The 51,182-nt window shown below is 39.9% G+C and overlaps 1 protein-coding gene across 5 annotated transcripts; it reads left to right on the forward strand.

The window, feature by feature from the left end:
* Positions 1–2,369: 2,369 nt before the first annotated feature.
* On the forward strand, positions 2,370–42,360 carry SPAST (spastin; the record flags this gene model as incomplete). 5 transcript variants are annotated; one of them, XM_084235836.1, is made up of 17 exons in its annotated part: positions 2,370–2,784; positions 12,733–12,819; positions 14,679–14,762; positions 19,092–19,187; positions 26,950–27,137; positions 27,520–27,653; positions 27,909–28,002; positions 29,515–29,589; positions 30,339–30,410; positions 32,093–32,168; positions 32,693–32,784; positions 33,240–33,319; positions 35,377–35,419; positions 36,938–37,017; positions 38,213–38,283; positions 40,302–40,342; positions 42,161–42,360. In XM_084235836.1, 17 exons carry the CDS (start codon positions 2,370–2,372, stop codon positions 42,281–42,283), a joined length of 1,851 nt encoding a protein of 616 aa, XP_084091962.1. In that variant the 3' UTR covers positions 42,284–42,360. The 5 variants fall into 5 exon arrangements, with proteins under 5 accessions (XP_084091962.1, XP_084091963.1, XP_084091964.1 ...); XM_084235837.1 differs by having other exon boundaries at positions 12,736–12,819; XM_084235838.1 differs by lacking the exon at positions 19,092–19,187.
* Between the last annotated feature and the right edge of the window lie 8,822 nt (positions 42,361–51,182).

Consider the following 51,182-nt stretch of genomic DNA (forward strand, 5'->3'; position numbering starts at 1 on the left):
TTGTAATTTAACCCAAACATTTTATGGAGGAGTTAACTAGTTAAAAAGTTTGTTCCATATCACATAACTAGTAAGTTGCAGAACCAGAATAACAACTCCAGTCTGACTCTCAAAAATCACAATTTAGGTACCAAAAAAACCCCAAATATGCAGAAAAGCAGTCAACTTGGTAACAGAGACTTAGCAAATGGGAAGCCAGAAATCAGAAATTCAACACCTAGATACCCAGGAGTGAAAGATCATTCTGTTGCAGGGTCTAAAGGTATATTTATTTAATAATTAATAAAATATAAACAGGTGATGTAAAAATATGGGTTTTTTAAAAAAATATTTATTTATACATACAAGAGCTGGGGTACAGGCAAGAATTGGGGGGGTGGGGAGAGGACTCACCAGAGACAGAGTGGGGAACAGAACAGGCAGACTGACCGAAACACACTGCTGAGGGGAGCAGCACGCGAGACAGGAGAGGTCTGATACACCATGTGGGTTTCTCCCTGGCCGACTGGGGATCGAACTCGTGCTGCAGAGACTATGGATTGCTTCATAGTGCAGTGCTTAAGCCCTTGTGCCACCAGGGAGGCCCTAAAGATTTATTTATTTATGCATACAAGAGCTGGGGTACAGGCCAGAGGTGTGGGGGTGGGGGTGTGTGAGAGGATTTACCAGAGACAGAGTGGGGAACAGAAGAGGCAGATTGACTAAAATACACTGCTGAGGGGAGCAGGTGGTGAGCCAGGAGAGGTCTGCTGCACCATGTGTTTGCTCCCTGTCAGGCTGGGGATTGAACTCAAGCTGCAGAGGCTGCTGATTGCTTCACAGTGCTGTGCTTAATCCCTTGTGCCACTAGGCCCCCGAGAAGTAATATTTCCTGGAGAAGTCAGGAATTGAAATGTAATGTGAAAGAGGCCTCCATGGTGGCACAGTGGTTAAAGACACAGTGCTATCAAGCTGTTTCCAGTAACTGCAACATGAGTTCCATCCCCAGCCAAAGAGCTGACTGTCATGGCGCAGCAGACCTCTCCTGCCTAGCCTGCTGCTCCCCTCAGCAGTGTATTTCAATCAGTCCTTCTGTTCTGCTTCCTGCTCTATCTCTGGTGAATCCTCTCCCATCTCTGCCGCTACCCCTACCCGCCCCCATCTCTGGCCTACACTCCAGTTCTTGTATGCATAAATAAATAAATCTTTTTTTTTAAATGAAATGTAATGTGAAAGATAGTACATTTCAGAAAGAGAAACTTGAATAAATAAGCATAGAGACAGAAAAAGGGAAGGGAACAGGAGGAAAATAGGGAGTAGGTCATTTATTTTTTTTAAATATTTTTTAAAGGTTTATTTTTTGTTTATTTATGCATATAAGAACTGGGGTGGAGGCCAGAAGGTGGTGGTGGTGAAAGGATTCACCAGAGACCATAGCTTGATAGTGCAGACTTTAACACCTGCGCCACCAGGGAGGCCTCCCAATTTTTTTTTAAATGAGGGGCAGTCTGAATTACACTGTAATGACATTGGTTACTGTACAAAACCTACGCATTTTCTTATTCAAACCATTTAATTCTTCAGATTACACATCTAAACATGTACTCATTTGAACTTCTGGACTCGTTGGCCCTCATCGAGCTAACGTTCTCCTTTTGGGCGACCTTAAGTTTGGACGTCTCTGCAACTGCTTCGCTCTCAAGTAATTCCCAGACTGGTACCCACTGCTTCTGAGCTGGAACTCAGCCTCAATCACTTGGCGGAAGATTTGGATCCACTGACAGAAAATCCTGCGGGAAATATAAACAGTGACACTGCGAAATAGAGCCTCGCGAACTAGCCAAACGACCGAAAGACATACAGGCACCTTCAGCGACCTGATGACCAAAATTCCAGGCTAAGAGCTCCCCGGGGCAACGAAGTCCGCAGAGCGACAGGGCCCGGAGGGTGACGTAGTTCGAACTGCACACTGGGAACTGTAGTTCGGTGGGGGGAAGCGACAGCGCGGCCCCCGCCGCACACGCGCTCTGGGAGCTCAGAGCAACAAAGAGGGCGGCTTGCGCGTGCGCGCCAGGGACCAACTCGGAGGGCGTGCGCGTGCGCGCGCACACGTGACCTCCGCTCTGCGCTACCGGGTGGCTGAAAAGGACGAAGAGAGGGAGGGGCGGCTGCTGCCGACCGCAGGAGGAGGAGGAGACGGGGTTGCGCTCCTGGCCGAGCGGGGAGAGAGGGGCGGGGCCGGGGAGCAGCGCGCGGAGGTGCCGGGCTCCAGCGACCCGCGGGCGTGTGGGGGTCTGTGGCCCCCGGCGTCCCAGTGGCCGCCGCCGTCGCTCGGTCGCCGTCAGCGTGCGGGAGGCGGGTAATGGCGGCGGCCGCGGCGGGCGCTGTGAATGAATTCTCCGGGTGGACGAGGGAAGAAGAAAGGCTCCGGCGGCCCGAGCAGCCCGGCGCCTCCCAGGCCTCCGCCCCCCTGCCTGGCCCCCGGCCGTCCCGCCCCCGGGCCGGCCCCGGCGCCGGCGTCGCCGCCTAAGCGGAACCTGCGCTCCTTCTCCTCCCCGCTGCTGCTCGGCCTCGCGCTGCTGCGGCTGGTCGCGCTGCACCTGGGGCTCCTCTGCGTGTGGCTCTGCCAGCGCCTCTCCCGCGCCCTCATGGCCGCCAAGAGGAGCTCCCGGGCCGCCCCGGCGCCCGCCGCGGCCTCGCCCCCGTCGCCGGTGCCGGGCGGGGAGGCCGAGAGCGTCCGAGCCTTCCACAAACAGGCCTTCGAGTACATCTCCATTGCTCTGCGCATCGATGAGGACGAGAAAGGTACCCGGGGCGCGGGGAGGGGAGGGCGAGGGCGGCGGGGCTGCCGGGGGAGGGCGACCTCTGTGTCGCCAGGATTGATGTGCCCCCCCACCTCCCCCGAGATGGCTTGGCCGAAGTCAGAGCCCCAGCCTCTGCGATTCACGTAAACCATCTCCTTTCAGGGCATCCTGGCTGTTGACCTTGCACAGCCTTCCTTGCACTTTTGCATGCACGACCCAGGTCCCTGTGGGCGCCCAGACGTGCAGGTGACAGTGACAGTTGTCCTGGGGTGACCACACGGAGCCCCGCGAGCACCGTAAACAGCGTGTGGCTTCCTTTGAGCCAGGTTTCCAAAAGGTCTTGATATCGAAGAAGCCGTGCCTTGTTGTATAGGCTTTTAATGAAAGCAGTACTGTAGTGTCAGAAAAGAAAGAACAAATGACTTAATTTTGAAAGGGACAGCTGCATGTGATTGCAGCTGGATTGAGTGATATTTTTAAGTTTCTTGACAACCGTTTTATCGCTAGGACTCCTAAGTATTCTTCAGTAAGGTTTTATTTTAGCACCGCATTTTTGTTTTTGTTCCTGATTTGGACTGAGTTTATTTAAATCAGTTTTAAAAGATAGCCTCTGAAGTGTTACATGAATGAATAGAGTAAATTTGCACATGTTTCTGAATGAAAGCAAGAATTACATACTTAGGATTTCTTTTAAGCTATTACTTTTCAGTTTATGTACCGGAAACCATTCTATTAGCGCTGCATGTTTGTGAACGTATTTAATCCTCAAAATAACCCCAGGAGGGGAAGTTACATTTAGTATCAGCATTTTTTTACAAGTGGACAAACTGAGGATTAAATGATTAAAGCTGGCCATTCCAAACTTACTAATCGCTGGGAACGGGGAATTTATTGGAGATAATGTAGACGGGTTTTTATAACATTTTTAAAAAGTCTGTCCTTTCAACCCTCGAACTAGTATGCCGAGATCTTTTTCTCTAACTGCCACAGACCATTTTTCCGCATCTCAATTAGGTACTAACTCCAATCTCCAATTCACTTGTAGTGTCTCTGTCCACCAACTCCAGAAATTGTTCTAGATCTTCAGTTTTGTTTGAAACCAATTTCTCTTGTGGGGCTTAGGAGAAGGAAATGTGATATAAGCAGAGGAGCTGCTATTCGTGTTTTTTTGTAGTGTAAGGACAGTGGCGGTTAGGGGAGTTCAAAGAAGGAGACAGATTTAATGAAAGAATGCTATGTGTTTGTGGAAGGCAATTTTTTGTTTTCATTTCTTAGGAGCACCCAAGGATCTCTAGAGAAGCTCAGTTTTATTGCAGTATCCTATTACAGTAGGGTCCTGTGAAGCTTCCTAATTTAGGTGTAGAAAGATGTTTTAGACTAGATGAAATATATTTAAAGGTAGATTGATTGTTGTATTTAGGAAGACTAAATGCAAGGAAATTTTAGTTAACACTGGGTGATGGGAGTTGAGAGATAAGAGGAAAGGTCAAGGAAATTCTGCATTAAAAAAGAAAAAGTTCCTAAGGTCTTAGATTTAAAGAGAAATCTGTTTCATGTAAGGTGTAAGTGACAGAAGTAAAATTCACTTGGGTTTCATGCTGGTGATTTATTTTTTAGTATCTTTAAATTCTCTTAAAATATTTTTTGAAGCATGTTTTAAATGAACTGTGTATCACATATTTCACACTTTATCAATAATGTTTCTGCTCACAGTTTTTTGCTTTATATTATAGTTTCTGCAGGGGACATCAGAATAGTTACAATAGGTCTTCAGTTTGGAATTCCACATCTGATGCATCATATGCCAAAATAAAGTAGTTTCAACTGAAACAAATTAGGTATATTCACTTTCATTTAAAAATGAGTAAAAGGGCCTCCCCGGTGGCGCAGCGGTTGAGCGCTGGGTTGCGAAGCTGCCCGCGGCCTCTGTGGCACTGGTTCGATCCCTGGCTGCTCCCCAGCCACCGGAGGAGGGTCCCGCATGGCGCGCAGACCTCTCCTGCCGCCCGCTGCTCCCCTCAGCAGTGTACTTCGGTCCTTCTGCCTGCTCTGCTCCCCGCTCTGGCTCTGGTGAATTCTCTCACCCTCCCGTGCTTCTGACTGTACCCAGTGCATGTATAAACAAAGAAAGAAAGAAAGAAAGAAAACATGCCTCTATAATTTAAAAAAATAAATAAATAAATAAAAAATAAAAATGAGTAAAACTGAGTTTATATTGTCATAGTTCTAGCTTATTTCTCCTTTAGCTTAGTGAAATTTTTAGTACTTTAGCTCTATTCTAGTAGTATGAGAGTTCCCTTTAAATCAATTTGTATCTTCACCATTATTGACAGGACAGAACTTAATTCCAAAAGAATTTCACTCTCCCTTCACCCCACTGCATCAGAATATATATGAACACATAGATATGAATTGGACAGGCAGTCATCAAAGGTTTCCTAACTCTATGGTATACCCTTAAAGGGCTGGTAATGTCATGTACTGCCATTCCCTTAGCAATTTGACTTAGCTTCTGAATGTACTGAAAGCCAATTGATTTCTCAGGTGGAATAGACTCTTTCAGACTGTAGTAGCATTAATTAATGGGAACATTTGGTGCCTTGAAAATGATAGAGACCAAATTAAATCTTATTTTAATAAGGTAATGTGTACATGTGGTTTATATGATAACTTATTATTATGAATTTCTTATGGCATACTCAACTTTGACGCTGAATTTTCATAAACTACATTTGTCTGAAATCAAGAATAGCGAAGCAAATTCTCTTTACCTGTTGTAGGCTATATGAGTTTTTTTTTTTTCTTCATTAGAGCAGGCAAGTATTGGATACTAGTTAATTTGCATAACCCTGAATTCCAGATGTACCTGAGAAAGGCTCACTTTCTAGTGTGATGTATTTAAACAACATTTGTTATGCAGTTAATAAATGTGTATATATTTTCATATATAAGTCCCTCATTTTTTAAAGGAGTTAAACAATTTTATGGATATTTCCTCTAATTGTTGAACGTGTTTGGAAAACTGATAACCTAGCATATTCGTTATGTATATAGAGAAAATGAAACTCAAAAAGCTGAACCAGAGTTTAGGTGAACAGACTCACCTAAATTTACTATCGCTTTTATAGTAAGCAGATTGTTTCGTAATGCCAATACTGGGGTCCTTAGAATAAATACGGGGAGGAAAAGAGGAGGTTGTGATAGTGGATAACCAGAACGTGATCTAACATGTTTTGGATGGCTCCTGCAGGAAGGCAAGCCTGAGATCGCCTGGGTAACACAATGGTGCAACTTCTCTAGGTGTGGTTTGATTGCCTCAGATATGTAGGACTTGACAGTAAAGGTCCAGTATGATGTATGAAAGACAGTGAGCAGATTTCTCAAGTTATTGTAGGTGTAAAGAATCTGGTATCAAGGGCCTTCCCCGGTGGCGCAGCGGTTGAGTGCTGGGTTTGGAAGCTGCCTGCAGCCTCTGTAGTGCCAGTTCAATCCCCGGCCCCCAGGTGAGGGTCCCACGTGACGCGCAGACCTCTCCTGCCGCCCACTACTCCCCTCAGCAGTGTATTTCATCAGTCTGTCTGTTCTGCTCTCCGCTCTGGCTCTGGTGAATTCTCTCACCCTCCTGCGCTTCTGACTGTACCCCAGCGCTTGTATGGATGAATAAATAAATCTTTAAAAAAAAAAAAAAAAAGAATCAGGCATCAAGGACAGAAGTGTCAATAAAATCCTTACCTATCCTTAATCGGTTTATAGTTAAAGCACTAATTTAAAAAATTAATTGCCGTGTAATTTTGTAATTTCATATAATCCAAACTTGCATTTTATTTAAAACATGCAGACAAGGGCCTCCCTGGTGGCGCAGCGGTTGAGCGCTGGGTTGCGAGCTGCCCGCAGCCTCTGCAGCGCCGGTTCAATCCCCGGCTGCTCCCCGGCCACCGGAGGAGGGTCCCACATGGCGCACAGACCTCTCCTGCCGCCCCCTGCTGCCCTCAGCAGTGCACTTCGGTCCTTCTGCCTGCTCTGCTCCCTGCTCTGGCCCTGGTGAATTCTCTCACCCTCCCACACTTCTGACTGTACCCAGTGCTTGTATAAATAAATAAATAAATAAATCTTAAAAAAAAATGCAGACAAAATACTTGCCTAGCCCTGTTTATTTTCACAAAGAACACCAAGACTAGCTGATAGTATGAGGCCAACTCCTGGATGTCAGGGGCTACTTTTCTCTTTCTCAGCTTTGAGGGTCTAATTTTATTCTATTTAAGCTGCAGTGCCTTTCTTTAAGTTGACATTTGAATTTTGACTATATAGGATCTTGGGTAAGTTACTTAATGCATCGATATAATTGTAAAATGTTTATTGCCTGAACATTTGTAGGTCCTCAGAAAATGGCAACTATTATTCATGCAATTTATTTATTTATTTTTCAAGAGGCATGCATTATTTATTTATTTGTTTGTTTGTTTGTTTATACATGCACTGGGTACAGTCAGAAGTGTGGGAGGGTGAGAGAATTCACCAGGGCCAGAGCAGGGAGCAGAGCAGGCAAAAGGATCGAAGTACACTGCTGAGGGGAGCAGCGGGTGGCAGGAGAGGTCTGCGCGCCAAGCGGGACCCTCCTCCGGTGGCTGGGGAGCAGCCAGGGATCGAACCAGTGCCACAGAGGCCGCGGGCAGCTTCGCAACCCAGCACTCAACCACTGCACCACCGGGGAGGTCCAAATGGCAACTATTATTAATTCAAAAGTATTTAAAGATTATAACTGCTAGAAGTTATGTTAGAACATGTTAAACCTTGATACCTAGTTTCTATTGCCCTTTAGAGGACCCAGCAACAGTCTAAATGAGATTTGAGGAAGAATTATTTAAAGAGTGATATAAACATGCTTTTGCTAATTGTGACCCTGAGTGCATTTTACTTTTAAAAGATTTATTTATTGGGCCTCCCCGGTGGCGCAGCGGTTGAGCGCTGGGTTGCGAAGCTGCCTGCAGCCTCTGCAGCCGGTTCGATCCCCGGCTGCTCCCTGGCCACCGGAGGAGTGTCCCACATGGCGTGCAGACCTCTCCTGCCGCCCACTGCTCCCCTCAGCAGTGTAATTCGGTCCTTCTGCCTGCTCTGCTCCCCGCTCTGGCTCTGGTGAATTCTCTCACCCTCCCGCGCTTCTGACTGTACCCAGTGCATGTATAAAAACCAAACAAACAAGTAATAAATAAATAAATAAGACGTGCCTCTAGAAAATTAAAAAAATAATAATAAAAAAATAAAAAGATTTATTTATTTATGCATGCAAGAACTGGGGTACAGGCCAGAGATGCAAGGGGGTGAGAGGATTCACTAGAGACAGGGTGGGGAGCAGAACAGGCAGACTGGCTGAAATACACTGCTGAGGGGAGCAATGGGTGAGACAGATGTCTGCTGCACCATGTGGGTTGCTCCCTGGCTGGCTAGGGATCGAACTCCTGCTGAAGAGGCTGCGGATTGCTTCATAATGCGGTGTTTTAACCTTTGCGGCACCAGGGAGGCCCCTGAGTGCATTTTAAAAAAGGGGGACTACCCTGGTGGCACAAGGAGTTAGGTTTCAGCACTACGAAGCTATCAGCAGCCACTGCAACATTTTGATCCCTGGCCAGGGAGCTGACCCACATGGCACAGCAGATCTTTCCAGTCTCACCAGCTGCTCCCTTCAGCGGTATATTTCAGTCAATCTGCCTGTTCTGTTCCCCACTCTGTCTCTGGTGTGAATCCTCTCACCCCCTGCACCTCTGGCTTACACCCCAGTCTTGTATGCATAAATAAATAAATCTTAAAAAAAAAAGTCTCCCCCTAACTTAATACCTTAGTTTTTTATTACAAAAGAGATAAAATGAAATTTTTGTGTTCATTTTTGATCATAATGTAAGTTCTTGGTAATTTGGAAAAATACAGAAAATGCACAGAAGAAAATTAAAATTACTTAGTATTCAGAGTAAATACAAAAGATTTTAAAGACGAGAAATTAATTGACATTCTGAAAGTTTAAAGAAAATTTCAAAAACTGAAATGATTTTTTTTAAAGATTTATTTATGCTTAGAAGAATTGGGGTGTAGGCCAGAGGTGACGGTTGTGAGAGGATTCACCAGAGATAAAGTGGGGAGCAGAACAGGCACATCTACTTAACTACATTGCTAATGAGAGCAGGCAGCAAGACAGGAGAAGTCTGCTGCACTATATGTGGGTTAGCTCCCTGGCCAGGATTGAACTCAGGCTGCAGCGATGATAGTGTGATAGCACTGAGACTTAACCCCTATGCCACCAGGAAGCCCCCTGAAATGATTTTTTTTTTTAAGATTTTTTGACTTATTTATGCATACAGGAGCACTGGGGTGTAGGCCAGAGGTGTGTGTGGTGGGAAGAGTTTGAGAAGCTTCACCGGAGACAGAGTGGGAGCAGAACAGGCAGATTGACTGAAATACACTGCGCAGGGGAGCAGCAGGCAAGACAGGCGAGGTCTGCTGTGCCATGTTGGTTAGCTGCCTGGCCAGGGATCGAACTCATGCTGCAGTGGCTGTGGGTAGATTCGTAGCGCTGAGACTTAACCCCTTACACCACTATGGAGGCCCTGGTTTATTAAGAATACAGATTACAATCTGCTATAATTTTTTAAAAAATATTTGTTATTTCCTGGCAAGTTGCTAGCAGGAAATTGCATAGGAAAATGGGATATATTTGTTATTTGAAATTGCTTGTAGATGGATTTTTTTTCAAGATTGATTGATTGATTGATGTAAGCACTGGGTACAGTCAGAAGTGCTGGAGGGTGAAAGAATTCACCAGAGCCAGAGCGGGGAGCAGAATAGACAGACTGATGAAATACACTGCTGAGGGGAGAAGCTGGCGTGGCGGGAGAGGTCTGTCTGCATGCCATGTGGGACCCTTGTCGGTGGCCAGGGATCGAACTGGCGCTGCAGAGGCTGTGGGCAGCTTTGCAACCCAGCGCTCAACTGCTGCGCCACTGGGGAGGCCCTGTAGATGGATTCTTAAGAAAAATTAAATATATAAGTAAAAGCAGTGTGCTTTATATAACTTAAATGGACAAATGTCAGGAACTGATGCATATAGTTTAGAATATTTAAATTAATCAACCAAATTAGTCAAAACAAATGTACTAAGTGTAGTAAAGATAATGAAAATAATGTCTTTATTATTTAAAGTTTTGTCAGATACACTATTTCATTTGATTTTTGCCACACTTGGGTAAAGGAAAGTCTGATTTTTAGGTAAGGACACTGACAGAGAAATTAACTAACTTTACTAAGTTATAACAGCTGTTAAATGTTGGGAAAAAAGATTTAAATCTGTCTTCTCATTCACATACTTGCAAACACATTTTCTCTTTCTGCCTCAAATTACTCTTGTTTTGACCCTTCTCACAGCAATCTGGATACCACTAATGTATGAATGAAAAGGTGGAGTTGATAATTGGCTAGTCAGCTATACTGATCTCTATTTAAAGGTGGATATCATCAATACTTCTGTTGCTTATATAATAGAATACTTCTGTTGCTTATATATCATCAATGCTTCCGTTGCTTATATAATACCACCAAATTAAAATGATACAGAGATACAGAAAGTGAAAATCCTTGGTAATCTTGCCCTTTAGAAGATAATTATTATGATTCTTCAACCTTTTCTTATATAAATAAATATCATTAGAGGCAAAAAAAAAAATCTGGTATATGTGAACTGATCTGTAGTCTTTTTCCCTTAGTATATTGGGACTCTCTTTTTATTAAAATATATTTGCTCTTTCTTGATCTGTCAGTACAATTTTATTAAAATATACATAAAATGCACTATTAGTCTATTGCTCAATGGATTTTTAAAACTGAGTATAGCAGTTTGAAACCCCACCCAGGTCAGGAAATAGAATATTGCTCTAGAAGTCTGCCTTTCTCAGTTCCTTCCACTACCTTTCCCTTTTCTTTGCAAAGGTGTCTATACAGCCTAACTTCTGACTCTGTAGATCGATTTTGTCTTATCTTGAGCCTTATAAATGACATTATACAGTATGTTTTCTTTTGTGTGTGGTTTCTTCTGCTCAACGTATTTGTCAGATTAATCCATGATGTTGCCTGTGGTAGCAGTTTGTTCATTTTCATTGCTGAATACCATGGGTCATCAAACTGCCAGTAAGTCTGTTTAGTAACTTTTTGTTTACGTGTAAAACAGAGATAACATAATATTTGCCATTTTAATCTCTTACAGTGTGTAATTCAGTATCATTAAAGACATTGCATTGTGGTGTGCAGCTATCACCACTATCCATTTCTAAGACTTCACCATCCCAGAAACTTTATATCCAATAAGTGGTAATTCCTATTTCCCACTCTCCAGTGTCCTTTTTCCCAGGCCATGAATAACTCATGTTTCACTATTTTGTCTTTATGAGTTTGCTTGTTTTAGTTACCTCATTTGGGTGGAATGATAAAATATATGCACTTTCGTGTTTGACTTATTTCACTTAGGATAATGTTTCAGGGTTCATTAGCCATATTGTAGTATGTATCAGATTTCATTCCTTTTTAATGCTGAGTAATATTCCATTGTTTGTGTATTACACAATTTGTTTAGCCATTGATCTGTTGATAGACATTGGGGTTGTTTTCATCTATTGTAAATGATGCTGCGGTAAACATTGATATACAAGTATTTGTTTGATCCTTGTTTACAGTACTTTTGAGTACATACTGAGGACTAGAATTGTAGGATCATATGGTAATTCTATATTTAATATTTTGAGGAGTTGCCAAACTGTTTTCCATACAACAGTGGATAAGAGTTTCCAATTTCTCCATGTTTTTAAAAAGGTTTATTTGTGCATGGAAGAACTGGGGTGTAGGCCAGAGGTGTGGGAGGTGAGGGGACTCACCAGGGAGAGTGGGGAGCAGAACAGGTGGATCTACTGAAATACACTGCTAAGGGGAGCAGTAGGTGAGACAGGAGGGGTCTGCTGCGCCATATATGGGTTAACTCCCTGTCTGGGGATATCTAACTCAGGCCACAGCAGTGATAGTGCGATAGTGCTGAAACTTAACTCCTACACCACCAGGTAGGCCCCAATTTCTTCACATTTGTTATTTTCAGGCTCTGTTCACATCCTAAAGGATGTGAAGTGATTGTCATGATGGCTTGATTTGCATTTTCTTGATGATTTATCCTTGAGCATATTTTCACATGTTTTTGGCTATTGGCATATCTTTGGAAAAATGTCATTTCAGGTTTTTGCTAGATTTTGTATTGGGATTTTTTTGTTTGTTTGTTTGTTTTTTAATTTATACAAGAGCTGGGGTACAGGCCAGAGGCACGGGAGGGTGAGAGGATTCACCAGAGACAGAATGGGGAGCAGACCAGGAGGACTGACTGAAATACACTGCTGAGGGGAGCAGCGGGCAAGACAGGAGAGGTCTGCTTCACCATGTGGGTTGCTCTCTGGCCGGCCAGGGATCGAACTCGTGCTGCAGAGGCTGTGGATTGCTTCATTGTGCTGTGCTCAACCCCTTGCACCACCAGGGAGGCCTCCAACCCTCTTTTTTTTTTTTTTTAAGATTTATTTATTTATTATTTATACAAGCACTGGGTAGAGTCAGAAGTGTGGGAGGGTGAGAGAATTCACCAGAGCCAGAGCGGGGAGCAGAGCAGGCAGAAGGACTGAAGTACACTGCTGAGTGGAGCAGCGGGCGGCAGGAGAGGTCTGCGTGCCATGTGGGACCCTCCTCCAGTGGCTGGGGAGCAGCCGGGGATCGAACAGGCATTGCAGAGGCTGTGGGCAGCTTCACAACCCAGCGCTCAACCGCTGCACCACCGGGGAGGCCCTCCAACTCTCTTTTTAATGCATCTTATTAATAGCATGCTTGGGAAATGTTCGATGTGTTCTTCATACTCATATAAAAATAACTTTCTATTTTAAAGCAGGACAAAAAGAGCAAGCTGTGGAATGGTATAAGAAAGGTATTGAAGAACTAGAAAAAGGAATAGCTGTCATAGTTACAGGACAAGGTAAAGTTATATTTACTTTTGCTTCCTAGTCATCTCAGATTATATTCACTTGATTGCTTGATTTCAGATCCATTTATCTTAATTTAAGTATTTATAGGGCCTCCCCTGGTGGCACAGCGGTCGAGCGCTGGGCTGCAAGGCTGCCCGCAGCCTCTGCAGCACCGGTTCATTCCTCGGCCGCCGGTGAGGGTCCCAGAAAAAAAAATATATATATAGGTATTTATAGGCTTTTAAATATTATCAATTTTTGTAGACATTGTATAGTTAATTCTTTATTATCTGTGCTAAAATTGAAGTTATAATCAGTTGTACACAAACTTGATTACTGTAAGAATCAGTATCACAGTAATCAGTATATTACTTGTTTCCTCCTTGAACCTACTGTTGGTGATGTTTAAGCCATAATTTTGAAATCTGGTTCTTTCCTCATTGTCAGGGAGGTCAAGGAGTGGTTAATCCATAGACTCCCCTTTGTACTTTTGAGTAATACTTGACTACATGTTAGAATATGAACCATGAATATGTCACTTTGTTTGACTCTTAGCTTTTTGAAACCAAAGCAGTTCTCATATTTACTTTTCTGTCACCTCAGATTAAAAATTGGAGTCTTATATTATTTTTAAATCTATAGATAGCGTTTATTGTATACTTCTTAAGTGCCCAGTCATCAATGTAAGTGCTTCAGACATAGTAACTCTTATATTTTTCATCACAGTCTCACGCTCTGAGGCTGTGCTGCTGTTATACTTATTTTTTAGGTGAATAATTACAACGAAGTTAAATAACTTCACTAAAGTCTCATAGCTAGCATGTGGTAGGGTTAGGCTATGAACCCAAGTAATCTGACCTCAGAACCTGATTTCTTAAATGCTATGTTATGAATATTGTGTAGTACATTAGTAACACTGTTTATAATTGTTTATCATAGCTAAAGTAAATTCAGAAGGAAAAAATATAATAGTAAGCTCAGTATCTTAGCCTTATAGATGTTTGCTGGCTGACTCATCTGATAATTAGCTAATCTCTGATAATCAGTGTGCCCAATATTTACCATGCTGTTTTCTTCCCCTCCCCACCTCCTTTTATCTTTGACTACTTCTCTCCCTCCTGGTCTCTACATGAAAGTGAGCAGAATAGAACACATGAATGGGATGATTGGACCTTGGAGACTTTGATGAGTTCATGAGCATGACATAAATTTGTGCAAAATATGTTTGCCGTTCTTTTCAATTATATAGAAAAGTTAGAAGAAAATGAGTTGGTAATAATAAAAATAGTATTTCATTGAATCAAAAATGCCTTTGACCCCTAAATTATATACAGTGTTGTTAGCCAGTATTATCTCAGTTAAAATAAATATCTTTTATTGTACTGCCGATGGGAAAAACGACGACTCGGTTAATCTGTGACACATTCTGTTCTTATTACTTAAATTTTGAATTTTAATTTATTACTTAAATTTTGAATATGCTGCCTTACTCTTATTTGTACATTGCTCTAACAGCAATATTAATATCTGTGACCAAAATTTTATATCTCAGGCAAAGACAAACTATGTTATGAATGCAGCCTGATTGATAACATTAGTTAGTTGGCAACAGTTGTAAAACACCTCTCAATATCTAAGATTTTAAAATGTTGGAGAAGAAATGTGTCTGAAATAGATCATGAAATATACATGAAGTCATTATAAGTAACTATAATTGATTTATTTTAGGTATTCAAAAATAATGTTTTCAAAATTTCTTTATAAGACTTTGATTCCCATGAGATTAGTTTGGCTGATATTTTATCTATATACAGTACTTGTAGAAAACATAGATGTTTTAATTCTTTATTTTCTGCTTTTTTTCTTTCAGGTGAACAGTGTGAAAGAGCTAGACGCCTTCAAGCTAAAATGATGACTAACTTGATTATGGCCAAGGATCGTTTACAACTTCTAGGTATCAATTAATGAGTTGGATAGTTGGAATGATATGTATTTGGAAAATGTATTCAATTAAACTTTAAATGTAAGCTAGAAATAGATGAATGATCTTGAAAATGTGACCTAGCCTTTTATTTATTCATTTATTTTTAAAAGATTTCTTTGTTGATGCAAACAAGAGCTGGGGTAGAGGCCAGAGGTGCAGGGGGATGAGAGGATTCACCAGAGACAGAATGGGGAGCAGACCAGGAGGACTGACTGAAATACACTGCTGAGGGGAGCAGCGGGCGACACAGGAGAGGTCTGCTGCGCCATGTGGGTAGCTCCCTGGCAGGCCGGGCATCGGACTCATGCTACAGAGGCTGCAGATAGCTTCATAGTGCTGTGTTAAACCCCTTGTGCCACCGGGGAGGCCCACTTTGAAATCTTTTTAACTGCTCACCATTTCACAGGTGGTAAAATCTCTGATCTTCATGGTGGTCTATCAGGCTCTCCCTGTTGTGACAGCTGTCCCTCCCTCCCCCACTTACTAGTTCTCTGACTTCACCTCTACCATTAATGTATTTGCTGGGGCACACTGGCCCCTTTGCTGCTTGTCAAACATATCAGATGTGTCTTTTATGGCCTTGCATTGACTCTTCTCTCTCAATCATATTTCTCCCAGATACCATACTATATGGCCAACTCATGTCAACATCTCAAAGAAACATAACCTGACTATTCTATTCAAAACTAAAATCACCGGGTCCTCCCTGGTGACGCAGGGGGTTAAGTCTCACCACTATGAGTCTATTGGCAGGTTGTCTCAGCACTGTGATTCTATTGGCTGCCACTGCAACATGAGTTTGATCCCTGGCCAGGGAGCTAACCCATGTGGCACATCAGACCTCTCCTGTCTTGCCCACTGCTCCCCTCAGCAGTATATTTCAGTCAACCTGCCTGTTCTGCTCCTCATTCTGTCTCTGGTGAATCTTCTCACCACCCCCTCACCCTGCACCTCTGGCCTGCACCCTAGCTCTTGTATGCATAAATAAATAAATCTTAAAAAAAAAAAAAAACACTAAAATCCCCAACTATCTTTTGTTTACTGCTAATCCTTTTTATATATATATATATATTTATTTATTTTATTTATACAAGAGCCAGGGTACAGGCCAGAAGCACAGGAGGGTGCAAAGATTCACCAGAGACAGAGCGGGGAACAGAACAGGCAGACTGACGAAATACACTGCTGAGGGGAGCAGCGGGCGAGACAGGCAAGGTCTGCTCACCTTGTGGGTTGCTCCAAGGCCGCCAGGGATCAAACCGGCACTGAAGAGGCTGCAGACAGCTTCACAGCGCTGAGCTCAACCGTCTGCGCCACCAGGGAGGCCCGTGTTTACTGCTAATTCTTTGTGTTTTACTCCCCCCCCCAACACCTTCTAACACACAACCTAACTTATTAATTATGTTTATTACCTGCTGTCTTCCCCTGCTGGACTATAAGCTCTATGAAGGAGAGATTCTTATCTATATCCTAAGTGCCTAGAACAGTACTCAATTGAGTTTACTTTCTTTAAGAAAAATGCATTGGAACACTTCAGCAATATACTGCTACTGTGTATGTGTTTCCATACATAAAAATTTGCACCTTACACACTTAGAAACAAGTTCTATGACTTTTTCTTCCTGGTTATTATTAAAACTAAGGATTTAATTTGTTTATTTTTATTAGGTAATAAATGTTTATGTGAATTTTTTTATTTCATTGAAGAAAATGTTAAATGATAAAGAAGACATATGCAAATTATTGTTTTTTCTAATTTATATCTTTTGCCTAGACAAATGGTTTCTTTCCCAGTATGGTGATTTTAAAAGTATAATCATTGAGAAAAATCAGATGACCTACCTGTTAACTAACAAAGCAGAAAAAAGCTCCAAGGTATATTGTATCAGCCAGTTCTAGGATACAAAAGCTGTGCAGTACTTTGTGCTTTGTGCAGAAAGTGTCACTGCTATTTAACCTGTCCCAAAGGTGTGTGTTGTTGTACCATAAACCAAGCACGGCGCCTGCTTGTCTGACCTTAGAAATGAAAGTTTAAGAAAGTTAGAATAAATATACGTGCTGCATTTTTGGCCATATTCACTTATTACCTTGCATTTCTCCTTGTACAGAAGAAAAGAATCTATTGTGACAACTTGGACAATTTTAGCAAAATAAATATGGTAAAAATTGACCCCCTGTTATGAATGAGGCACAGAGTAGGTATTTTATGTACATGAATTTATTTAATTCTTGAGATGCTCAGAAAACTGAAACTAAAGCAAGTTCATACTAATAACTGGTTGAGCGGGTGTTTGTCAGCCAGCAATATGGATTGATCTGAAAGAGGGAAAGAGAGAGCAGTCATTTTGTAGAATGGCCAGGAAGCTTAAACTGTTGCCCTTTTGGGCTTCAGGTGCTAATTGTAGAGACCCAGATCTTGGAAGAATTTGTTGTTAGTTATAGGAAGTAGAAATGGGGTTGAATTAATCCATTTAAACTTTTAATTGGTTATTTTCAAAAAATAGGTAATATAAGCACATGCCACAAAATTAAAAAAATTTTAAGTATGAAAAGCATCCATCCTATATACTATACCCCAGCCACTCATTTCTCCTCCCCAGAGGCAGCTGCTATTATCAATTTCTCTGGGTCCTTTTTAGGGATAATCTTCACGTATACAAGTATGTACAAGAGTATGTTTATTTTTGGGGGAGGACCTTTATCTTCCCCACAATAATTTCTTAGACTCCTTTGTCCCTTTCTCCCACCCCTTCCCACTTAACCTCAGAACCTCCTATGTATGTACTTAAACACGTTAGGGTATTGTACTCATAGTTCTGCAGATAGATAATTCTGTCTGCTTTATTGCCCTTATTTATTTTTTTAAAGGTTAGTCTTATTTATGCATACAAGAGTTGGGGTGTAGGCCAGAGGTGTGAGGGGTGGGGTGGAGGTGAGAGGCTTCACCAGAGACAGAGTGGAGAGCAGAACAGGTAGACTGCTGAGGGGAGCAGTAAGCAAGATAGGAAAGGTCTGCTGCACCATATGGGTTAGCTCCCTGGCCAGGGATTGAACTCATGAGGTAGTGGCTGCCAATAGCTTTATAGTGCTGAGACTTAACCCCTTGTGCCACCAAGGAGGCCATATTGCCTTTATTTTTTGCCTAATAGATGTTGTATCTAATTATGACATTTCTTAGACACAACTCATGGTTTTCTTTATGTCCTTTTAAACACTCTTCTACTTTCCTGAAATACCTTTCATCTTTTTAAATCTTGAGTCTACTTACTCTGTAAAGCCCTTTTTTTTTAAAGATTTATTTATTTATTTATACAAGCACTGGGTACAGTCAGAAGCGCGGAAGGGTGAGAGAATTCACCAGAGCCAGAGTGGGGAACAGAACAGACAGACTGATGAAATACGCTGCTGAGGGGAGCAGCGGGCGGCAGGAGAGGTCTGCATGCCATGTGGGACCCTCACCGGCTGCTGGGGATCGAACCGGTGCTGCAGAGGCTGTGGGCAGCTTCGCAGCCCAGCGCTCAACCGCTGCACCACCAGGGGTGGCCCCTGTAAAGCCCTTTAGTATTTTCTTTCTTTTGTGCTGTAAAATCATTTTTATAAAAAAGATTTATAGGTGGCCAGCTACATTGAGTATCTAGGTAATTGAGACCATACTCATTTTTAAAATCTTCATGCTGTTTTTCCTACACAATGTTTTGTACATATTTGATACTCCGAAATTATCTGCTAGTGATAATAGTGATAAGGAACTGCCTCAGGTTACCAAGGCATATTTTGAACATAGCCATTCGCTTGTTAATTTCTTTTTTTTTTTAAGATTTATTTTATTTTATTTATGCATACAAGAACTGGGGTGTAGACCATAGGTGCAAAGTGTGGGGGGAGTTTTGAGAGAATTCACCAGAGAGAGTGAGAAGGAGAACAGACAGATCTACTGAAATACACTGCTGAGGGAAGCAGTGAGCCACAGGAGAGGTCTGCTGTGCCATGTGGGTTATCTCCCTGGCCACAGATCGAACTTGGTGCAGTGGCTGGCAATAGCTTGATAGTGCTGAGACTTAAACCCTTGCGCCACCAGGGAGGCACTCACTTGTTAATTTCTGTTGCTATTCTAATGTCTGAGATTTTACTAACTAAATTTTGCAGAATTTATATAAAAGCAAAAACCCTTCTCTTATAACAACTTATAACACCTTGATTGATTTTTCATTTTCACAAACACCTTTTGTTACATATTATGTGGGTTTTTTTTTTTTGTTTGTTTATTTTGTTCTCTTTTTACTTCCCTCTGTTGCATAGAGAAGCTGCAACCAGTTTTGCAATTCTCCAAGTCACAAATGGATGTCTATAATGACAGTACTAACCTGACATGCCGCAATGGACATCTCCAGTCAGGTGGGTTTAGGTGTACTAACATGTAAAATAATAAAATTTGCATGTAAGGTAGAATGCTGTTTAACCTGAGAGAGTGGACTTGATTTCATAATGATAGATTTAATTGTTTTTTGTTTTCAAAGGGCTATGTTGAAAATACATATCCTTATCATTCATGGTGTACAGACATGTAACAGATAAAATACAGCTATTCCTCACATGTTTTATTTGCATGTTTTGCAACTTCCAATTCCAAGATTATAAAAACAGTTCTTAAATTACTAAAATATTCTTTTCTTTATATGATATTTTCAGTGTTTGTATATTTTTATGGATAACAAGTTTTATGTAATGTTTAAGACAGAAATTTAAATTTTTCTTTGTTATATATCAATTTTCATTGCATATCAATTTTCATTTATACTACGCACAAATGTTTTATCATAGTACTTATTAGAAAAAATTTGAAGGTGAGTTCACATAAGAAGAAATATCAGAATACTAGTATTTACTCTGCGTGAAATTTGTTATCCTTGAACTTTTGGATATATGTTTTTTGTTTGGTTTGGTTCTCCAACATTTTGGCTCACTTTAAAAATCAGTGACATTTTTAGCATTAATTTTATGTTCAAGGCTTAAAAGGTTTTTTTTTTTTAAGATTTATTGTCATTTTTATGCATACAAGAACTGGGGTGCAGGCCAGAGATGTGGGGGTGGGGTGGGGAATGGATTCATCAGAGACAGAGTAGGAAGCAGGACAGGTGGATCTACTGAAATACATTGCTGAGGGGAGGCATGGGTAAGACAGAAGGTCTGCTCTAGGTGGGTTAGCTCCCTGCCTGGGGATTGAACTCTGGCCAGGTCTCCATGGCTGATGATAGCTTGATAGCACTGAGACTTTAACCCCTGCACCACCAGGGAGGCCCCAAGGCTTAAAGTTTATTAAAACATTGCTTTGTTCAAATTGTTGCTGAAAGATCTTATTGTAGGTTGTAAGAAAACTGTCATCTGTATTCTAATATAATATAAACTTACATTTTAATAGTGAAGAGATAAAAGTTGGATTTCTGTGAACAGAAATGGCATCAACTCTTTCCCTTATGGTTTTATCCCTCCCTTAAGGAGTTCTCATTTTAGTTTGGTCTCCCCATGTGGAACCCCACATCAGTAGCTGTATTCCTTTGTCTGTTCCTTCTGTTCATGATTTAAAATACTATTTCAGCTATAGAGAGAAATATTTTACCTGCTTCTCAGTATGGCAGTGAAAGGCTGACCTTTTCATAAGAAACTTTTTGAAACAAAGAAATGTAAGCATACCTACATATAGTTTCCAAATACAAATAAAAAGTTTCTGAAATACAAACATGAGATACTAATAATCCTACCAGGGTAAATAGCAAAAATTGGCTGTGGTGCGCTTAGCATGCCTTTTTCTTGTTGTCTTGGTCTTCCGCTTCATTTTACATGTGAAAGTCCATTGTATTCTTCTGTTAGCCTTCCGCTCCAAGAAATGGGCAGTTTTCTCCTCATGGAATCTATTTAAAAAAATCAAGCCCCTGGTGGCGCAGTGGTTGAGCACTGGGCTGCGAAGCTGCCCGCAGCCTCTGCAGCGCCGGTTTGATCCCCGGCCGCTGGCAAAGGTCCCACCTGGCGCGCAGACCTCTCCTGCCACGCCCGCTGCTCCCCTCAGCAGTGTATTTTGTCAGTCTGTCTGTTCTGCTCCCCGCTCTGGCTCTGGTGAATTCTCTCACCCTTCCGCACTTCTGACTGTACCCCGTGCTTGTATAAATAAATAAATAAATCTTTTTAAAAAATCAAGCTGATTTCAAACCCTATTAATTCATTTCTTGTTGGAGGGACATATTTCACAGCTAATTTATGCAGCACTGTGTTCGATACCCATTGAGCCTTGGTGAATGAGCTGATTCATTCAGTCCTAGTTTATTAGTGTCACCCATTTCTGGAGCATTCTGTAATGTTTCAGTTGGATGGATTACTTCATCTCAAAATAGTGATGCCAAAGTCATCTTATTATTGTCTGAATGTGTTATCTAAAATACCCAGTTTAAAAATAATGTCCAATTTTCAACTCAAAATTACTAGACATGCAAAAAAAGAGGAAAGTGTGACTCTTACTCAAGAAACTGACGCTTGAGTGGAGCCAGATGCTGAATTTAGCACAACAGCCTTTCTAAATATGTTCAAAGAATTAAAATATAATCTCATTTAACAAACTTGTAATCTTAGCAGATCGTATAAACTAAACAATGAAAATAATAGAAATTCCAAAGTTAAAAAATAAGTTGCTGAAATAAAAAGTTACCTGATAGCCTGAACAACTGATTGGAAATGTCAAAAGATTGACTCACTCTGACCTTAGATCAGTAGAACTATTTTTTTTTTAAAGATTTATTTATTTATTTATTTATATAAGCCCTGGGTACATTCAGAAGCGCGGGAGGGTGAGAGAATTCACCAGACCCAGAGCTGAGAGCTGAGAGCAGAGCAGGCAGAAGGACCGAAGTACACTGCTGAAGGGAGCAGCGGGCGGCAGGAAAGGTCTGCGCGCCATGTGGGACCCTCCTCCGGTGGCCGGGGAGCAGCCGGGGATCGAACCGGCACTGCAGAGGCTGCGAGGAGCTTCGCAACCCAGCGCTCAACCGCTGCGCCACCGGGGAGGCCCCATAGGTTGCGTCTTAAGCACTTGCTCCACCAGGGAGGACCAGTAGAACTATCGATCCTACATTGTCAAAAAGTGATTGCCTAAGGAGCTGTAGGACAATGGAACATAAATGGACCCAAGAAAACTTTTGGTTACAATACAAACATCTTGTATTTTGATTTTAGTGGTTGTTTCACAATTACAAACATCTTTATAAAATCATCAAATTATAAATTTTAAATGGGAGCAGTTTAATATTTATAGATTGATAAGATTAAGAAAAAATTACTGGCTTATAAAGAAAAATGATACTCACATTCCTACCTCTTTTTTCTTACCTTAACCCGAGTTTGGCTTAAAAAATGTTTAACTCATTTTGCTGTCTTTTTTCCTCATGCTTCATACTATTTTTTCAGATATTATACTTATATTGCTATTCCTGGCTTATTTTTATTATGTATTGACTTCTTAGTCAGGTGGAAGAAAATTTAATTTTCTTGTGCCACTTTTACCTTTTGTCTTCATTTTTGTTTATTTACTTTTCTCTGCTTTTTACTTATAATGAAACATCACATTTAACATTACTGACTTTGCAAATATTGTTACAGAAAGCCAAGTAGTATGTTCAGTGATTTTCCTTTTGTGAGTTTTCCACACCACATATTTTCTTAACTTTTCTTGTTCTGTAACTTAATTTTCTAATTTTTTAATTACTTTCTATGTTTATTTCTTTTTTTCCTATGTTTATTTCTTAACCGGAAAACCTCCATTAATAGTCTTTCAATGTGATCTTGTACATAGTAAATTCTCTGTCTTTGTAATTTCTTAAAAATACTCTGATTCCTAATGACTAGATAGAGAATTGTTAAAAGTTAATACTTTTTTTTCCCTGTCAGCATTTTGAACATACTCCATTGCCTATTTACCTTTGTGATTTTTGATGAAAAGTTTACTCTCACTCTTGTAGTTGCTAGTGAGATTTTCTATCCATGTAGTCTTGGTACTATGTATTACCTGTCTGAAGAAATTCTTTTCCAGTCTCTTGTTCCTCTGAAGTGAGAATTTATCATTACCCTAGACCGGTCTTGTTTTTCTTCACATCTCTGCTTTTGCTATGCTATTTCCTTTTCTTTTCTTTCTTTTTTTTTTTTTTTTAGAATGAGGGGATACTTAATTTTTTTTTTTAAGATTTATTTATTTATTTATACAAGCACTGGGTACAGTCAGAAGCGCGGGAGGGTGAGAGAATTCACCAGAGCCAGAGCGGGGAGCAGAGCAGGCAGACTGATGAAATACACTGCTGAGGGGAGCAGCGGGCGGCAGGAGAGGTCTGCATGCCATAAGGGACCCTTGCGGGTGGCCGGGGATCAAAACGGCGCTGCAGAGGCCGCGGGCAGCTTTGCAACCCAGCGCTCAACCACTATGCCATCAGGGGAGGTCCCTTAATTTTTTTTTAATAGTTTTTTTTAATTTATTTATTTATACAAGCACTGGGTACAGTCAGCAGTGCGGGAGGGTGAGAGGATTCACCAGAGCAAGAGCAGGGAGCAGAACAGGCAGATAGACGAACTACACTGCTGAGGGGAGCAGCGGGCAGCCAGAGAGGTCTGTGCACCATGTAGGACCCTCACCCAGCGGCCGGGATCAAACTGGCGCTGCAGAGACTGCGGGCAGCTTCGCAACCCAGTGCTCAACTGCTGTGCCACCAGGGGAGGCCCCTCAATTTTTTTTTTAATAGAGGCATGTTATTTATTTGTTTGTTTGTTTGTTTTGTTTATACATGCACTGGGTACAATCAGAAGCGCAGGAGGGTGAGAGAATTCACCAGCCAGAGTGGGGAGCAGAGCAGGCAGAAGGACCGAAGTACACTGCTAAGGGGAGCAGCGGGCGGCAGGAGAGGTCTGCGCGCTGTGTGGGACCCTCCTCTGGTGGCCGGGGAGCAGCCGGGGTTCGAACCGGCGCCACAGAGGCCGCGGGCAGCTTTGCAACCCAGCGCTCAACCGCTGCGCCACCAGGGAGGCCCTCAATTTTTTTTAAGATGTATTTATTTATGCATATAAGAACTGGGGTACAGGCCAGAGGTGTGGGGGGTGAGAGGATTCACAAAGATAGAGTAGGGAGCAGGATTAACTGAAATACACAGCTGAGGGGAGCAGTGGGCTAGTGAGTAGAGGTCTGTTGCGCCATGTGGGTTGCTTCCTGGTTGGCTGGGGATTGAACAAGAACTGCAGAGGCTGCAGATAGCTTCACAGTGCAGTGCTTAACCCCTTGTGCCCCAGGGAGGCCCCTATGCTATTCCCTTTTCTTTAATGTTTTCTTACTTCATTATTTCCTCAACATGGGGTTCAGAATTTTTCGTTTATTTACTGGAAAAACCTTTAATAACCTTACCACATTTTGAAATTCCTTTGAGTTTTCTTATTATTTGGGCTTATCTTTACTATTTACCATATATTGTATTTGTTCTCTACTGATTGAATTTGTGTTTGAGGCTGGGGACCATATTTCCTTATTTTTTTGCTTTTATTTTTCTACACCTATAACTCTGTGTTTGGACACTTCATGTATTTATTTGTTTGAAATAATGAATCTTTAGACTTAGCACTCTTGGGAATATAGGGATAATTTCAGCTCCTCATGAGTGAGATAATTCTGGAATATCAGCTCATTTGTATGCTAAAAGAGCAATCCAAGTTAATCTAGAGTGGGTTTATAATAATTTTCATGAATGTCAAAAATTTGATTGTTGTAATCCAAGTAAATGACTCAAAGTCTGTCTAGATTTGGATATTTGGGGTAATTGGTCAAAACCGTCCCTTTCTCAATGTTCCTTATATTTCCGTTTGTCTTAGAGGTCCTGATTTTAGTCCTATACTGCCAGTTTACCTGAGATAGACTGTTTGATTCTTTAAAAAAATAAACTGATGTCCTGTACAAATTCAGAATCCTTATTTTTCTTAAACCATATTAAGGGATTTAATAAGAAAAGCAAAATATTAGACTTTTCTTTCAGCTACTCTAATAGGCGGATAGAGCATTTGTCTTCACGGTAGACATTGTTATTAAACTCTGGTGTGTATTATATAAAAACATTATTTACAAACATTAAAAGCCTTTTTTTTAAAAGATTTATGTTAGTTATTTATGCATATAAGAGCTGGGGTACAGGCCAGAGGTGGGGGTGGAGTGAGAGGATTCACCAGAGACAGAGTGGGGAACAGAACAGGCAGACAGACTGAAATACACTGGTGAGGGGAGCGACAGGAGAGGTCTGCTATGCTAAGTGGGATAGTTCTCTGGCCAGGGATCAAACTAGTGTTGTAGTGGCTGCCCATAGCTTCATAGTGCTGAGACTTTACCCCTTGTACCACCAGGGAGGCCCTAAAAACCTGTTATTTATGTGAAAGGGTACTTTAGTGCCTCAGGTAACCTTTCAGGCTTAAAGATGTTCTATTCTATGCATGGGCTTCCCCGGCGCCAGTTTGATCCCCGGCCGCCGGGCAAGGGTCCCACATAGCGCACAGACCTCTCCTGCAGCCCGCTGCTCCCCTCAGCAGTGTACTTCGTCCATCTGCCTGTTCTCCCTGCTCTGGCTCTGGTGAATTCTCTCACCCTCCCGTGCTTCTGACTGTACCCAGTGCTTGTATAAATAGATGAATAAATCTTTGGAAAAAAATTAAATTATTAAAAAAAGATGTTCTGTACATATTTACTTTTGTCTATAAAGCACATAAAATACCTGGCTTGTGAAAAACCACATCTTTATAGCCTTTTTTTTAAAAAAAAGATTTATTTAGGCACACAAGAGCTGGAGTACAGGCCAGAGGTGTGGGGGGGCGGTGAAAGGATTCACCAGAGACAGAGTGGGGAACAGAACAGGCAGACTGAATGAAACACACTGCTGAGGGGAGCAGCGGGTGAGTCCAGAGAGGTCTGCTGCTCCATGTGGGTTGCTCCCTGGCCGGCTGGGGGATCGACGTTGTGCTGCAGTGGCTGCGAACAGCTTCATAGGTTGTGTCTTAACCCCTTGCACTACCTGGGAGGCCCCCTTTACAGCCTTTATTCTATTTTACTTTTTAAAGATTTGTTTGTTTATACAAGTACCGGGGTACAGGCCAGATGGGCGGGAGGGTGAGAGAATTCACCAGAGACAGAGTGGGGAACAAAACAGGCGGACTGATGAAATACACTGCTGAGGGGAGCAGCGGACATGACAGGAGAGGTCCGTCGCGCCACGTGGGACCCTCGCCGGCCAGCCGGGATCAGACCGGCCCTGTAGAGGCTGTGGACAGCTTCACAGCACTGCACTGAACCCGCCTGTGCCACCAGGGGAGGCCTTACAGCCTTTAAATTAAGTTGAAATTTTAAAAACTCTTTGGTGGGCACAAATATTCACTTTCATACTGTTTTATAGTCTTAAAAATTTGAAACTAGGGCCTCCCTGGTGGCGCAGCGGATTGGGCACAGCGCTGTGAAGCAGTCCGCAGCCTCTGCAGCACTGGTTCAATTCCCGGCTGCCCAGGGAGAAACCCACAGGGCAGGACAGACCTCTCCTGTCTTGCCCACTGCTCCCCTCAGCAGTGTATTTTGGTCCTTCTGCCTGTTCTGCTCCCTTTCTCTCTCTGGTGAATTCTCTCTCCTTCCCCTGTCTCTGGCCTGTACCCCAGTTCTTATATAAATAAATAAATCTTAAAAAAAAAACACACTTAAAAAATTTGGAACTAAGGTAATGCAGTGTTTTTACCTTTCCCTCTCTCTTTACAACCGATCTCTAAATGCCTTTGTAGGATTTTGATTCTTAAACATTTGGCAACTTTATTTGCTTGGTAATTTTGTTGTATTCCCTTCTTGCCACATATGTGGTTATTTCTTCATATTAGAAACACATATTCCATATATTAGAATATACATCAATAAAAGAAAAAACCTGAATAACTATAATCCTGTATACCCATTGACAATCCCTATGAATACCCTAGTGTATATTCTCATTGAAATAATATTTTGAAATATTTCTGAAACACTGTGATTTTTGCAAATTTATACTAGTCTTTTTTATGACTTTTTATTACATTTAGCTACAATTTTCTAACTATGATGGTTTTACATTTTGCTTGATAGAAAGTGGAGCTGTTCCGAAAAGAAAAGACCCCTTAACGCATACAAGTAATTCACTGCCTCGTTCAAAAACAGTTACGAAAACTGGATCCACAGGTCTTTCAGGCCACCACAGAGCACCTAGTTGCAGTGGTCTATCCATGGTTTCTGGAGTAAGACAGGGACCTGGTTCTGTACCTGCCACTCATAAGGTATTTGTAGACAAAGCTTTAATTGTTGTGTTTTTACAAATGGAGAATTTTCAGCATATTATGCTTGCTTAAGTCTATTGCAATACTTTATAATACCTTACAAAATTGGGAAGTTTCCATTAAGTTAAATGTAATTTTTCACTTTTAAAAATCTTTATTTTATATTTTATAACAACTAAATCCCTGGATAAAATTCTCAGTAACCCACTTCATGCCAAATGTAATTAATAGTCAATGCTAATTTTACCTTGAAGTAAATGTATAATTAAAAACAAAATATTATGTCCTTTTCCCTGTTTTTCAACCTTTATTTTGGGTACTTTAAGGCTAATAACTTAGGCAAATTATAAATGTTTTGACATTAAAATTTTGTGTCCTTAAGAGTACTCCAAAAACAAATAGAACAAATAAACCTTCTACTCCTACAACTGCTGCTCGTAAAAAGAAAGACTTAAAGAATTTCAGGAATGTGGACAGCAATCTTGCTAACCTTATAATGAATGAAATTGTGGACAGGTAAGTTTTCTATCTAAGCTGTCTTATTTTACAGTTTTTATTTTTGAATTTTACTTCTAAATTTATCAGCAATGAAATAGATAATAAATAGATAAATGTCCTTATCTAATTACATACTTAATTTTTATTGTTTACTAACTATAGCTTCAGAGTTAAATAACTACATGAAAATGACTGCATATCATAGAGTTTAGACATATTACCATAACTGAAGCATATTTTTATTGTGAAGTAAACTGAAATTCTGTTTCTTAGTGGAACAGCTGTTAAATTTGATGACATAGCTGGTCAAGAGTTGGCAAAACAAGCATTGCAGGAAATTGTTATTCTTCCTTCTCTGAGACCTGAGGTAAGGATTTTATATTATCATTTTCCTTTATATCATTCACTACTGGATCCACAATAACATAAAGAAATGTTCCAGCTAACTAAAAATCTTCTGTTCAGTGAACAAGACTGACACCAAAACAGAGACACCTTATTAAATGGGAGAGAATATTTTCACACCATACATTTGACAATGGACTGATTGATACCTACAAAGAGGTCATGAAACTCAACAAAAAGAAAACAAATAACCCAATCAAAAAATGGGCAGAAGAATTAAATATGCACTTTTCCAAAGAAGACATACAGATGAGCAAATATGCTCATCATCACATATCAGGGAAATGAAAATCAAAACCATGATTAGTTACCACCTCACACCAGTGAGAATGATCTATACTAAAAATACCAGAAACGTAAATGGTGACAGGGGTGTTCAGAAAAAAATACTCACTTAACTGTTGGTGGAAATGTAGACTGGTGTAGCCTCTCTGGAAAGCAGTGTGGCACAAATACTAATCTTTGAAAAAATTCAAACTATACAGGATAACATAAAAGATCACTTTTCCACCCTCAAAACATACTGCATTTCAGTGTGTATCGCAGTGATCTGTTGAAATTTGTTTCCAAAAAATTTTACAAGGATTTACACTCTTATTCTTAAATTTTTGTAGACTTCTTCCTTATACTGTCTACTTTATCACTGTAATTTTGAATTATTGTGTTTATTTTGTTCTCGTTGCTGAATAATAGTTTCTTCATCTTTGTAGAAAAATGGGACTATTCTCAAATATCCAAATTTCTAATGAAGATGTTATCTTTCATATGCCATCTTGAACATTTACCTTCAAAACATTTTAGAATTTACCCTTATTTTTAAGAAGTGATCTTCTAAAGTCAGTTCTTTATATTTTTGACTTAGAGTCTATTAACTTGATGAACTATTTGCTCCATTATACTATACATCATCTACCTCTCTCCATACCTGTTTCAAAGCTGTAGTTATAGAATCTCTTTATCATCATGTTAGACTTTACTTAGTCTTTCTATTGTTGGATTTTTGGTTTTTTTTTTTTTTTATTCCCTATGCATTTTAAGTCATATGAGCTGCTGCTTATATCTAGATAATCCTTCATAAGTAGACACTTAAATTTTGGCTCCCTCGGCTAAGAATTTTATTGCTGCTTCATCTACACAATGTATTGTGTTCTCTGTGGTCTCCTATTATTGTTTTCAAGATTTAGATCTTTTTTATTCAGTTTGCTATTATTTTGGTGAGCTTTCTAAAGAAACATCTACGTTCAGTATGTCTTATTAAAACCACTCAGCTTTCAGTTTGATCATTGAGGATTGGGTTTTATTTCATTTAGTTTTCTTCTGTTTTTAATTTACTAAGTGTTCTCTTTAGAGCTCTGGGCAGCACTATGTGAGAGGATATTACTGAAAACAGTGATTTTTACATGATAATACTTAAAATATGTGGGAACAATTGTCTCCAAAGCCATATTTATAAACTGAAGTATTTATTTTTAAGTTGTTCACAGGGCTTCGAGCTCCTGCTAGAGGATTGTTACTCTTTGGTCCACCTGGAAATGGGAAAACAATGCTGGTAAGAATTCTTTTTAAATTTGAACGTTCTATATAAAAGTATATAAAAAAAGAAACTGTATTTACATAGTTCCTCAGTCTGTTACATATGATTTCCTTTCCCCTATAATACACTTAAATTTTGAATATGACAAGGAAAATAAAAATCCATGTATGTTATCCTCAGTAGTGTGATTTTAATTTTTATCATTTTCCTAAGTTAAATAATCCAACTTTTGCCTGAGACCTACTTACCTTAATATATTATCTTCCAAGCCCTATTTTATTTACGATCTTAGTTTTATTGATATACTCAGCATATGATAGACTGTTTTTTGTTTTTAAATATTCTTTTACCAAAAATTTTTGTTAAACCCTGAATACCTTTCTCATGCAGAGCTTTTATAGAGTGATGAAATAGAGGAACAGTAACTTTTTCCTTTAGCTGTTTATCTTTCTCTGACTAGTTATTTTTCTGTATCTAGAAAGTGAATAGCACCCTCTTTATTTTTTTTTTAACCACTCCCTTAGGGATAAAAGAATGGAAAGAAGAGCAGCTTTTCCTAGAATCATTACTTATTGCTGAGAAGGAAAGCACAATGACTGCCATTTATTGAGGATTGTGTCATACATTTTTAGAAAATCTTTTCTTATACTTGAATGGATCAAATATTGGTTATTTTTAATTTTAATTTTTATTTTTTTAATTTCTTTGTTTATTTTTTAAGGCAAGATGTTGAACTAATAATATTTGCTTTGTGATTTTTTAAGGCTAAAGCAGTAGCTGCAGAATCAAATGCAACCTTCTTTAATATAAGTGCTGCAAGTTTAACTTCAAAATATGTGAGTGTTCTTTTTAGTGTTGGCCATTGGTACTGTGTTAAATGTTAAACACTTGGTATATAAATGATATTATGGATATCATTCATCATAATAAAAAGTTATGTACATTTGTTAGACTTTTAAGATTAGAATTATGCTGTCAAATACTATATTAGTTTGCTAGAATTGTGTGAAAAAGTACGATAAACTGTCTGACTTAAACTACAGAAATTTATCATCTTACAATTTTGAAGGCTAGAAAGCACAAGATCAAAGTATTGGAAGGGTTCTCAGTTTTGTAAAAGAATTAAAAATAACTGTAAATTGAGACCTCTTTTTCCAGTCACATTTTGCATACTTTGTGAAAGTTTTTAAGTAAAATTATTATTAAAGTAGACTTATCCACATTATACATTTAGTACAGTGGAAAGCCCTTTTTTTGGAAGATAGGAGATAGTAGGGTTCCCCCCAAAATTTTATGTAATGAGCTAGCCTTAAGAAATTGTCACTAGGGCCTCCCCTGGTGGCATAGTGGTTGAGCGCTGGGCTGCGAGGATGCCTGCAGCCTCTGCAGCGCCAGGTTCGTTCCCTGACCTCCGGCGAGGGTCCCACAAAAAAAAAAAAAAGAAATTGTCACTAAAGTCTTATTTCATGTACAAAGTGTTGATGTCATAAGAGATGATCTCTTGGATTACTTCCAACTAAGAATATTTGGTTAGATGGATGTAAATTTTGGGCTGTTCATTTGTTTGAAATTTTTTATTAAAAGAATAGATGCCACCTAGAGGACAGATGTGTTTTTACAGTAGATTACCACAAACGACATGATCCTTTTATTTGTTTTGGTTCATAGAATGGTTTTAATGTAAGTCTCAGCTCCTGGGAATATCTCAAAGGGTGACCATAGATCTCTGCGGCTGCTTAGAAATATATTAATATTTAGGGCCTCCCTGGTGGCGCAGGCGGTTGAGTGCCGCACTGTGAAGCTGTCTGTAGCCTCTGTAGCACAGGTTCGATCCCTGCCAGCCAGCGAGAATCCACGTGGGGTGGCAGCCCTCTCCTGTCTCGCCTGCTGCTCCCCTCAGCAGTGTATTTCGTCATTCTGCTTGTTCTGTTCCCTGCTCTGTCTTCAGTGAATCCTTCTCACCCTCCTGCGCATCTGGCCTATATCCCGGTTCTTGTATAAAAAAAATAAATAAATCTTTAAAAAAAAAAGGAAATATATTAATATTTACTGACAGTGATAATTATGAAAATGAGTTTTCAAGGTGTTATTAATAGAGTACACTTTCTTTAGGACAATACTTTACAGTTTATTTGCTTCTAAAAATGTACCCTGCAACCTAACAATTACAGAACATGTGTAGTGTAGTATATATTTGTTTTCCCCAGTCTACCCTCTTCTCACTAGTTATACCCCTGACTAATAACTATTCCTAAGTTTTAGGAAAACCAGGTGAAGTAAAACAAATGTATTTAATTTTTTTCAAGTACTTAAACTATGTTAAATAGTAATCTATATTCTGAATTTATAAAGGACAATTTTCTAACATACCTCTTCCATCCTTACTCCAAGTCTTCGGTTGTTGCCAAGAAAGAAAGTTAAATTCCTAGATTCTAGGCTTTCAATCATTAAATTTAAAAAGCTATAATAATGTTTTGTATGTATTATAATCCATTGTATATATAATGCCTTGTTTTAGGTGGGAGAAGGAGAGAAACTGGTGAGAGCTCTTTTTGCTGTGGCTCGAGAACTTCAACCTTCTATAATTTTTATAGGTAAGAACATGTTTTCCAACTAAGTTAGTTGAACATTTGTGAAATTCCTCTCCTAGTATGAGAGCTTTGATAGGAAAGATAATCCAAACGGAAATAAGTTGTTTGTTTTTTAAGATTTATTTTTTATTTTTCTATTTATGCATACAAGAACAGAGGTGCAGGGGGTGAGTGGATTCACCAGAGACAGAGTGGGGAGCAGAACAGGCAGATACACTGAAATACACTGCCGAGGGGAGCAGTGGGCAAGATGGGAGAGGTCTGCTGCGCCTTGTGGGTTACCTCCCTGGCCAGGGATCACACTCATGCCTCAGTGGCTGGCTTAGCTTGATAAGCATTGAGACTTTCACCCCTTCATCACCAGGGAGCCCCCCCAAAGGGAAAAGTTTTAAAGAAATACAAAGTTAAAGACTAATGAATTGAGTGGAACCCAGTATATTAGTAACTTGTGTTGTAAATTAGGTTAATCTAAGCTGACTCATATAGTTTGGCTTTTAATTAAAGACATATCCTTGTATTTGCTCTAGATGAAGTTGATAGCCTTTTGTGTGAAAGAAGAGAAGGCGAACACGATGCTAGTAGACGTCTGAAAACTGAGTTTCTAATAGAATTTGATGGTGTAAGTGTGTTGATTATGTTTTTTTTTTTTTTAAATAGAGGCATGCTTTTATTTATTTATTTGTTTGTTTTTGTTTATACATGCACTGGGTACAGTCAGAGGCACGGGAGGGTGGGAGAATTCACCAGAGCCAGAGCGGGGAGCAGAGCAGGCAGAAGGACCGAAGTACACTGCTGAGGGGAGCAGCGGGTGGCAGGAGAGGTCTGCGCGCCATGTGGGACCCTCCTCCGGTGGCCGGGGAGCAGCCGGGGATCGAACTGGCGCTGCAGAGGCCGCGGGCAGCTTCGCAACCCAGCGCTCTACCGCTGTGCCACTGGGGAGGCCCTGATTATGTTTTTAACATGGTAACATTTAAACATTCTGTTAAATGACCCAAACTAAAATTATGTATATCATTATTATATTTTTCTTTGTTACTACTTTAACAGTATTAAACAAAATTTTTTGGGCTACAGGTACAGTCGGCTGGAGATGACAGAGTGCTTGTAATGGGTGCAACTAATAGGCCACAAGAGCTTGATGAGGCTGTTCTCAGGTAAGGGAGATTATGTAGAAACATATTACAGATATATGTACTTATGTATTCATCTCCCATATTTCTTACTTCCATCACTCTCAGTTTTAAGACTTAAATTCCTTTCCTCACTATATTATCTGGTCTTTTATTACCAACTAGATAAAGATTTTGAGAATAGGATTTGTTTCATATCAGAAAACTAATCTTCATTTAAGGCTTTAGGAAAATTGCTTATTTCTTCTGGCTTGGATGAAATTATTTTAAAAATATAAAATTGATTCTGACCCTTTTTACTGGACTTCATAAGAAGCAGAATTCATGGCAAATGTGTTTTCTGTTTTTGTGTGTTTGAACACATTTATTCTTTTCATAATTGGGAAGATGGTTTGACTTAGAATAAAATTCTTGGTCCTCCCTCTTTTCCTGAGGAATTGATAGCGTTGCCTTCTTGTTTCTCGGATTGAATATTGCAACATAAAAGTCTTGAAGCCAGCCTGCCATATTCACATTTATGAATTAATTTGATAGTTTTTCTCTTTCCTGGATGCATGTCTCAACCATTAAAATCTAATTACTCAAAAAATATGTTGATTTATCTGTATTTTTCTTGGGATTTAATGTTCATTTAAATGAATTTGGAATATCCTTTGTTTTGGATAACTTTTTTTTTGAAGATTTATTTATTTTTGTATACAAGAACTGGGGTTACAGGCCAGAGGTGTGGAGGGTTCACCAGAGACAGAGTGGGGAACAGAACAGGTGGACTGACTGAAATACACTGCTGAGGGGAGCAGCAGGCAAGTCAGAAGAGTTCTGCTGTGCCATGTGGGCTGCTCCCTGGCTGGCCGGGGATCGAACTCATGCTGCATTGATTGCAGAGAGCTTCATAGGTTGCGTCTTAACCCCTTGCGCCACCAGGGAGGCCCTGGATAACTTATTTTGAATAATATCTTTTTAACTTTTCCTAATTACTTTTTTTTTGGTTTGTTTTTCGTTCACATTCAGTGTATACCCCTTTTCTTCCATATGTGTGACTTCCTTTGTAACCCTTGTCAGCCTTTTATTTGCGCCAAGTTGTTTTCCTTATTTCTTACAGATTTAGTGTCTAATCTCCTTGTTGTTTCTAATTTTCTAACTTGTTTCTAACTAGAAAAAAACTTGTTTCTGTTATTTTGTATATGTGCTATTCTCATAAGTGTGAGGTGGTATTTCATTGTGATTTTGATTTGTATTTCCCTCACTATAAGTGATGATCATTTTTTTCATGTGCCTTTTGGCCATCTATGTCTTCTTTGGAGACGTGCCTGTTTAGTTCTTCTGCCCATTTTTTTATTTGATCCTTTGTTATCGGAATTTTGTAGATACTGGATATCAGCCCCTTGTCAGATGTATGGCTACAAATATTTTCTCCCATTCAGTAGGTTGATAGTTTCCTTGTGATAGCTTCTTCCATTGTGCAGAAGCTTTTTAGTTTGATGTAGTCCCGGTTTGCTCATATTCTCTTTTGTTTCTCTTGCTATTGGAGAATTCACAAAGACATCACTGAAACCTATGTCTTAAAGTATTTTGCCTGTTTTCTTCAATATATTTTATGATTTTAGATCTTAACATTTAAGTCTTTTTATCCTTTTTGAGTTTATTTTTGCATGTGCTGTCTAGGCAGCCCTTGTTCATACATTTTAGTTTTATAAATGTAACTATCTGTTCATGAAGTTTATATTTCCATTTCTTTTGTCCATGTTGCTTTTAATTGTTTTCAGTTTCAAGAAGGCAGTAGATATTTCTATTCCACCTCTTATATCTTAGGTTTTATGTCAAGATATTTTATTTTAAAGATTGGTTGCTATTAAAAACATACACATACACAAGTGGTTAATTTAATTCTGATAATATTGAATTAAGCATTTGTAAATACTGTGTGACTATTAACTAGAGTTTGCAATGGACTCTTTATTGATGAGTACTAAGATGTATTTAAATGTCTTGATTACTGTTTTTAAAACTTTTTATTATTTGCTCTATGAATTGAGTTATCTTTAAATTTAAAACTGAAGTTGTTTGAAATCTTTTCTTAGGCGTTTCATCAAGCGAGTATATGTGTCTTTGCCAAATGAGGAGGTATGTATCTATGTGTGAATTTTTTAAAATTTATTTATGCATATAAGAACAGGGGTACAGGCCAGAGGCGTGGGGAGTGAGAGGATTCACCAGAGCAGAGTGGGGAACAGAACAGGTAGACTGACTGAAATATACTGCTGAGGGGAACAGCAGGCAAGACAGGCGAGGTCTGCTATGCCATCTGGGTAGCTCCCTGGCAGGCCAGGGATTGAACTGGTGCTGTTGAGGCTGCAGATAGCTTCATAGTGCTCTGCTTAACCCCTTGCGCCACCAGGGAGACCCTGTGTGAATTTTTTTTTTTTTATAAGCAAAACCAAGAAATACCATCTTGACAGTATTGAGTCTCCAAGCCACAGTACAACCACATTGAAAAGCAATTTGACAGTTCCTTAAAAAGTTAAACATGAGCTTACTAAACATGCCTAAGAATCTATGCAACAGAAATGAAAATATGTCCACATGAAGATATGTATAAGAACATTTATAGCAGCATTTTAAATAATAACCTAAACTGTACGGAATCTAAAATATTTATCTGTTTAATGGATGAACAAATGTGGTATATCTTTAATGGAATATTAAAACAATAAAAGGAATGAGCTATTTAAATATGCTATATATATGAATGTACCTTGAAAAACATTATATTAAAAATACCAGATGTGAATTATTACATAGAAGAGGCAAATTTTTAGAAATATAAAGCATACCAGTGATTTCCTAAGGCTAGGGGTGGGTGTTGGGATAAACTGCAAAGAAAGTTATGAGCAAACTTTTGGGGCAGTGATAGAAATGTTTTTAAACTTGATTATGGTAATGGTTGCACAAGGCAGTTTGCTAAAAGTCAGTGCATTTTATACTTTCAGTAGGTGAAAGTCATGTTATAGGAATTCATACTTCTCTTAATTAATTGTTAGGGCATCCCTTTAGGCATAGGGGTTAATTAATTGTTAATTGTTGGGGCCTCCCCTTTGGCATAGGGGTTAAGTCTCATCACTATCACTGCTAGAGCCTGAGTTCAATTCCTTGACCAGGGAGCTAATGCATGGCTCAGCCGACCTGCTGTTTTGCCCTTTGCGCCCTTAGCAGTGTATTTCAGCAAATCCACCTGTTCTGTAGAGGTGGATCCCACTTTTTCTATGGTGAGTCTTCTCACCTCCCTGCACCTCTCACCTATATGCCAGTTCTTCTATGCAAAAAAACAAACAAATAAATAAATAATAAAGCTATGACCTCTTAAAAATAATGGAAAAAAAATTGATTTTCTAGCTCAGACCCTTTAATATCCTTGGTAGTAACAGCAGCTACTTCTTAGTTTTATTTGGAGTATCTTTAATTCTCTCAAACTCTATAAAGATAGTAATTTTAAATCCATTTATAAGGCAGGAATGAGATTCTAAGAGGTGAAGCGATAAAAAGATGATTCAACTCATAAATGAGAGTTAGAATTTGAACCTGCTTCCTGGATATTGTATTACACTAATTCTCAGGACTGAAATATTTAATATTTCTTTTCAGACAAGACTACTCTTACTTAAAAATTTGTTGTGTAAACAAGGAAGCCCACTGACCCAAAAAGAACTAGCACAGCTTGCTAGGTGAGTGCTTTGATGGTGATATTACAACTTTTAAAAAAAAAAAAATTCTTTTTGTTTTGTTTAAAGTAAACTTAAAAAATGAGTGATTCATTATCAGAAAGCATTTATTGTCTCATCCTCTATTTCCTTTACTTTTTTTCTTACTGCTTATCTTACGTATTTCTAGATTCTCTATAACATTTGACTCAAATATCTAATGATGGCACTTTATTCTTTGTATAAATTTATTGAAACTTGTAAATGATATTAAAGTTATATTAAATATTTAAAATATCTGTGCCACACCAACATAGATGCCTTCATATAAGCTTGTTCTTTTGCATTATATATAATTTTTCAGCTTTTACATTTAAAACTTTTATGGGCAGTATGTTTAAGTAGAAATTGAATGTAGGCGATACACTCAAGAATTTTAGTCACTGAAAAAATATCTCATAAAATTGTAAAAAATAATCAACAATATGTGAGTAGCTAGTAATTTTATAAGAGTTCCCAAATACCAATGAGAAAAGAAAATTTAATATTTGGAAATGTTGAGCTCCTCCTTTATCATTCCAATAAAGAAATCTGCTGATAATAATTGGTCTCTAGTTATGTAGCATGGTACGTGATAAGTAAATGCTTTTTTCACTCTTTTATTTCCCTCTTCCCCTTTGCCTCCCTAGTTCTTAGTTCTCTTTGATAATCTGTTGGCTGCCCAGGACTCTCCACTGTGGCATCCTATTCAGGTGTGCCTCTTTTTTCCCAATGTCTTCTACCCCAGATCCTTCCTTTACCCTGTCTGTCCTACATTTAAATGAATATACCTTGATTTGCCCTCATTCCATCAAGGCAGTGTTCTTTGTCAAGATAAACACTTGTTGACTTAAAATTACCGTGGTTATATGTCAGTGTTCACCAATGGCTAATAGATGTTAGCTTTTCAGGCGACATATTTACAATTTACAGGATCCTCCTGGAGAGAGAGTATGCCTTAATGTAGATGAATGATTTTAATGATGAAAATTTGAGGCATTATTAGGAACCAGTAGACTGTTTGTGTTTTAACAGGTGGACATTTTCATGTCCTCAAAATCAAATCACATAGATGTCTAATTAATAACAAAGACATACTAGGTTTTACCCTCTTATTATATGGAGGTTTTAAATCTGCAAACATGAAAATAATTTGCGGTTTCTTCCTTGCCATTCTCAGAATGACTGATGGATACTCAGGAAGTGATCTAACAGCTTTGGCAAAAGATGCAGCTCTGGGTCCTATCCGAGGTCAGTATACCAGGGGTTGAAATAGAGTTATTTATTACACCACTTTAGAAGTTGTATACCACGTTAAGAAGTCCCCTGTGAGAGATCTTTTTTAATAGTTTGAAAACCATAATGCCCTGTCATTGGAAACAACATAAAATAGTTTCTAACATTAAAATCAGCATCCTTTTCTGGAAAGGGCCTTTGTCATATATTTTAGGCTTCTGGGCCACATATGCTCTCTATTGCGTATTTTTTTTCCTGCTGCTTTTTTTTTTTTTTTTTTTTTTAAGATTGATTGATTTATTTATACAAGCACTGGGTACAGTCAGAAGCGCGGGAGGGTGAGAGGATTCACCAGAGCCAGAGCGGAGAGCAGAACAGGCAGAGTGACGAAATACACTGCTGAGGGGAGCAGCGGGCATGGCAGGAGAGGTCTGTCGTGCCATGTGGGACCCTCGCAGGTGGCCGGGTATCATACTGGTGCTACAGAGGCTTCGGGCAGCTTTGCAACCCAGCGCTCAACTGCTGTGCCACCGGGGAGGCCCGCCTGCTGCTTTTTTTAAACAAAAATACAGGTACACAAAACCATTTATTGCTCATAGATCATATAAAGACAGTCCATGAGTCAGTTTGGACCATAACCCCTTTTCTAGACAATAGGTTTCATTTATTGTTAGTAGGTAACCAGCAAAAGCAAATTTTTTTTTTTTTTAATTAATTTTTAAGGCCTCCCGGTGGCACAGCAGTTGAGCGCTGGGTTGCGAAGCTGCCCGCAGCCTCTGAAGCGCCGGATCGATCCCCGGCTGCTCCCCGGCCACCAGAGGAGGGTCCCGCATGGCGCATAGACCTCTCCTGCTGCCCGCTGCTTCCCTCAGCGGTGTGCTTTGGTCCTTCTGCTGCTCTGCTCCCTGCTCTGACTCTGGTGAATTCTCTCACCCTCCCGTGCTTCTGACTGTACCCAGTGCTTGTATAAATAAATAAATAATAAATAAATAAATCTTTAAAAAAAAAAAACTCTGGAAGAGGTTTAAAAAAATTAATTTTTATTTATTTATACATATAAGAGCTGGGGTGTAGGCCAGAGGTATGTGTGGGGGTGGGGTGGGGGCAGTGGTTAGAGGATTTACCAGAGACAGAGAGGGGAGCAGAACAGGTGGATTGACTGAAGTACACAGCAGGCGAGATAAGAGAGGTCTGCCATGCCATGTGGGTTAGCTCCCTGGGGGGAGGAGCAAACTCATGCTGCAGTGGCTACTGATAGCTTCATAGTGAAAAGCAAAATTTTTTAAGCAAGTAAAAATGAATAAAATAGAAAATATCTTATTTTTTGATTTTTCATTTCAGTGTTCACTTGAAATTGTGTTTAAAGGAAGTTTTTGTTTTTGTTGTTACATGTTAACTTTTGGAGAATTGTAGCAAAGTACTCATTACTATTTTGATTTAAGGTAATTTGTTGTTTCTGAAATGCCACGACTAATTTTTATGTTGGGTTAGATTAAACAGTCTATGGTATTACTTTGTAGTAGATGTTTATAGTAACTATCCATAGTGGGTGGATGATACACCCTCAGAATACTAACCATAATAATAAAATAAAACATGGAACATGTAACTTCCAGAACACATCTCTTACAGTGGAATAGGCTACTGGTTAAAGAACTGCTGCAGAGATATGAAATCTTGTTCTGGGAGTGAACTCAAATAGTAGCAACTGCTATATGAGTCTCATGTATTTTCAGCTATTATTCTGAAACAGACAAACATTGTTAGGTTAAACAAAAACCAATGCCTTTTATAAAAAGCACTCTCATTTTGAAAAATATGTTCTTTGGCAATACACAAAGAAATGAATCCCTCTGAGTTATTCCTAAGAAGAAATATCCCTAGCATTCATAAATTGTGCCTTAATATTATGTGTTTCTTTCTTTAAATACAAATTAATTATACTGAAGATGTGCCTTGGTTTTGTTGTCCATCAATTTAAACTTCAAAACCTTTTTTTTTCCCCCTAAGTGGCTTACTTTTGTATTTTACAGAACTGAAACCGGAACAAGTGAAGAATATGTCTGCCAGTGAGGTATAATGTTTCACAATTTTTTTTTTTTTTAAATAGAGGCATGTTTTATTTATTTATTTGTTTGTTTTGTTTATACAAGCACTGGGTACAGTCAGAAGTGCGGGAGGGCGAGAGAATTCACCAGAGCCAGAGCGGGGAGCAGAGCAGGCAGAAGGACCGAAGTACACTGCTGAGGGGAGCAGCGGGCGGCAGGAGAGGTCTGCGCGCCATGTGGGACCCTCCTCCGGTGGCCGGGGAGCAGCTGGGGATCGAACCGGTGCCACAGAGGCCGTGGGCAGCTTCGCAACCCAGCGCTCAACTGCTGCGCCACGGGGGAGGCCCCACAATTTTTTTTTTTTTTTTTTTGGCATCGAAGACCTGGGGTGTAGGCTAGAGGTGTGGGGGGTGAGAGGATTCACCAAAGACAGTGGGGAGCAGAATAGGCAGATACACTGAAATATACTGCTGAGGGGAGCAGTGGGAGGTCTGCTGTACCATATGTGGATTAGCTCTCCCTGGCTGGGTGTGGAACTCAGGTCTATAGCTGTGATAGTGCTGAGATTTATCCCCTAGGCCACCGGGAAAACCTGCATTTATTTATTTATTTTTAAAGAGTTATGTATTTATTTATGCAAGCACTGGGTATAGTCAGAAGCGCGGGAGGGTGAGAGGATTCACCAGAACCAGAGCGTGGAACAGAACAGGCAGATTGAAATTCACTGTTGAGGGGAGCAGTAGGCGAGACAGGCGAGGTCTGCTGCACCATGTGGATCAGCTCCCAGACCGGGGCTTGAACTCTTGTTGCAGTGCCTTCAGATAACTTCATAGTGCTGAGACTTAACCTGCCTTACTAGGGAGGTCCCTGTTTTGTCTTTTTTTTTTTTTTTTTAATATGACTTTTTTTTTTTTTTAAAGATTTATTTATTTATTTATACAAGCATTGGGCACAGTCAGAAGCTTGGGAGGGTGAGAGAATTCACCAGAGACAGAGTAGGGATCAGAACAGGCAGACTGACGAAGTACACTGCTGAGGGGAGCAGCGGGCGGCAGGAGAGGTCTGCGCGCCATGTGGGACCCTCACCCGGCAGCTGGGGATCGAACCAGCGCGGCAGAGGCTGTGGGCAGCTTCGCAACCCAGTACTCAACCACTGCGCCACCGGGGAGGCCCCCTTTTTTTTTTTTTTTTGTGGGACCCTCGCCGGTGGCCGGGGAGTGAACTGGCACTGCAGAGGCTGTGGGCAGCCTTCAACCCAGTGCTCAACCACTGTGCCACCCGGGGATGCCCTCTTTTGTCTTTTTAATGAGAAAACATTTTGATTTAAAATGTTCACATTGGGCCTGCCTGGTGGCCTAGGGGTTAAGTCTCAGCACTATCACACTTTCACCTCCGTGGCCTGAATTCAGTCCCCAGCAAGGGCCAGGTTGTTAACCCACATGTGACACAGTAGACCTCTCCTGTCTTGCCCTTGCTCCCCTTAGCTCAGTGTTTTTCTGTAAATCTGCCGGACGTGCTCTCTACTCTGTCTCTGGTGAATCCTCTCACCCTCTGCACCTCTGGCCTTACACCGCAGTTCTTCTATGCAAAAATAAATCAATAAAATAAAATGTTTTAAAAATAAATAAAATGTTGACATCTAAGAAACTAAACATGTAATACATTAATAAGGCATTTTTGTAAAGTTCTTATGTAACAAACTATGTAAGATGATTGGCATGATTTTCTAAGACTATCTCTATATATAACATTAATAAAAAAGAGCATCATTGCATCTGTCAGTCCATTATTGGGTTAACTACTGTATGTGTTCATTATTTTCATTGTCTTTTTTTTTAATTTAGATGAGAAATATTCGATTAGCTGACTTCACTGAATCCTTGAAAAAGATAAAACGCAGTGTGAGCCCTCAAACTTTAGAAGCATACATACGTTGGAACAAGGACTTTGGAGATACTACTGTTTAAGAAAATGCCTTTGTAAGCCTGAAGAACATTTTGCTTTCCAAAAGAACACCATCTTCAAAGAATAGTTATCAGCCACAGAATCCAGCCTAAGTTTACAGGACTTCTCAGAGTCTTCAATATTTGTGCACCCCAAAAGATGAACCAGAAAAAAAATTTTGAATAAAAATATAATGCAAATGGAATATCTTGTATTTAAAGGCTTCTTGCCTTGATGATCATGATTACCCCAATGGGCACTGGTAGAGTACATCAAAAATTATTTCTGGTCTTCTTTACCAATATAATCATAATGTAAATAATAATCTGTATATTGTGTTGGCAGATGAACGTATTCAGAGACAGTAAACGGTAGAAGACACAAGAGCCTTTGGTTGTTTGTCTTCTCATGTCTTAAGTAGTAACTTTTCTTTGCTTCCTTTCCTACTGTTCTCTTTCCTACAGGTGATTGAAATGCCAAACACTGTTCAGTTTGTTTTTTTCCTTTCTTTTTACAAATTCAGTGTGCCAAATGAAACTTTTTTTCTATGTAACAGTAATATCAAAAGGTATTTGAGGGTTTTTTTCTTCATAAACCTACAGATTTTAAATAGTTATGTTCTTTTTATTTTCTATTTTTCTATTACTTTACTGCCAAACAATTTAGAAAGCAATATGATGGCTACAAAACTACTCTAGTAAAATAGAAGATTTGAGTTTCTGTGTCATACAATATGTCGATCAATCCTCTTGTGACCTGCAGTATATTTTTTTTTTCTAATATATTTGTCTATTGTAGACTGTTAACTTATTCCTAGTGAAATTTATTTTGGACTAGAATTACTTTGATATTTAATAAAGACAGCTTTAAATGCTGTAAAAGTGGTTCCATTGCAAGAGAAGGGAAGTACTGGGAGCTAAGATGTTTCTAATTTATTGCTTATTACTTTCTTACTGTTTACAGGATAATTATAAGCCAGTGAAACTACCATCTTTTATTCTCAATAATTATTAATCCCTTCAAATGAAACTTTAAAATTACTGTTTTTATACATTGCATATTTTATAGGTTTTTTTGTGCTCACTTTGTTAACTAAAAAGTTTTAGTCTATTAATCTTCCTTTCGTTCCCCCAAAATGTACAGTAATTCTGTTTCTTGTTTGTAAAACTATGCCTGGGTTTTTATTGTAAAAATGTCATTGTAGGAAGTAGAGATGCATATCATGGCCTTTTAAATATTGTAATAAAGGCAAATAGATATTTGCCCTTAGTTTACTGGTTAAAAGTTTGTTTACAGAAATTTTCTTTGGTGCTGAAATGATGTCATATAAAATATCACATGTGGAAGGAATAATTTTATAATACTAACAAAAATTTTTCATTGAGGAAAAATATCTTTAATTTTTGAGAGGATACATTAAAATTAAAAGCTTGGCCCTAGTACATAAGAATTTTAAATGAAAACTTTCTTCTTAATTTCATTCTTGCCCTTGTTAGCAATTTATCTAAATAGAGAAAATAATACTTCTTAAATCATAAGTTGTTTGTATTTATAAATTAAGTCTTGTATCTTCTAATCATGATTTTAGAACTCCCTGGAAAATGAAAAATGAACAGTAAGATAAAAAGAAAAAATAAATTTTGAGCCAGAACCTTGCATATTTTGGGTCATAAGTAGTATCTTTTTAAATTCTCAAAGCATCAAATAAAATGTTTAATTAAAATGATGGTGGCAGATAAACATGATGACAAGAATCAGAAACATACCAAATTAAAACATTTTTTAATAAACCTCAAATTTATGTATTTAAAATCATTTTATCAGCAGTAACTCATCATAATTTAATTATCATGCAGTAATTTAGAAGCTCACTATTTTTGGGAAAGATATTAAAGCTCTTAAAATCTAAAGATTTTAATCTTTAGATTAAGATCACAAATATCTTAAATGTTAAAAGATACAAAAAAAGTTAATGTTATAAGCGTAAGTCAAGGAATTATATTACTATTTGAAATATTCATTATGTATAGAAGTTATTTTCATGATTAAGTCTGAAGTTAAGCTTGGTTCTGAAGAACTATTTTCTATGACTTACTATGATCAGGTTTTATTTTAAGCTGTTTTTTTCAAGAATGACCATGAAAATAGGATAGTTATAGTAAGTGGGATCTGGTCTTTTTAAATAAAGATAGAAGTTGCGAGGTTTTCCAAATTAATGTTAGACATAGATTGTGACCTTTTAGATTTTGTTGAGCTCTGTGTCTTATTCTTAAAAGGTAATGCTTACACATTGAAACGTTAGTGTGTTCCTTGTGCTAAATGGCAGAGTTTTGTAAACTAAATTAAAACTTAATCAATGTACTGGACTTTGAGCCAAGGGAAAGAATCAGTACTCTCTCTCCAGATAACTTCAGAGCTTATTCTAACAGTCTACTCATTGGGATTATTCAATTTCTGACTTGCAAAAATACACTTTGGGAAGAATTGGAGGTAAAACAGACACTACAATTCTAATTTAAGTAAATATATAGTAACCTTTGTTTATAGTGTAAAATTCTTTATATTTTATACAAAAACATTCTTTTGGTAGAAAGAACCATTTACAGTTTTGGGACTCTGAGTCAAAGGATTTTCCTTTAAATGCTTGTCTCAATTTTAATCTGGTCTTTTGTACTTTTCTTCAGAAGAAATGAATTAAAAGATTCAGCTGCATGAAGTGGGTTTTTATCGTAATGGATTGAAAATAAATGATAAACTTATTTTGCCTTTAGATTCTTTTATTTAAAACTTTGAGATTTCAGTGGTTGCAGTTTGGTAATGAGGTAGCTTGTGTTGGACTAATTCTTGCTAATAATTATAAACACTAAACAAAATATAAAAAGCAATGATTAGAAGACCCTAGAAAATAATCAAAAACAGGCAGAAGTTACACAAAACCATATACTAGAAGAGATCCACATGAGCTACTTTCTACCCTAGATGCAATTTCCAGCTTGTGTACTGTGCTTCGAACTAGAATTCAAGCAGAATGTGATAGCCTTCCTGGGCTGAGGAGTCACTGGGGACGTCTCCAATCACTGGAAATTAGAAAGAAAATCTTGGAAAGGAAAGAGCTTCGGAGATATAAACCCCAAAGTCTGCTTTTAAATTCCTTTCAAATCCTTGGTGGATTCCAAACCTGCCTCTCTGCTGTGTGACAAGTCAGAGGTACTTTGCAAAAAGCAGTGATTGAAATCTAAGGAACTGATTAGAGATGTCAGCTGCTGGGGAACAGATTGAAATTCCTCCAAGAGGGGTTTAATAGACACTTGAGGTTTCCCATTAAAACCCAAAAAGGAGGCCTCCCTGGTGGCGCAAAGGGTTAGGTCTCAGCACTATGAACTATTAGCAGCCACTGCTGCATGAGTTTGGTCCCCTGCAGTGAGCTAACTAACCCACGTGGTGCAACAGACTTCTGCTCTCTGCCCTCTGCTCCCCCTAGCAGCATGTTTCAGTAGATCTGCCTGTTCTGCTCCCCGCTCTGGTGAATCCTCTCAATCCCCACATTTCTGCCCTACACCCCAGTTCTATGCATAAATAAATCTTTTTGAAAAACAACTTTTAAAATGTTAAATAATTTACCAGGAGAGAAAAGATGATAGATGCTAAAACTGTGCTGCAGAATTGAGGTTACCTGAAGGGGAGGAAGGATGGGGTGGGAACAGAGGAGGAAGGGTGCACAATAGTCTGCGGTAATCGGTACTTGCATGGTGGGGGTGGAGTGATGACATACATCTGAGTGTGAACCTTTTCCCCTAAATCATCCAGTGTTGTGAACCAATATTACCTCAATTAAGGGGGGTGGGGAGGTGGTGGATGAGCAGATTAGGATTTTTAGTAGAGAAATAGAAACTAAAAACCATATGGAAAGTCTGGTAGTAATAAAAATCTGAAATGAAACATAGTCTCTGAAATTTAAAATTTATGTATAAAAAATATAAACTTATATAGCCACAGAGAGGTGATTTAATACAAACCAAATTCGGCAGAGGGAAAAAGGTTGTGGGGTAAGGTTCAGAGGAAACCAAGTACCTCCTTCCAACAGTCTTCCCGCAATAGTTACACAGGAGGCACTTAATTCCTTAGCTATCGGGCTATTACAACATGTGTGAAAATAATAGGTTAAACTGAGTTAGACACTGCAAGCCTCTCACAGGCAATAGTAGGAACATCACAAAGCCAAGTTCCAGATGCCATCCAAGAGCCAACCTTGCAGGGAGGCCTTTCTAAGGATAGTGGCCTCAGGCTTGCTGTTTTAACTCTTCTGCATGATGGTCCAGAGCAGGGTTCATAATGGGCAGAGGGGACATATGGTATCCCAAAGTCTTGTCAGAGGGGTTATGAGGACAGTTTGATATGGGGTGTTAAGGACAGTGAAGAAGTTATTCACATGGTGGTTAGGAGCAACCTGGAATGAGCAATAATAAATGCTTAAGCAAAGGAGAGTATATGGGAGAAAGGAGTCAGCAAATATGGTAGATTGGTTACCTATAAGAAACATGATCAAATAAGTCAATACATTAACCATAGTGTAAGCACATACCTCACCTCAAAGAAAAGGGTGAATACAGAAAGGGGAAAACTAAGATTCATTTTCATTTATTTATGCATACAAGAACTGGGGTGTAGACCAGAGGTGTGTGTGTGTGTGACAGCGAACGAGAGAGAGAGAGGACTCACCAGAAACTGAGTGGGGAGCAGAACAGGCAGATACACTGAAATACACTGCTGAGGGGAGTGCAGTGGGTGAGACAGGAGAGATCTGCTGAGCCATGTGGGGTCAGCTCCCTAGCCGGGGATTGAACTCATGCTGCAGTGGCCACGGATAGCTTGCTAGCACTGAGATTTTAACCCCTGAGCCCCCAGGCCCATGGTGGGGAGGAGGGGGAAATTAATTAATGAAGACCATGGGGTCAGGCTGGAATTGGGTTTGAGTATTCATGATTTAAAATAAACATGTAAATATGTGAATACACTGTCTATGTGTGTATATCTATATCTATTACTTTCTCTAGTTCTCTCTACTGAGAAGGGCTTGGAATAGTTATATCCCTAAACTAATGAGCACATGTGGCACCCATATCTTACCTCCAAATTCTCCACTCTAATCTGCACAAGCTGTTTCATTTTACATTAGTGGGGTTTTTTTGTTTTGTTTTGTTTTAACTGGAGCTGCGCTCTTCCTGGAAGTCCCCTTGGGCGGCCCTAACAAAAATACAATAGGTTGTTGGCTTAAGCTACACAAATTTACTTTCAGTTTTGGAGGGTGGAAAATCCAAGATTAAGTTGGCCCATTTGGTTTCTGGTGAAAGATCCCGTTGACTTTCAAAAGGCAACCTTGCTGTGTCCTCACAGGTAGAGAGCAAGTTTTCTACATCATTTCTGTAAGAAAAATGATTTTATAGCTAGTTTAGGTATCATTTTAGGAAACAGAACACAATACTCTCTAATTAATCGGTCTAATTAAAGATTTATTTATTTATGCATACAAGAGCTGGGGTACAGGCCAGAGGTGGGGGGGGGGTGTGTGTGAGAGTATTCACCAACGACAGAGTGGGGAACAGAACAGGTGGACTGACTGAAATACACTGCTGAGGGGAGCAGCGGGCAAGACAGGAGAGGTCTGCTGCACCATATGGGTAGCTCCCTGGCCAGGGATCGAACTCGTGCTGCAGTGGCTGCGGACAGCCTCACAGGTTGTGTCTTAACCCCTTGCACCACCAGGGAGGCCCAATGGTCTAAGTTTAAATTCAACGCTGTGGCAAACAACGTTTGCCTCCGGGGATGTGTCTTATCTTTGTTTCCTCATCTGTACAATGGGAACACCAGCTACAAGATTTTGCAAAAAATAAATCACCATTGGCCTCCCCGGTGGCGCAGCGGTTGAGCGCTGGGTTGCGAAGATGCGCCGGTTCGATCCCCGGCTGCTCCCCGGCCACCAGAGGAGGGCCCCACACGGCGCGCAGACCCCTCCTGCCGCCCGCTGCTCCCCTCAGCAGTGTACTTCGGTCCTTCTGCCTGCTCTGCTCCCCGCTCTGGCTCTGGTGAATTCGCTCACCCTCCCGCGCTTCTGACTGTACCCAGTGCTTGTACGTATGTACGTATGTATGTATGTATGCATGCATAAATAAACAAACAAATAAATCTTTAAAAAAAGAAGGGATTCCTCTTTAAAAATAAATAAATAAATAAATAAATAAACCACCCAATATAGTTTACAGTGTTTCTCACTGAGAGAATGATGCCTGGACTCCTAAACCCCCAGGCACACCAGCAAAGCCGCAGACAGCCGCTCTGGCCGCCGCCCCGGTCTCTATGGAACGCAAGGGCCGCCGGGAAGCGGGGGGCGGGACCAGGAGGCCCGAGCACGCACTTCCGCTCCCTAGTATTGCGCAGCCAATCAGCTTCTGAGGCCCCACCCCTTCCGCTCCAGTGACCCGCCAGCTCGCAGAGCGTCTTCCGGTGCGGGCTGCGCCTGTCCTTATCATGGTGAGTGGGTCGAGGGCGCGAGCGTGTCTGTCACAGGTGACGCCTGTGGACGTCTCTTGTGCCGAAGTGGCCTTGGAGGCTCCCAGCTCCCCGGCGAAGGGGTCGTCGGATTTGTGGTCGGGCCTCACGGGAGAAGCCGCTGACTCCCCAAAGATGCCCCGCGGAGCTCTGGTCCCCCCCTCGCTCGCTGACTCCCTCGCGGGCGGGGGTCCCGGCCCCCCGCTGGCCCGCCGTTCTGGACCCGGCCACGCGTGACTCCCCCTTCCCGGGGTCGCCCTCGTACAGAAAAAGTCTTGGCCGGCGTCGGCGACCACAACCCTAGTAAAGGTCTGGAAACGGGTCGACGCCAGTAATTATCCTAATAGTGATTCCTGTAACAGTGACGGTGACGCCTGGTCTTGAACGGCGGGAATGAAGAGGTTTGAGCGTTGACACGGGCTCCCCACTCTGCAACTTGGCTCTTTGGAGGGGCCCGAGCCTTGACAGGGCGGCGGCTTTCCGAAGGCCGGTGCCTGGAGAGGACAGAGCAGCTCGTTGCGGCATAAAGTCACGTTATGCCCCTATGGTTTGCGGATATTTAAATTCTGTTAGAGGAATTATTCGGCTCATGCCTTTAGACATCAAGTGGCTGCCCCTCAGTTATGTCTAAAGATAAGTGGTTGATTATTTCAGGTTTCAGAAGTACCACGTTATGAGAAAAATCCATTGGTCTCTTCTTGAGAGCCTACATAGGAGAAAGATTCCATTTCTGCGTCTAAACCAGCGTCACTCTCATAAGTGTTTTTGTTTACATGGATATGGCTTTAAAAAGTTTTACATGCCTTCTTTATTTTTTGTAAATTTTCTGTAATCCCTTTTTTTACAATCAAAGTGAATAAAAGTTTACTTTTGGGGCGGGGGAGGGGGGGTGGGCGGCTAACCAAGTAGTCTTCAGCTATATTCTTCCAAACAGTCACTGTGTAACCAGAGTTAAATTTCTAAAACTTCAGCTTGCCATTCATTTATTTGAAATCCTTTAGTTTTTCCCCATAACTCAAAGCCTTGTTTAGTATGGAGTACCAAGCCATCCATAAGCGCATTACTATCTAGCTAGCCTCCTCTTACACATAAACACGTCCATATTCCAGACACAGTAAACAGCAGATTCTGCTTTAAAAATTAAACTTCCGTGCTTGACTTACACGTGTTCTAGCTGCCTGAATCCTTCTCCATCCCTAACACACCCTACCCCTTTTCAATATAACTCTTACATGTACTTTAGTCTCTTTCATGAGCCTTTCTGCCATGTCTTAAGATCCTGTAGGTGCCTCTTTTCCCAATAACATCTGTAGTCCTTACCAGACTTTGTACAGTCAGAAGCACAGGAGGGTGAGAGAATTCACCAGAGCCAGAGTAGGGAGCAGAGCAGGCAGAAGGACAGAAGTACACTGCTGAGGGGAGCAGCGGGCGGCAGGAGAGGTCTGCGCGCCATGTGGGACCCTCCTCAGGTGGCCGGGGAGCAGCCGGGGATCGAACCGGCGTTGCAGAGGCTGCGGGCAGCTTCGCAACCCAGCGCTCAACCGCTGCGCCACTGGGGAGGCCCCAAGTCTGATCTTTTAACTCTGTCTGATCAGTTGACAGTGGGTACTTCAGTTTAACTGGAAGTGAGGATTCCTATCTGGAATGAGATAAAACTGAAATGAAACTGATGCTAAGTTACAGAATCAGCATTGAATTTCAGCTTGTAAAATGTGAAGTCTATTCTGATAGCAATGGAATGCCAATGTAATTTTGGAAAGAGTGACATGAATGTTAGGAATTTTTTCGCCCAATATCAGAATGGCATCAGAAATGGCCCTCTGTCTTTAGGAATCTTAGTGATTCTCTTAACCTAAAGTTAAAGTATTTAAAATTTTAAAGTGAATTAAAGTTAGAAGATATGCAAGAATAACAGTATTAAGCAGAATTTATCTTTGGAACCACAATATTTCACATATATTTATTTAACAATATGATATAGTCATTAGCATTTACTACCATCTCAAATAAAAATAGCATATTTTTCCTTTTCAAGTGAATTGACTTACCAGCATCTTGGGGTTATGCACATACACTGGTCTTTGAGATCTTACATTAGGAACTTTCTGATGCTTTATATTTTGTGGTATTTTTTACTTTATTACATTTTTATAATGGAAAGTTATGGGAATTTTTGAATATACACAAAAATAGGGAGAGTAAAATATAATGAACCTGATGCAGGCATGTCTTGGTAATGATCAGCATTTTGCTACTGTTTTTCTTATGCCAGTTTTCTAGTGATCAGCCTTATTTTCTTCCTTAACTGAGTCTTAACATAATACAACTAATGATGTCTAATTGATCATTAATTTCCTTTGTAGCTATCTTCTTGAC

The sequence above is a fragment of the Talpa europaea genome (genome assembly GCF_964194135.1).
Source record: "Talpa europaea genome assembly, chromosome: 6".
NCBI classification, from domain to species: domain Eukaryota; kingdom Metazoa; phylum Chordata; class Mammalia; order Eulipotyphla; family Talpidae; genus Talpa; species Talpa europaea.